The sequence below is a fragment of the Nipponia nippon genome, unplaced genomic scaffold (genome assembly GCF_047370975.1).
Source record: "Nipponia nippon isolate SJK-2023a ecotype South Korea unplaced genomic scaffold, ASM4737097v1 scaffold_6, whole genome shotgun sequence".
Classification (NCBI taxonomy): domain Eukaryota; kingdom Metazoa; phylum Chordata; class Aves; order Pelecaniformes; family Threskiornithidae; genus Nipponia; species Nipponia nippon.
The window spans coordinates 48,560,990-48,624,980 of NW_028262380.1; the positions used below are offsets into that span (position 1 = coordinate 48,560,990).

The 63,991-nt window shown below is 45.2% G+C and overlaps 1 protein-coding gene and 1 long non-coding RNA gene across 2 annotated transcripts; one reads left to right on the top strand and one right to left on the bottom strand.

Annotated features, from left to right (window-relative positions):
- Positions 1 to 5,058: 5,058 nt before the first annotated feature.
- Positions 5,059 to 39,074, bottom strand: LOC148051453 (uncharacterized). The gene is made up of 5 exons (XR_015700082.1): positions 38,855 to 39,074; positions 8,944 to 9,118; positions 7,443 to 7,516; positions 5,426 to 5,541; positions 5,059 to 5,194 (listed from the first exon to the last, which is right to left on the bottom strand). It is a non-coding gene; the product is annotated as an uncharacterized LOC148051453 (long non-coding RNA).
- Positions 39,075 to 42,089: 3,015 nt separating this feature from the next.
- SFRP2 (secreted frizzled related protein 2) lies at positions 42,090 to 46,448 on the top strand. The gene is made up of 3 exons (XM_009474743.2): positions 42,090 to 42,736; positions 43,361 to 43,441; positions 44,837 to 46,448. Exons 1-3 carry the CDS (start codon positions 42,244 to 42,246, stop codon positions 45,139 to 45,141), a joined length of 879 nt encoding a protein of 292 aa, XP_009473018.2. The 5' UTR covers positions 42,090 to 42,243; the 3' UTR covers positions 45,142 to 46,448.
- The last annotated feature ends 17,543 nt before the right edge of the window (positions 46,449 to 63,991 follow it).

A 63,991-nucleotide genomic window follows, 5' to 3' on the forward strand; every position in this document is an offset into this window, starting at 1 on the left:
CACGTGCATCTCTGGGGACTGTAACTACTTAGTCCTAGTGTTGATACACAAAAAGCAAGAAACCTGAAGATTTAATAGAGTCAATATTATTTTGACTCAGATATTATGGAAGGAGAGAGTTTAAGACAGACTCCTTGGCAACAGAGTTAACACAAATCTGTCTCATTTGTTTTAAGTTTCTCCTCTTCATTCTTAGTACTGCAAGAAGGCACAATGTGCTGCATTTTTGAAGTATGCTCTTAACCCCACTGAGCTGAAGGGTCGTGGATAAACAACTACTCCAGCACTTTGAGTGGATGGAAATGGACATGTTAGCAGGCTCTCACATTGAAGGCACAAACGCTCCCAAAGGCTCTTTGAAGGAGATGATCCCATCGCTGTTGAAGGCATGATGGTCTTCAGCCCCACAGCCCATGGGGGAGTCGTGCAGGATGCAGGACCTCCAGCCATGGTCATGCTCACCCTTGCCGTATGGACAGCTGGCCTTACAGACCTTTGCAAAGGCACTGAGCCACTGTGGGGACTCTGCACCTCTAAGGCACCCCTTTTCTTAGCCCCTTAGAAGAAAGAGACAAAGTCAGAAAATGTTATAAAGAAAAGGATTGGAGCAGAGACCCTTCAGATCTTGGCAAGACAGTTCAAATTGATTGAAGTGTTAAAAATGGAGGACCCACATTTTGGCTGTAATATATAAAAATTGTGCTAGGCATCAGGAGCTTTTCAAAGAGTGCTAATTTATAGGTGCTTTTCTAAGGAGGACAAGTGAGTATATTACTTTTCCTTTAAAGTGCAGCTGCAACAGCAAACCACACACACTCTGTACATTTTATAACCTTGCTAATTTTCCCTAAGTCTTGGGAGCTATTGGTGGCAAGTATAAAGGTATTTTGTTTCAACCTAAAAAGAAAAAGCAAACTGAAAACAAAAGAATTTGTTTTCAGAGTACAGCTAACAGCTAAACTAAAGAGATATCCACTCTGATCTCCACAGAACAGCCAGAGATGCCAGGGAGACTGGTTTATACCAGTTACTCTTGATTCAACTAATGGAACTGGGTTTTGATTTTTATTCCTATTGATATCAATGGGAAAACTGGGCACATAGAGCAGGCAGGGACAAAATGACAACCTAATGGAAATGCCAGATGAATCAGTAACCATTTTGACTGTATGCAGAAAATCTGCAGCCATGAGAAAAGAGATCCTGGGAGCATTGCACTGGATGAGGTACTTGCATGAAGAGGAATCAACTCCCAGCTCTGCAACACGTTTTCTTGCTTTCACGTTCCCATTTGTAAAACAGGCAGCTATAAAATCAGTTCATTGGGATGTGCAAGAGGCTCAGATGCTGCAGTGAGGAGGAGCATGTAAGTGCTGAGACTGAAATCCTCATCTTCTGATCCCATCACCGTCCAAAGCACCAACCAGCCATTTTATTTTATGCCCACTCTTAAGGCTTTGAATTTTGCTTTTCTCCCATAGGAGAAGAAAACCAAGTTTTTCATGGCATCATGTCAGAATAGCTCAGCATAGGGGCACCAGCCTACAGTGGAGAAGACTTGAGTTCATCTTCCCATTTTATCACCTTTAGGGGAAAACTTTTGATCCGAGTCAGGAAGAGCAGAGGTTTGACTGCTGGTTTGTCTAACCACCTATGCAGAAGGAGTGGAAGCAACTTTCTCCAAAATGAAATTTTCTGGGGACATAAAATGCCCCCAAACTCTGCCCAAACTCTAACCACAGTCCAAATTTTTAAACAAAATATTTTAGCCATGCCTTAATATGAGGGGGGAAAGGGGTGGGCTGCGCAGAAAGGTTATTTGCCTATAACAGCCCAAAAATGGAACTGAAGATTTTTCTCTCTCCCAATTCTCTGGACTTTCATCTTTGCTTGATGATCTACGGGAAAAAATTCACTGTCAAACCCCTACAGAGGTCCAAAATGCTGCTTGCGTTCCAAGATCGCTGGGAGAGCTCACATAATAAAATATTTCTTGGAAAGGCACCAGGGCATATTAAGTATAGAGAGGCAGCCTTAACTCTCACTTTCCATACTTTCATAAGCCTGAGTCAGAACCGTAATGTTATTTGAACTATACCTATATTTTGGATTTAACTTAAAGCATTTCTTCACCCGTCCAACACCTTTTTATTTACTCCCATATGTTATCCCATATTATCTCATTAGTTACGTTATTTTAGCTGCCCTTAGCATGCAGGTGATATTGCCAATTTGCTACCTAGTCATAAAACTATGTATCCTTTTATTGTCATTAGAGTTTTCCAAAATACGTGCTAATTCTACCATTGCAAGATATATTTCACCAGCTGAAGAGTACATTATTAAGCATTTCATTACCGTAATAAAAATGAAAACGTATGAACAGAAAATCATAGATTTTTTTATTCCTATTCTCATTTTTGCAAAGTTATTCTAATTTTCATTTTATTCTGATTCTATATATATATCCTGATTAACAAATGTCACATGAGAGACTTTAAACTAAATGGTCTGGAAACGGGAAAAGGAGTTAAGTAAGTTCATAATGGCACCCAGAGATCTGCCAAACTAGTTTTTAAACTGTTCCTGACCAAGCTATAAAAATACGTGGCTAGCTATACTCACCAGCACAAAGGCAATGATATCATCAGCTTGCTAATATATCTTCTATTTTAAGGCCACCAGCGGTCAAGCAGAAGATTCAGCTTGTTGGGTTTGTTCCATAAATAGTTATTAGCCACAGCACCGAGGAGAGTGAGGAAAGAATGTTAATATCCAGGAATGAGATTGTGTTGCAATGAAGGAGCAGCAACAGCAATGGAGCCTATACACTCTTTTGTCCTTACACTGAGAGATCATCCTCTGGCTCACAGGGAAAACACCACGCGTGAAATCTGAGTCCTGGTAAAGTTCTTGAGACTTTCCTGCTTTCTACCTGGCCTTATTGCTCTAAGCCCAAGACTTTTCAGGTGATTTTCAGGTAAGAATTCAGCATACAAAAAAAAAAAAAAAAAAAAAAAAAGGGAGTTAAAAACATGCATGATTAAAGTTGAGGTAACTGTCTGGAAGTTATATAGTCATCTACTGAATCCACAGAAACTTTTACAAATGAAAACTATATTTTGGAGTTAGTCAGCACAGCCTATGATTCATGGTGGCTACTTCCTTTCTTAGACACCGAACATGAAAGGCTTTCTGAACTTCTATACATTTCCTCCTTCTGAAACTGAGTGCTGCTGTAGCACACGTGAAATAGGTTTGCCTAATCCACAGCATTCATGTTATATTCAAAAAAGACTAGTTGATAAAAGAGGACCATACAACATTGGGTGAGATGGCAAGTAATGAATTTGCTGAATTATTTCACAGAGAGCAACATTTTCTATGTGTCTCATTGCTGAATTTTCAATCACAATTAACTTATTTAATAGAACTGGTGAAATAATAGGCAAAAGTAAACCACATCAGCTCCTTTGATTCATTATAGGCTGTGCAGAAAAATCACACTTTGCCCAGCCCTATGAAAAGTGACAGTGAGACTAAGCTGCAGCAACTGAATTCACAAAAGATCAAAGTAAAAATAAGAAGCAAGAATCTTGCAGAGTTTAAAGTGTGGGTTTTTTCAAAATAATTTGCAAAGATAAGCCAAATGTTACTGGCCTTAAAAAAATGTGAGTCCAGCCTGCCAACTCAGTTCTGCTGAACAGTAACAGATAGGACAGGACCTTCTAGCTAGTAGCAGCTAAATTCAGGAGCTTATTTCAGCTCTAATGCACCTTTCCGAGTACGTACTATGCACTGGAGTATGTATCAGCGAAACCATCCACAGCTGTATCCAGCACCCCTACTTCCAAACAAGGAAACAAAAAGGACAACCAGCAGGGCTTATCTGCTCCTTCAGCCAGCGATACATGCCTCACAATTAGCATGCCTGTGGTTCACAGGGGGGAAAAAACCCAAACAATACACAACAAACATAAATCTGCTCCCAAAAGAGTGCTGCTGGAGCAGCACCGTCACCTCCAGGCTCCAGCAGGTCCATTGCCAAAAGCAGACCAAAATCTTGCCCCCCAGTCTGTCACCTAGGCACAGTTTTGGGAAACCACGCATGCCAAAGCCTAAGAAAGATTGTGCAGAAAGTCAAACTGCTGCTTTTCTGAGGAAGAGTTACTGGCACACTACGTAGGAATACATAGCAGTAACACAAAAATCTATGCATGCCTCCTTTATATGCAAACAAAACCAGTACAGATCTTTGTTACCAGTCCAAACCTGCACCCTTTTAGGTACATCATCTTCAGCCATGCAGAGGAAGTTCAGTAATTATCCTTGAGTGAGGAAAAACATACAGTTCACACGCATTCCTTAAACCCAATGAGAAACAGTGCTCTGCAGTGGTTATTGCACTAGGACTCAGCTGAATCAAAATCTGTATTTAACTTTCCTATGGATAGATCATGGGATCTTGATTACCCAATTTCTCCCTTATTTCTGAAAACAGAGGATACGAATGCCAGCTATACATTGAAATGTATAGGAGCTGAGTGTTACAGCTATTTGTGTGTGGAATGCAAATCTTAAATGCTATTAATTCCGTGACTCTAACCACATATCCGCATGAATGCTGACTTCCATTAACATGGCATATTCAGTGTCAGGGTGTGAAAGTCTCGCAACAACCCTAAATTACTGTAACCTATAGGTCATGCCAAAAGAGAAGAATTTGTTGCTGATGCCTCCTAAATGATAATTATTCAATTCTTACAGCAACTAATATCCAGCATCACTTGCCAGTTGTTTCACAGCACTACATTTCTCAAAATGAAAGCTATACCATAAAAGTCTGGTCAGGTGCAGCTTGTTGGTGTAAAATATCCTTTATTGTCTGTCTGAGAATTACCTATTATCTTGCAATACGCTTTGATTATGTATCTAACTCTATACTAATCTATTTAATGAATAAGCAAAAAATTAAGATATTGCACAGTATGTTAGTGTCAGCAGTCACATAAATTTATGACAGCTCTGCTCCACAAACACTACAATCCAGATCTGAATGTTCCTTCAAGACAAGGTCAGCTGAAGAAATACCTCCTTTAGGAACAAAGTGGATAACGCTGTCTTTCATCTGCTTCTGAAACTCCAGGCACCTTCTGGCTTGCATGGCACAAGAAAACACTTCTGTAAAAGGTTGCTGTAATATAAGAAATGAACACTGGGAGTCTTGGAATTATTTAAAAGTGAAAAAAATGTAGATATCAAATTCCTCAAAGCCACAGGCTTCAGCTTAGGGCTGGTCAAAAGCCCACTAAAATTAATATGAATTTACTGATTTGCTTTAAGATCTGCCTTTCATAACCATTGTGCATGTAACATGAGCACAGCCACATTTTGGATTCAGTGGGATATACCCCATTTCTCTTACCAGTTCCAGGAAAGGATCAGAGATATTACATGATGAATATGCTGCACTTAGGTGTGATTTTATTGTCCCTCCGTTTCTGCTGCCTTGTGGAATGTGCAGAGAAGCTGGTTTCTGTGCTGAGGAGAGCAATCCAAAATGAGTAGGGAATAGAAGTTAAACAGCTATTATTAAATTGAATGTATATTCATAGGCTATTGTTTCTATCTAGTCCCTTGAATATTCTGGTTCAGCAGACACCCCTAACATGTCATCAGCCTGCTTTTTCAGCAATCCAAACAGAGGACATCACCGCTGATGTAACGGGGTATATGTCACATAACTGTTCTGGGACAGCATACTCTGTAGATTTAGTATATGGCTCTGTATGTGTTACTGGGTTATTACCGAAAAAGACATTAATCACCATGACAGACACAAGGCAGCACTATTCACACTCTCTGAACTGAGACATCAAATAGACCCATTGCTAATTAGGATGATGACAGCCAGGAATTAAATTTAAAAGCCTTTGTTTATTCCCCACTTCTTAAAATTATTCCCCTCCATCCCATCCTTTTTCTTCTCACAAATCTGGTAGTAAAACATTAGGCAGCCCCTTGTGCAATTCTGCTAAACAGTTCCCAGTTAACAGACATAATAACGATAATAAATGAGAGAGAAGAAAGTGGTCATTAAGCTATTAGAAGCTGAATGCACACCATTCGAGCACACCCAGCATTTATCCAGCTTTAGCTTGCTTTCCTAAGCCAGGAATACAAAATGATACAGAGCAGAAAATGTAAATCATCAATGATGTAATAGTGACCTATGCGATACCTTGGAAGGGCTTAAGCATACATTAACATTTTCTTTAAAAAAAAAAAAAGGGCATTGTCCTATCCTGATATATGAACGGCTGCTTACTTTCTTCATGGTTTTCCGGAATACATTAACCCTCTGTATTACTTAACACTACATAGGCCCTCACGTACCTGTCTGAAAAGATGCAGAGATATTTTCCTGAATGTGGCTGTGCAGCCAGCAGGTTTTGACTCATGGGTGATGGGACTGAATACTAAGAAACTGGGGGGGGGGGGTAAGTTCTAGTTTTTAAACAACTTGTAAGAAACAACCCGGCTATACTACCAGTGAATTCTTGCTGGTGTTGGGAGAAGGAAAATGTAAAAAAGGAAAAAGACCAAAGAAACGTGCTTCCAGAGCGATTTGTCATGGGAATCTAGTAAAATCTTGTGTACGAAACATGCCTATCAGCATATAAAATTACTCCGGATTATTTATATTTGGCTTGCTGAAAGAAGCCTGAAGATGACAAGGAACTTGACACATCTGTACCTGGAAGCTGCAGACACGGAGACGGAGCAGCATGGGAGAGCTTGCTGGGAGATCTGAACACCCAGGAAGAGCAGATGTGGGCAGAGCTGCCCTCAAAACCAGATGGTATCAAAGGGCAATGAGTGAATCCAGAGAAATAGCTGAAGAGAGCCTCTTTCCAGAGATAACCCTTTGCCTGTCTCACTGAATAGATTAATGAGCTGATAGGCAGTGCTGATTAATTTTTTTTTAAAAGGCTTTATTGGGGAAAATTTGGAATGTTAATTTCTTTCCTGTTTTCTGAAGTTTGAGGTTTGTGTATTTGTCAAGTCATGCTTTGAAATGATCTTTTATCAAAAGTGATTACGGTTGGGTTTCTTTAGACAAAATATTTTGATAACATGCTTTGAATACATTTCAATAACCATTTCAGAACAAACTACCACTGCCATTTTCAGGAGGTGAAGTGTTAGAAAAGCCCAGCTTTTCCCACAAGTATTGTTTTGCTCTGAAAGAAGCCCATGCTGAAATGACAACATATTTCTTATCAAGCTTCAAAACGGTCATCTGATAATTCTGGGGCTTCACTATTACTTGAGATGGTGATTCATTAGTAGAAGAAAGATCTACTCAAACAGAAAGGGTATCCCCACAGAAAATAAAGTTCCTGCGTGTCAGAGGTAATTTGCAGCAGTGACTTTCTTACCTTCGTTAAATGTTCACAGGCGAAAGTCAGAGCAGAAAAGTGACCTCTTCAGTCTTTTTGACCAAATACAGCACCTGTGTAGAAATAAATGGCTTGTTAGCATACATAGCGTGTCTTCTTCTTAGAATAGGTAGCTTTTCCTCATTTCTCCTCATATTGAAATTGGCCTTTTCTTGACTTGCCTACATTTTGCACCTTTGTTTTACTTTCTTTCACTGGCTGGGTAAAAAAGAGTTACAACCTAGCTGCATCCATAATTTCATTGATGTTATTTTTACAAGTCGCTATTGAATTAACTGCAGGCTGACAAAAAGACATAACAGAAAAAAAAATAATTTGTCTGCCTTAAGTTAACTTAATATACAATAACAACAATATAGGGAGAAAGAAACGGTGCTTTACAATGAAAACATTCAAATAGTTAAAATAACAATGCATAAATTTCTGCATGAAGAAATGAAAACCCTTCACAGGTAATCTTGGACCCAAGCTATGAGTACAGGGCAAATAAGTGAGAATATCCACCGCCAGGACATTAATAACAAGGGAAGTTCAGTTTTAAGAGAGCCACAAGAAGAAAAACATGAATAGCTCTTAATGCTTCTCATAGCAATGAAACAGCCACTTAAATGGAAAATGAAAATTTAAAAAACAAATGGAGTGTAACTTTGATTAAGGATTTGTTTTTCAAAGGCATTCATCTACATTATACGACTGGTAGACTTCAGTCCCTGTAGTGCAACATGCTCATATTCGAGCTCTGATTTTAGGGAGTACATGTTGTTTTGATTGGAAACTGGATATAAGGAGACTCCTTCAAACAATAACCAAAATAAAGACATTGACATGAGGAATTTGGATGTGGTTTCACATGCAGCCCAGGCAGTCTGGCAGCTCGCTGACCAGGGCAGGGCTGCTGCTCTCCTCCCTGCAAATTTCTCTGCTGCTGCCCCAGCCCCAGCCTTGCCCCTGTCCCAGGCTGCCCTGCTGCTTCTTCCCTCCACTGCCACGACTCTCCAGAAGGCAGAAACCTATGCAAGATTTCTACTTCGTTTTTTTTTTTCCTTTTGCCTATTTTTTGACCATTTTAGTGAGTTAGATGAGTTAGTGAGTTAAATCAGCCGACAGAGGGGCCCAGCAAGTACCAGAGGCAGCACAAGGGGAGCACTGGGAGTGCGTGGCACAGAGGAGGTGCTGGGGAAGGGTCCCTAGGTCCACACTGAGCTCTGTCCACCGAGTTCAACAGGGAGGGTCCCACTGACTCCAGCGGGCACTTGATTAGTCCTACATTTGCAGGGAGGAGGACAGATTCATATGTGAAGCCCATCTTTGCTCTACATGTGTGCTAGTGCATGCCTACATAGGCAACTGTACCTGACAGCCAGTCACCACTTTGGTGGTACGCTGTATACCTCCGTTAGGGAGCAATGGAGCTTGTACCAGATTTGTCGTAAAGAATAATCTATGGAAAGTCACAACAAGCCTCACACCCTCCTCTTACCCACAGTGTTATTTAACTAGAAGAGTGATCCTCTGTGTCTCTTGGCTGGTTCCCTGGTTGTCCACACAGCCAGGTAAGGACTTTGAGATGCAGTAGGAGTTTGGCCACTTTAATTCAGGCCAGAGCAGCCCCGCTGAAACGAGAGCCCATCCTTCATTTCATGGAGAATTTCAAGCTGTGGAAGGTTAATTACAGACAGCAGCAAGGTGAGAATGAACAGCAGTGGCACCCGTCAAACCATGAGCTGTGCTGGATTTATAAACAGGTTCTGTACACAATTAATGCCTTTGGCACGCAGAACAAGTTTGCTCAAGAGCAGAAAAAGACTGAGTAATACAAAGCTGCACACTGCAGCACTTTATTCATTTTTTCACATTGAACTGAGGAGCTAATTAGTTATGTTATTGTAGAACTAATAGCACATTTGTTATAACGGCTGTTTCTTTCCTAAATGTTTTACATAAAGCTCACAAGTTTGATATCACAGTATGCCAAAAAAAGTGAGAAATGCTTTCCCTGCTCTTGAGAAATCTTGGTCTAATTAGGTTGTTCGCTTTTCTGCTTAGATGCTGAACTGGGAAGACTTTCTCTTGGTTAGAATGAAAGATACCAGAAGTATCCATTCTTCTGGGTTTGAAAGTGCTCAGGAACAAATCTGTCCTAACCACCGATTTGTAACATTAAAGTAGCAGTGACTGTACTTTGGTTTGATGTGTCATAGGTAAAGATGTCTCATTTGTAAAGGTGAGGATACTAAACAAGATACAAATGTCACCATTGGCTTAAAAAAATTATGGGGCTGGCAGAGGGGAAACTCTACCAAAATAGTGATGTATATTAACTACATCAGTAATTACATAGTATAGACCCCAATGTCCAAGGCCTCTTTTCCTTATTTTGCTTTGTACAGTATTTATGCCACCAAGACAGTAACTAACAAAACCAACTTCCGTCCCTGCTTGCTCTTTCAAAGATTTATACAAGTATTTTCTGCTCGTAAGAAAATGCTTGTCTATGGCAGCCCTTTCGCCCCAGCCTCCACAGCAACCTGCAGTCAGGGAGGGCAAAGATGTGACGATGAATACATAGCACGTGCCTAGCCCAAGGCTTCTGCGCAGCCATGTTTACTAATCGCAGTGGTCAACTCTAATAACGGATTTGTCCAAAGACTTCCAGTAAGGTGCTGGTGTTATTACAGCAAGAGGACACAATGCTGTAGATCATACAACACTCGACGAATATAAACGTAAACTTCACACACACCCCCATGAGCCCCTCTTCACATATGGCTGTGAAAGGCCTAGAGGGCATGAAGTGCTTCAGGCACAGAAAGAGCCTGGCTGAGCCAAGAAGAGAGTCCACACGCTAGCTGCTGTTTGATTACTCGACATCCCAAGCCCTTTTTTTAAAATCACATTGCTGATGTTATCTGAGTATACCTGGGGTGCAAGCAGCAAGCACGGTTCCTGCGTCCGACACAGATTTAGAGCTGAATAGGTCAAAAACCAACCAAATGAAAATTAATGGTTGGCAACTTTTAAAAAGTGAGTTAAAGCCTCTTTGAGAAAGGAGGCACAAACACCCACCATAATGATTGAGGCCAGGGAAGAGAAAGAAGCCTGGAGCTGAGTCTCTATGCTCTGCTTAGGTGTCCTAACAAACGGCTGTCTTAATGTAAAGCGCATAAGCCCTCCTTAATGATGGACTGCAACCCAGAACTGTCCCCCCACGTGCACCCATGTTTTCCCATCTGAACGCCCTAGACACTAGACCTACACACTTGTGACTTCCCCCTTCGATGCAATTTGATTTATTTTATGTGACATGGCACAGCTTTGGGAGAAGGGGGCTGTGAGTCACCCTCCCCCGCTGCGTCCTGGCACCCCCTTTCCCCTGTGGCCACAGCTTCATTTGTCTTTGAGGTACATATTGGTTTCCTTCCTGAAAGGAAAATGCTCCTGTGAACATGCAACATGATAGACATGCTTAAAAACACCTACCAGACTGAGTGCTGCAAGGAAAAACGCTTTGTCTGGATATCGCATGGGACAAGGCATGGAGAGGTGCTGAACAGCTCACTCAGCGTTGCAGGGCAGAAGAGCTCCGTGGCTCAGCACCATACCACGGAGGTGCAGGCATCTCGAGTCCCTGACCTCAGCCTCAAGCACTGACATTAGGTTTTGGGCCTTTAAAAAACAGTATTTTGGAACATAAATATACAGATAGATTTTTTTATCAAGATATAAATTTTCCTTAGGAGGCTTACTTTGTTCTTTTATTATCTGTACATGAACTATGCGGGGCATTTGTTTAGTATTTGTAAAAATCTGTTTCCCATAAGGAGCTTGACATTCTGTCTTTATTAGCTACAATGTTCATAGAGAAAACATTGTACTATCAAAAAGAATCATTATTACTTTAACTTTATCACACTGGGTGATTACAACTGAGATAATTAGAAGCTAATTTGAGAGGAACCAAAGGGGAAGTGGAAGCGGAGCTAGAAGTTAATCACAGTGTGCCCGTATTTAAATCAGGAGCTCACAGAGATTGATTTCTAGCAGATTTTTGTGACTCAAACAGCTCTCCTTGAAGGACATAAGAAGGAAAAAAAGCATGGAAAGAGATGGAGGAGAGAGGACTGGCGAGCACAGCATGGGGAAGAGCACAACTGACCTGCTGGACTGGAGTGGCCTTCCATGTGTGCAAGACTCCCGGCTCGGACCATGTGCTGCTGCTCTCCCGCTCCCAAAAGCCAAGTATGAGCCCAGCTCTGGGACAAGCAACCCCCTGAACAGCTCCACACAGCGCATGTCGAATGGGCTTCGCCCACCATCGCTTCCAGGTGGGAGCAGGTAGCAGAGCTCTCCAAGGAGGAGTGGGAGGAGAGGCCCTGCCCTTGGCTGCGAGGATGAGTTGGAGCCGAAGCAGCAGGGCAGGCAGATGATAATCCTGCCCGTGGGAAAGCTTAAAAAACAACAACAAAAAAAAGAAAATACAGCTCTAGCACTGATATTAGGGGAAGGTGGTAACTCTGGGGCACTGAAGGGGCCATCTGGATCAGAGCAATGGCTGCTGGAGGGCAGATTATGTCCTGCAAGCTCTTTCCAGAGTTGGCAGCTCTGAAGACAGCATGGGAGGGAGCAGGGGCAACCTTTTCCAAGCTCCTTCACCGAGTATGTCCAGAGAGCGGGCTGCCTTACCAAGATCCTGAAGCAAACTCTCACCACCACCACTCTAGGAAGAACTAGGGAGACATTAGCCCGTGCCATACTAGCCAGCTGCACAGCTTCCAGCACCCTTGCCAGCTCAAACATCTCCTCATAGCTCTGTGGTATGGCTCACACGTGTACCCCTTTGCTTAGCCTGGCGTAACCCATCACATCCAGCCATGGCAGCTCCTGTGCCACCGCTGAAGCTTGTCTGCCCCACTGTGAGACACAGCGGGGACTAACCCCGGCTTTCTTGCTTGCTGTTGAACAGACCCCTTAGAAAAGCTTGTTGCTGATTTTTGCAGAGGAGTCCCTCTGCCTCTGCGGGGACTTTCTGAGCATGTGGAGGAGAGGAGGGGTCTGCAGGCACGGGCGGCACAGCAGAAAGCAGCACAAGCCAAGCTGGGCTTCACAGGGAATGGGGGATGTGGGACCATTTTTTTCTGCCTGACTGTGTGCTAGGAAGTGCTTGGTAGTATATTTTTTCCAACATGGCCCTCTCAGAAAATCCTCCTAATGGGTTATTTGCTTTGCCAGAACACCATATAATGGGGTCAGCGCGTGAAATAAGCTATTACCAATAAAAGCACTCTTATGATAGGATAAGGGAAATTTATGGAAGGGCTTTGGCTTGTATGGCAGTGCAGCTAAGAGAAGAATTACAATGGAAAAAACAGTGTTTGTTACACCTGACAAGTGAATAAGGCAGCTCTTGGCTCCTGTCCGCTTCCTCTGGTAGCATTTCAAAGGGTTTGGGTCTGTAGGAGCATTGGTGCCGCAGTTAAGGGAGGGTGATCCCTCCCCTGCTGTCCGTCATCCCAGACTCTGCCATGGGAGCAGCACTGCCATCACGAACATTTCGGGTATTTTTGCAATTACTGACCGAACCTCACTGAAATATGGGATGTCCTTGTTTCCATTGTAAGGAGATTCAGTAGATAGACTTCAACAAGGCAGGAACAACCAGGGACTCTTTCCTTCCAGATCCAAGCCCCAGGAATCTCCTTTCTCCAGAAGAAAGCCTTCCCGTGCATGCCTGCTGTGTATGGGTGACATGGGATTTTGCTGACTGCTTGACTTGCCTGAAGACAAAAAGAGCGAGGGCACGAACTGACACACGAGCGCTAGACACACTAACATCTGGCAACTGCCCCATCTCTGTTTTCTTGTTTCCTGTTTAATAGGCCCTTTAGGGAAGTTTATTGCTGATCTATGCTAGAAAATTACTCATATAATTGAAACATCAGTGTAATACTGTTTGCCCAGTATAACTTTTTCTTCGGGAATTTCTGGATGCAATTATCCCTTGTGACTAATAAAAACAACAGCTTAATTGCAAATATATGGTTAGAGAAGTCATTTTATGTTTAAACATAAAATGCCTGTTGTCTCAGCGTTTCAGATCAAATGGACTGTCCTTCCTGGGAGCAGCCAAGAGAATTCGAGGAGCAGAAACAGGGTAGCAATGACGGGAGCTAACAAACTTTTCCTTGGGAATTTTGCTGAGTAAGCATTCCAGACTTGACCTACCATTACAGTCCTGAGATGCTCCTAAGAGAGTCTCGGATTCATCCGAACCCCAAGGCACCTTTAAACCCACCAGCAATGCAAGCAGTGAGCCTCTGCCAGATATGGCTCTAGTGGCACCTCTGCCCTGCCACCATCCCCAGCCCCAGCCCCCACTCTGCCTGAGCAGAAGCAGGGTCACAGCATGACCACAGGAGCTGCTCAGCATTTGTCCCCAAGTTTCCAGCAGGAAATGACAGTTCACAGAAAAACTACCCCGTAAGGGTCTGGTCGGGCCATTTTTATTTCGCAAATTTTTGGATGAAATCCATTTGATTTTATATATCTCTATGTACATATACAAAAATTCTACATACACAGAGATGTAAAGACAAGGAGGCAGAGGAGAGTGAATACTGCGTTTTGAACCCCTATAAAATCCCCCAATTATTCCTTTCTAAATACTTGTATTATATTAAAAAGAAGAAAACTGTTCTACAGTCTCAAGGTCTGAGAAATAAGAGCTACTGGCAAAACATAACTAAGGCTCAATAGTTTTCAAACCTGCAATCTGCACAACTTCACTAGAAACCAACCATAAGGTATTAATAATTTCTTTTCAAAATAACATTAAACAACTAGTGCTCAAACAATCCCAGGAAGTGGCCTAAAAATGGAAAGGTCGGGTACTCAGCCTTTAGCACTAAACATGAGAGTCCCGAGCTCATAAAGTGAACAAATCATGTCCTTCTGTCCAATCTACATGAAAGAGGATTCAATATGAATAATATAACATTGCCCACATCCACTGAAATGGAAGAGAATTCCCACATTATGTCATCAAAATGTTTATTTTTTAATAATTTAGAGAGTTTAAATATCATTCACTAATATTAAGATAGAAAAAATTAAATGAAAAGACCCCACACCTCTAAATAAAATAGCTGTTTTTAACTCCCTCCAGTCTCTGAGATCACTGGAGTCTACACCCGAAGTGCAAGGATGTTCTTTCCTTACAACAAGCCCGGGTAAAACTAGACCACATGGGACCCAGAAGAAAACTTGGATCCTGTTTCTCGTGCCCACCCATAAATTGTTCCTGTCTTCACAACAGCGGAAAGCAGTCTCCCAGCTCTGAACACCACAAATCCAGAGGAAGCCCAGATACACCCTGAAACTTTGCAGCTGATGCTTTCCTTTAATTTATCATGCAGTGCATTCACTTTGGGTTTTGAATGATTTACTACCAATACAGCTTAACTGTACTGAAGTTGAAATCAACGTATTACCATGTATTGAAACAATTTTGGCCTTTTGTTAGTCTTCAGACAACATCACTGTAAGCATTGGCACCAGCTTCAGCATCAGCAGAATGCACATTTCGATATGCACTCTAAATTAAATATGTATGAGAGCCTGAGAACCACAATGACAATTACTGCACCTTGGAACGAGACTTGGAATATTTCGTCTGGCAGAGTTCAAAAGACTTTTCAGCTGGGAGCAGCTGCAGCTTGGTTAGCGCAAGAATGGATTGATTGCAATTCATAACTTGGAGTATGGATTAATGCAATATTCATTGAAAACTGTGTGTGCAGAGCTCCATATGGCCAGTGGAGCTCTGAAAGCATTTTGCTTCAGGGAAGAATCATGTCACCAGAATGCATTTGCCTTTACTGTGTCCAAGTTAGGAAGGAAGGAAGCTATTTTCCTTGCTTAGCTGGTATGCAGGTTGTGGAGTCTAAAACTCCCTTCACCCCTACCCAAGATGGCTGGCACAGCCCTGCTGGTTCCCAAAGCAGGGTCTGGGATTTGACTGCCTCCTTATTTGTGCCCTGCAGACTGCACGATGCAGTAGCTCTATCTAGAACACCCTCACAAATCCTCCGAGATGGCTCTCAAGATCAGACTCGCTGTCCATACAGATAACAGTTGGGACCTATCCACAGTCCAGGTGGACTCTCAATAATAAAAGGGTCACCTCACATCAAACACTACCGGCAGCTTTGTACACTATGTATAAACACTGTGGTGACAGAATAAGCCGTCAGACACACTCAGACATGCTTGGGCAGGTGAGATGTATGCAAAGTGAGCAGGCAGACTGCAGCACTTGCAGTTTTCTATCAAAGGCTGAATAGAGCATTGCAACCTCCCTTACGCTGAGTACCAGGGGGAGGCCAGCCAAACTCCCACACTTAGTTATTTGGCACCTGCTTTCTTGTTGCTCTGGTGCTATTGAAGATCTTGAAGTCAAGACTGAAAAGTATATCTGGCAGATCTCAGTTGGGGAGACAAAACAGGGGGGCACAAAAAAGATTTGATGTCAAATTGCGCTCCTAGCTGAGTCCCCATTCTTCATGTGGCTTTGTTTCAAAGCACTTCAGGAAAATATTAAAAAAGAGGATTTATTCTAGATCACAGAATGATTAGGTTGGAAGACACCTCTGGAGGTCATCTGGTGCAACTCGCCTGCTCAAGCAGAGCCATCTAGAGTCACTTGCCCAGGGACATGTCTACTCAAGTTTTGAATACCTCCAAGGATGCAAACTCCACAGCCTCTCTGGGCAACCCCAGCCAGTGCTCAGTCACCCTTGCAGTAGAAGAGTTTCTTTGTGTGTTCAGACAGCACCTCCTGTGTCCATTGCCTCTGGTCCTGTCACTGGGCACCACTGAAAAGAGCCTGGCTCCATCCTCTATGCACCCTCCCTTCAGGCATTTGTACACATTGATGAGATCTACCCCAAGCCTTCTCTTCTCCAGGCTGAATAGTCTCAGCTCTCTCAGCCCTTCCTCATAGGAGAGATGTTCCAGTCCCTTCATCATCTTCATGGCCCTTCGCTGGACTCTCTTCAGTGTGTACATGTCTCTCTTGGGATAGAGAGGGAGCCCAAAACTGGACACAGCACTTCAGGTGTGGCCTCATCAGTGCTAGTAGAGGGGAAGGATCACCTCCCTCGACCTGCTGGCAATACCTCTCCTAATGCAGCCCAGGGTACCATTCGCCTTCTATTGCTACAAGCAGACATTGTTGGCTACTCAGGTCCTTCTCTGCCATGCTGCTTTCCATTTGGGTGGCCCCCAGCATGTACTGGTGCCTGGGGTTGTTCCTCCCCAGGTGCAGGAATTTGCACTTCCCCTGGCTGAACTTCATGAGGTTCCTGGATAAAAGATGCTGTGCAAAGATACTGCTGTTGGAATGAGTAACGCTCATTTGCTTTGCAAATTTGGATCACTGTGGTAGGCTTCATGAACAGAAATCATTCTCCTTCCAATGGGGTGAAATACTGCAGCTGCTCTAATACATAAGGCATCAATTTAACCTTTGAAGTAAATAATATTCTTCTGAAAGGGAATATACTTCTGCAGGATGAGCTTGCAAGAAAGACAGAGTCCAATTACCTGAGTTTGAATTGAGCCAGGATAGTGGGGCATGACACAGGTTACCACCCTCACCTGAGCGAGATCACAATTAATGAGAACAATTAGAAATGCCTCTGGGAGATAAGCCTTGACCAGACAACACCATCTCCCACTGCTCAGCAGGGGGATGCTGCTCTGCAGCACCTGCAGTTCCCTCCATGCTTGCACACACCCAAACCAGGAATCTCAGCCCTTTCCAGAGACATCAGCCCATGAAAAGTAGCGTGGTAAGAGGAGAAGCAAGTTAATAACAGAAGCAGGGAGACACCTAATGCACTTCCCAGGCACGTGTTCATGGGGAGACAGTTAGCAAACCACAGCCTATTTGAAAATGTGCCTGTAGTTCCCATAGTTTCATTTCTGTCAGGAGGATTGTGCTAAACACACTTTCAAAGACTTATTATAGGCATTATACCACCCAACTTGCAATCCCTTTTAATGACTTGACTTCCCTTTACACTACCGAGGCCGTTGTCTTTTCCCTGGATCGGTTTTACTGGGTGCATGGTGCACCTTCACACTTTTCCCTGGTGTCACTTAATCTCTTCCTACTTTTCTATCATTTCTGTATTTTCTGATGAAGTGCTAGCACACTGGGAGCACCCACTTGGTTCAAAGGGGCTGTGATCTCACGTACGAATTTCCAGTAAAACCACAACGTAGCTCAGGGAAACAGGGGTGTGCTTAAAGCAACTTGTGCAACTCGCTAGAAATCACACCAGCTATTACATGGAGGAAGGTTCAATTATTGCATGTTGTTATCTGACTTCTGAGAATTTGGAGGTGCATTGCTTGAAGTGAAACAAAATCAGTGAAAGATCCCCTGCCGATTTCAGAGGGTCAGCAATCCAGCCCTAGGTGTTCAGTGCTCAAGGTTGATGCTTCCTTCAGGTTCTTTTCCAGAGGTTAAAAGCGGTTTGGGGGAAAATAAATCTCAAATTCTAGGATTCCTGTTTCTCCTCAGTGTTTAGGAGCTGTACGTTTGCAGCCTTCACAGAACAGCAAACCTTCAGCCAATTTTCACGTGATGCTCCTGAAATTACACTTCTAACTGATTTGTTTTCCACAACATCCCTGGCCGGTAGAGGTTGTGATAACCTGCTAGAGCACTTTATTGTGCTCTTTAAGTTGATTAAGGGTTTTCCTTGCATCATGTCCCCTAAGGCATACTGAAATGATCTAGGATCTGGCAGATCTGATTTGGGGAGACAAAATGATCAGACGTGATGCTAAAGTGCATTCCAGTTTGCATGTCTTCTCACTCCTCACATGGCATTGTTTCAAAGCATTTTCAAAAACTAGGATCTCTCCTAGATCCATGGATTAAAAAAAAAAATGTTGTGCCTCATCTTCTTAGGACTACTCTACAATTACAAGCATTGCTTCATGTGGGAACATTTCACAAATAAGCAAACAAGGTTTCTAGAAGGCAAAGTCAAAGCCGATCTCCCCACCACCACTTTTTTAACATTATGTTAGAGACTAGGTGTGTTGTCTTCTTAAAGTCATTTTCCCTGCACTCAGGTAATTCTTCCTCCAGCAGCTCTTGAGGTTTTCTGCACACTGCGCCTCCCAACTCCTTCCCTTTCCTAACAGCTGGAGAGCTCTTCAGGTGGGTCAGGGCTCTGTAAGGTTGTGGCAGAAGATCCAGAGGTGGTAGAAAAAGAGCTAGAGGCTGCTGGGAGCTACAGAGTGAGAGCATCCATCTATCTCCACCTGCAGCCAAGGACTGGGGAAAACTTGCACTTTCCTCAAGTGCCTAAACCTTTATTTCATTGTCTCTAACACAGGCTTATGAAAAGCCTGCCTCTGTAGTACTGACATCTGATGCAGAAAGCAAAAGGTCACCAAAAAGCACCCGTATCACCCTCACACAAGGCAAAGATCGATACAGCCTGAAGCACGCTCTCCCTCTCCCTCTTTCTCTACCACCCAGAAATTCAGCCAAATGAAAAGCAAAGCCTTCCCTCCAGGAAAGCCAAACAAAAGCCATGTGTCTTGAACCCTCATTGTGTCCAGACAGGCACAGGGAGTTTGCCAGAGCAAACAAGTTCCAGAGTCAAAGGATTTCCGCTGAGAGCTCTCTGCAACCAGTCCTCCTCGGCCCGGCCCCGCGCTTCCCAGCCAGCTCTCACTGCTCAAACCGCGGCAAAGAGGCCTCCCATTACAATGACACATTTGACAGCTTTGCCAAGAGCGCTTGGTGAGGTGCCAAAGAAAGAAGCAGTGTACTTTCCTGAATAAAGCAGACATGCTGAAGAGGAATACTTGAAATGCTCCTTCTAGTAAACCTGAATGGCTGAGCACCCATGCAGAGAAGCGCTTGGGATGTTATCCCAAGGGAGAGCAGACAACAGGCTCCACTGGGCTTCTCCCTCTCCAGAGCTTGCCCACCCATTCTCAGTGGCGTTCAAGGTATCTTCATTGAAGAGCAACCACGTCTTTCTGTGCTCAGGCCCACTTTGAAGACATTCTCGCCCTCTGAATTTCAAGCTAAGTAATGCCCTGCGTTTGCCTTGCCTCAATTAGCAGCACTTCAGAGCCCCAGTGCTCAACACAGGGCTTTCACGACATCTCCTTACTACCCAAGCGAAAGCCCTGCGCCTGGTTCCAGCTGCTCCCACGGTGAGGAGTGCCACAGCCACCAAGATCTCACAGCCCACGTGGAAAAGCACCGTGAGAAAACCGGTGATGCTCCTGAGAGGACACACGGTGTTTTGGGCATTGTCATCAGGGAGATTTCCACTATGCTGGATGACACGGAGATAGCCATTTGACTCCAAAGCAGGGGTCACGCCGAAGCACCAACCCTGAATAAGGGGACAAGGGCTCAGAATAATTATACTTTTATGTGTCTAGACAGAGAGAGAAGCCACAGCCCTGTCCAGGTTTTCTTGCTGTGGGGAAAATCGAGAGGAGGAGCGAATGCCGTTACAGTCACTAGAGCACTTCCCACGCCCCACAGTGAAAGGACGCTTTCCAGAGGCAGAGTTTTAAGGGACTTATGAAGCAAAGCGGAACAAACACCCCTACACATGCGTATGGGAGTGTGCAATGAGCGTATGAAATGTGTGCATCATGAGGTCTCTGGTATATTTATCTGAGGCATCGCTCTACTCCTAAACTTGTATCTTGCAGGAAGGTTTTAATAGCATGACATAATCTAAGGCATGTATTGACTCCATTTTTTAAGACAGTTGACTTCTGTCTGGTTTACACAACTCCCTCTGATTTTACACAAAGTAAAGCATAATGGAAGGCTCTTCTTCCATTGTTTTTATGTGCCATATCCTTTCTTTCTGTTTCTTCTTTAAAACACACTGTTTTTTTTATTTAATGCACGACTGTGCATCCAGAGCCTTGCAGATGGAATGTATAATTGAACATTATATTCCACTCTTGAGAGACACACCATAAAATTAATATTTGAACCATATTCTTGCTGATCCAGGGGAAGAGAGCAAAATAACACAAAGAAAATATTCGACAGCAATTTGTGGCCTATCTACAGAATACTTTCCAGACATTAGCATAGTAAGAGAAAGACTTAACATTAATAAAAGGTGGGTTTTAATTCACAAGCAGCGTTATACTGTGCTGGATTGCTTTGGGTAATTTTGCAGTTAAGGAGTCAGAGTGAACAGGGTTTGGGGTAATGGGGAGAAAAGAGAGAGTGAGAAAAGACCATATTTCAAGCAATGGTCCCTATCCTCCCTCTCACCCCCCAACACACACACACACAAAATTGTGCAGTGGGGAGACACAGAGCAAGAGACTGCTAGAGATCAAACCACATTGCAGATGGGACCACAGTGGGGTCAGAGTTTCACAGCATGGAGGTCCTGGCTTCATGAAAGGCATCTGAAATGCTTAGGACAAAAGACTACAGTTAGCATTTGATTCAGTACTACTCTAAAGCCAAACAGAAAGGGAAAAAAAAAAAAAAAAAAAAGGGATAAACTGTATTCAAGAGAGAATCAAGGTCAGGGGAAACAGAAAGGGGATGGCCATTACTAATCAGCTACATCAGTCATTACCATAGCCATGAAACTCAGATATGAATTTGGAGTAAGAAGTGCCTCATATGGGACTGTTTTGCCCTGGGATATTGGTGTGAACAAAGGGATGTCAAGTCATTAAAGTTTGAGCTGATGCCAGACAGTCTCAGATTTCAGAGTTAGGATCCAGAGTTCCTATTTGTGTCCAAAACTGTTTCTACAGTAGGAATAATGAATCTGAACTTTATGATAGGAGCGCTGATGCCTGATCTTGATACCTACTGGCATCCAAAAACACCTGAGTTCTCTATAAGCTGTGTTTTTGTGCATTGCCGGGGCTCCATTTTTTCATTTTCACCAGAAGTTAAGGTTTCCCTTAGTTAAAATGTTGAATTCTGGTATTTGTGGCTGCAGAAACACATCTTTAAAAGCATACAATAGGCAAATGACATTGTTCTGCAGTTATAAATGCACAGCTTAAAATGGTGGCTTGAACAGGAATTTGCTTTTTTAACTGAGCTGACATCTCTGCACTCCATTAATGGAAAAGGAACAAAAGAAGGTGCATTATTTTATCCTCAGAAATAGTTAAGGTGCATAACCATGACCAGCAATTACCAGAGTAATTAATGCTAGAAAAGGTCCAGGCAACAGGTAAACCTACACTACCACATCTGCAGTTCAGATGTTTATTAGTCACAACTTGACATTAAAGGGCCTTCTAATTGGCAAGGATTTATTCCCTCTGATCTCAGGAAGTTTATAATTGTGAGGGCCATAGACACAACACGAATGATGTCTAAGTCTCCCGCCCTTCCTTATGCATTACAGAAAGCATGCGCTGTAGCGCAGAAAGCAGGGTGGCAGTGAATAAAACGCAGGTGAGCTCACCTCTCTGGTCTACAGGAAAAAAAGAAGGACCCTCCCAAAGCCCAGATTAGGTGTAAAACCTAATTTCTCACACGTAGCCTTGATTACATCCTTAAATTTGTGATTCTCTCCAGTAACCAGCAGCCAGGTCCAGAGAGCATTTCTGCAACACTGCCCGACACGCTCCTGCTCCTTCACCCCACGCGGGAGCCAGCCAGCACCCCAGCGGTCCTCCTCCCGGGGCACAGGGGCTGCCCCCCAGCTGGCGGGATGGGGTTGCAGCGGCAGGTTAGGGCACAGGTGCCCCAGTAACGTGGCGCTGGGCCATGCTTCGTGCACGCGCGGCCATCGAGCACACACATGGTGCTGCCCACACACAGAGCTGTGACGCCGTGACAAGGACAGTGTGGTGGCACTGCTTGGTCACCACCACCCTGTCATCTCCTCCGCTCGCCCTGGCATGCCAGGCCTGGCCACTGCTGCCCGGGGAGGAAGCACCGTCTGTTGCAATGCCAGGGATGTTCTGGCAAGAAACATTTCCAGAGAGCTGCATATTTGAGGAGGCACTTAAAAAGCCCAGATCTCTTTGTTTAAACTCCGATTGAAGACAGACCCATACGCTCTGTATATTATTTATTAGTTATTGTCTTATTTAATCCCCTTTGGAAAGGCAACAATAGCGGAGTTACAGTTCTCCATTTTTTTCCAAGCTAGTGATGTTATTCCTTTACTTAGAAACAGAAAGCAGAGTGTACCATACATTTAACTAACAGCACAGACGCGTTACTGTGACCCACCACATCTGCCCCGTTCCTGACGCACTACCGGTCAACATTAGTGATGCATCGGTCACTGATACATCACTTGGAAACATGGGTCTTCGCCCAACTACCGGAGCTCAGCGGGTGCATCTCTGCCCTCAAGCAACAGTGCACCTTTCCTGATCGCTCTTGAAGAACAAGAGCGGTTTGGCGCTGGGAAACAAGCCTCTGAGAGCCTGCAGGTATCTCACCCCATGCGCACCACCACACTAGTTCGAAATTCTCACCTCCAGGCTGGCCTACAAAGGAAAATCAGGAGTAGAAAGGGGCTCTTGCAAAAGGAAAGGAGAAGATTATCACCAACCTAAGTGTGATCCAGTCGTGCTGTCACTGAGGAGCACCACAGCTCCCACCGACTTCAGAGAGACATGACAGGCTTACCAGTGATGAACAGGAGGAGGCCTCTGTTTCTCACTATCAGCTTTCTTAAAAAAAAAAAAAAAAAAAACAAAAAACAAAAAACCAAACCAAAAAAACCCCCAAAAAACCCAAAAAACCCCCACAACCTCCCTCCCCATACCACCACTACCCTCTCATGCTCAGTAAAAGCCTATTAAACAAGTAGGAAGATCAGCAGACTTCCACTCTCTCGTCCACACGCTGAAGCAAACTGCCCTCAGACAGAGGGTTAGTTTAGGCACATCTGCTGAAATTTCTGTTTTGAAGAGACATTTGTTTTCAGGGAAGATGTGCATAAGAGTCAGACTACACCCTGAAATCAGATTTTACTCCTTTAATGGTGGGCTTGGGCATCTGGAGTGTATATGTGCAACAGCTAGCCTCCCGTTCAGCTTGTAAAAATCTTTTTGTGGGGGGTAGTGACTTTCCCAGTATTTTTCATGTTAGAATAAATTAACTTAAGTGTGCATGGAAGGTAGGAATACATATGACTGAAATGAAAAGTCGGGCTAAAAATAGCACTAAACCGATTGCATTGTTCATAGTGAGGGAAAGGAAACCTGGGGGGAAAAAAGAAATATATTTAACAGCTGTCTCAACATAATGTCAGATTTATTCAAGATTTCTAAAATGGTCTTTGACAAGCCTTGACTCATTGTGTAGGGCTGGAAAGGGTATTGAGGGTGGACTATTTCTTGTGATTTATAAGAGACCACTGTGACTAGTTTGAAAAACCTGCATACAAGTGCAGTAAATTAAAACAGAAGCCTACATAAGACGTGTACCTTACAGACAAAAGGCTTAAAGCATTCTTCAGTCTGAATCACCAGAGTGTGGTTTGCAAAGGGAAATCGGTTTCAAGAATTTCTGCTAGCCAAAGATGTATTCTCCAATATTTAGAAGAACTAATTTCTTCCATTAGCACATTTTAGAAATTAAAACCTAAACTCATGCAGCTATATCATGCTTCCAAAGGACTTAGACGTTGTATCAAAAACTGCAGAAGTTTTCAGTGGCTCATTAACACTGGGTCATGTACTAGTCTCATTTATCGAAAAGCTTGTATGGCACATACAGCAACTTCCACATTAAGTACAACTTAAAAAGCACTAAAGTTTGCGTGTGCAGAGGAGTGGAAAATGAAACCATGTGTATTTGATCAAAGATGGACGTGTTGGCCTTCCCCTTAGCTCTGAGAGATAATTGCACAAATTTTCATATAAAATTCGAACATTACCTAATTCATCAACAGAACCTTGCACAGGCTGTACCATAAAGAAAACACTTCAGACATCTTCACAGGAAGCAAGGGGGAAGTGAAAACCCCACAGCTAGAGGTGCTCTGCATAAGAAGTGTATTAGTTTCACAGATCGAAGCGAAGTCAGATTGTGATCGTCCTTAAAACCCTGATTTTCCCTCTCCCTCCAGGCAGATACTCGCTTACATTCCCCTGCAGAGTCCGAGAAATTACTGAGCGGAGGTTCACTCCGACTCCCACAGCCCTCTCCAAGCCCTGTGAGTAAATCAATACAGGCAGCCCCTTTGGCTTCTACCAAACATCTTCAGAAGTACGTGATCTACACCGAATAGTTTGGGAAAGGGATAATACCTTTCCTACGAAGCTTTGGCACTAATTTGGATGGCCAGCGCGGCTGGACATGCAGAAGAGCCGCTCCTCCTTGGAAGTGCAACACACAACTTGAGATTAGGCCTGAAATCCTTAAGTTTACATCATAGCTGGTGACATCCTACTGGAGAAGAGATTGGGGGAAAATGGTGTCATATGAATATGTTTTGCTTCCCATTACCTTTTTCACAATGACAGATGGTGATTTGTGTAACACCCACCTCAAATCACACATGGGAATTCAGGAGTCAACCCCTGCCCCATGACACACACTGCAGCCTCTGCATCACCGTGCAAATACGGGGGATCGAAACCAAGCATACCTCCCAGAAACTTCTGCACAGGATAGTAACACCCCTTGTCAGCGATGGGGCGTTATTAGCTGGTGCTTATGGAGGAATGACAAGGAATAGAACAGCTGATACTCCTAATGAAGGCTTGCGAGCAGAGCAGACTGACAGCTCTTCTTTGCATGATACAGTAGTGAATATTGTATAATACAGCCAGGAAGGCGAAGGCAAAGGCAAAGGGCTGGCGGAAAGGGAAGTCACTCCCAAAGAAAAAGAAGAAATTCACACACAAGAGAGGGAGCCGAGACTTCCAGCCCCTTCATCATCTCCTGTTACACAGCTCATAACCAGAACACCATGTTTGGGCTACTTATTGCCTGATGTGACTATTGCTATAGGAATTAAATATTTTCTTGAGTGCGCCTGCTATGATTTGCCTTGCACAACTACAGTCAAAAAGATTTCTGTCTTAGACCTTGGGGAAAAAAGTCCCCATCCAGTATTAAGTCATCCACGGCTCCTCCCTTATTCCACAGAAACCATCCAAGATATCACTTCCAAACTTGAGAAGTTATGACTGTCTATGGCAACTTCTCCCCTCTTGTGTGAGCTAAAATAAAAGAGCCTGATTTTGAATTCACATACATACCCGTACAAACCCAGCTTCAAGTCAGCACAGCTCCACCAGAGAAGAATTGCTGCAAGAGATTATAATCAGGTGCAAAGTGTCTTTTATCTGCTGGACTTCCTACATGTTGCACTGAAATGATGGGTCAATTACCCCAGTGCTATGTTCTTCCTGGGCTGAATGAGGATAGTAAGTTGAGATCTTATCAATCACTCCAGCTCCTATTGCTCCTGCAGAGAGAATTGTTATGGCAACAGGAGGGTGAAACCCAGGTTTACAGAAACTGAACAGATGGATTCCAAAAGTCTGGGACAGTCTTGCAATGGAAAAGCTGATGAATTACAGAAGAAAAACATATGCCACTTATTTCACCTTCTGAATTTCTTTGATTCATTGCTAGGACAAGCAAACAAATCTTAAGAGAAAAAAAAAGGAAAGAATGGGGGAAAAAAAGTAAACAGTAATGTGACTATCATTTTTATATTTCATGCAGTAGTGATTCCTTCTGTGCTGGCACGCTGACTGCCCCTTGACCTTCCCACCTCAAAACCCTAGATTTCTGAAAGGGACAGGGCTTACATAATAGCAGAGAAGGTGTCTCCAATTCCTCCCCCTAATTTTTTTTCCCCCGCTGGCCAATTGCATTAACATTCGACAGAAGGGTAGCAGCCCAAGAGATCACATTTCTATATGAAGATCGGCAGCAAAGCAGGGGACAGAAACCCAAAGCAGTGCTCCCACGGCTAACAGAGGCTGCGGGAGCCTCCACACGCGGTCTCTTCCTCCCTGGGCAGAGGGAGGGCAGGGGAGACTGGAGGCAATATGCAATCAAAGGACCTGGGACTACCGCAGGGGACATAGGACACTTGGTAGGAAAGCCGGTTACACTGCTCAGGAACAGATCTCTGTGCATGTCTGCACTAAAAATTAAAATGCATTTCCCCCCACCCCCCACTGAAATAGAAAAGAAACAATTGTGGCGATGCACTGTGATGAAGATGAGTATGCATGCCCTGCGGCTGTATAAAAACGGGAAGAAAACAACTTCTGCATTCAACCTTTCCACTGTGCGTGTGTGCACAAACATGCGTGCACACAACCAGAATACATACACACCCACACCACCAGAATACGTGTATACGCACACAGCACACACATACACACATATGTTCACACACACAGGGGAACAGTTAAACGCAGGAATTATTGCAAGTATATCCATGCACATGCACACAGACAAAACCTGGGATTTCCAGCAAAGCTTGAGCAATTCGGTGTAATAAAAAAGGGCTCCTTGCAGCAAAGCGCTTAACGACTGGCAGACTGTGTCCAAAGGGTGCCATTACCCAAGGGAGCCGGGGGATTTGGCTGGAGCGTGCAGTATGAACAAACAGCCTGAAGATTTGTTAGGGTAAGGACTGGATTCAGCACAATCAGAAGCCTTCATCTCCTCCAAAGCTCTATATATTTCCTCCCCAGAGCAGATGAAGCTGCAGTATTTTTCCATACTTTAAAAGTAATTTTTTTTGAGAGGAATCTAATTTCTGAAAACTATTGTACCCTCCTGGTATTTTCAGAGTCAAGCTCTCCTCTCAGGCCTACTAGCAAAAAAACCCCAAACTAACACCTTTCATTTTAATTTAATTTCATTATTAATTACCTTCTTGCATACTGACCAGGGAAAACTGAAAAACCTAACAAGAGACCACAACAACTTGCTGTTCTAAATGGCCACGAGAGATAAATGATGGCTTTGACATTGGCTACCTTCTAGAAATCATCTTTTCACTTTCCCCTATAACTCATAATTTGAAGGATTTGCAACTCCTCTCGCCTTGAAGAAAATATATTATTTACAGCATGTTTTCTATTCTGGGAGCTCAGAATTCCTCCTTGACTCCAGCTCATACATCACTTCTGTGTCGAACTCTGACCTCATCTCTATTTGCATTCCCTACTTTGATGGAGCAGCTATTTCTGATTACAGACTGGCAAAATAAATCATAGAAAATTGGAATTCCAAGGAAAAGAACATTTCATGTTTCGTCATGTTGTTGTTATGAGACAGGCGGGCTTTTAGCTTGATTGTTTTATTTTCACCAGGGGATGCTCAGCGCTATGTTTTATGTGCTCTCAGAATACGAGCCCATGTACTCATGGTGTTCCAAAACCTCAAAACCCACAGTCAATTATACTGCTCAAGAATGGTGACTCTAGATTTCTGACAACCAGTTTCTCCTGAGGTACTGCTGGCTCCTTCTGTCCCATGCAGCCATACTCCTCGTGGCTTTAAAAATGCACTGACTCACAGAATGGTTGAGGTTGGAAGAGACCTCTGGAGGTCACCTTGTCCAACCCCCCTGCTCAAGCAGGGCCACCTAGAGCAAGATGCCCAGGACCACGTCCAGTCATGTTTTGAATATCTCTCTCTAAGGATGGAGACTCTACAACCTCTCTGAGCAACCCCTGCCAGCATTTAGTCACCCTCACAGTAAAAAAGTTTCTTCTTATGTTCAGACGGCACCTTCATTTCAGTTTGTGCCCATTGCCTCTGGTCCTGTCACTAGGCACCACTGAAAAGAGCCTGGCTCCATCCTCTATGCACCCTCCCTTCAGGCATTTGTACACATTGATGAGATCTACCCCGAACCTTCTCTTCTCCAGGCTGAATTGTCTCAGCTCTCTCAGCCCTTCCTCATAGGAGAGATGCTCCAGTCCCTTCATCATCTTCGTGGCCCTTTGCTGGACTCTCTCTGGTACATCCATGTCTCTTGTACTGCGGAGCCCATAACTGGACACAGCACTTCAGGTGTGGCCTCATCAGCGCTGAGTAGAGGGGAAGGATCACCTCCCTCGACCTACTGGCAACACTCCTAATGCAGCCCATGATACTCATTAGCCTTCCTTGCCACAAGGGTGCATTGCTGGCTCATAGTCAGCTTGGTGTCTGCCAGGACCCCCAGGTCCTTCTCTGCCAAGCTGCTTTCCAGATGGTCAGTCCCCAGTATGCACTGATGCCTGGGGTTATTCCTCCTCAGGTGCAGGACTTTGCATGTTGCTTTCCTGAACTTCATGTGATTCTTATGGCCCATTTCTCCAGCTTATCAAGGTCCCTTTGAATGGCAGCACAACCATCTGGTCTATCAACCACTCCTCCCAGTTTTATATCACCTGAGGTGATGATGCCCTTTATTTCAAACTTGCTGAGGGTGCACTCTGTCTCAGTGTCCAGGTCATTAATGAAGAGGTTAAACAGAATTGGTCCCAGTGAAGACCAAGCTGAAGAAGTCATTGAGTACCTCAGGCATTTCTGCATCCTTTGTCACCAAGTCCTCTCCCCCATTCAGCTGCAGAGCCACATTTTCCTTTGTCTTCCTTTTATTGCTGATGTATCTGTAGAAGCCCTTCTTGTTACCCTTCATGTCCCTTGTCAGACTCAAGTGCAGGTGGGCTTTGGATTTCCTAACCCCATCCCTGCATGCTTGGACAGCATCTCTATGTGCCTCCTGGGTCACCTGCCCCTGTTTCCACCTCTTGTATGCTGCCTTTTATGTTTGAGTTTAGTTAGAAGCAACTTGTGCTTCAATGCAGGCCTCCTGCTTGCCTTTGCTTAACTTCCTGCTCATCACCGTTCTTGAGCTTGGAGGAGGTGATCCTGGAAAAAAAAAATTACCAGCTCTCCTGGACCCCTCTTCTCTCCAGGGTCATATCCCATGGGATTCTTCCAAGCAAGTCCCTGAACAGGCCCAAGTTTTCTCTCCTGAAGTCCAGGGCTGTGGTCCTGCTCTTTGCCTTGTTCCCTCCTCTCGGGATCCTGAAGTCCACCATCTCATGGTCACCGCAGCCAAAGCTGCCCCCGACCTACACCTCCCCAGCCAGCCCATCCTTCTTTACAAGTATGAGGTCCAGCACAGCATGTCCCCTCACTGGCTCCTCGATCACCTGCATCAGGCTATTACCATCAATGAGCTCCAGAAACCTCCTACATTGCTTGTGCCCTGCTGTGCTGTCCCTTCAGCAGATATTGGGGTGGTTGAAGTTTCCCATGAGGACTGGGGGCTGTGAACATGAGGCTCCTTCCAGCTCTCTGAGAGCCTCATCTACTTCTTCCTGATCAGGGGGTCACAATTAAAAATATTATTTACTACATACTAGTTTGTAACATTTCCACAAGTGTTTCTGTGCAATGGTTCTTCACTGGAATATGAGAGAAACAAAACCTAATGCAAGAAATACCTTATCTGTGTGTAGTGAAGCCCATCCTCTTTTTTCTGGCCGCTTCAACTATGGGACTAGCAACTTGCAAAGGACACCCAATAATTAAGAACATATTGTGCTAAAATCAATAGATAGTAAGTCACAAGCTGGGATATCCAAACTTATACCTTCAAAAGCAGTGCTTGATTTATGGATGCCCGGCTTGAAGACGAGCTTAAGCTCCCAGCCACTGCATGAGGACCACAGCGTGTAAAGTCCCCTCCTCCAAAGGAATATGTTTGTAAATGCTAAACGGCATCACCCATAATGAACTGGCAATTTAGGGAAGGAAATACTTAAAGACCAGCCCTGATCTGGTACCCATGGATGGGAAAAAGCTATACCTTGTTAATGCCACAGCCACTGCATCACAAGAAGTCAGGCCCTTTTTTGATTTACGTAAATCTAACCCAAAAAGGAACACATAGCTACACATTTCTATCACCTCCAATTTAAGCACGAACAAAAGGGTAAAGTAACTGATGAGGATCAAGAAAGTAACTGATACACTGCCTCTTCTCACCATGTGCAATACCAACAGCATGGTGTTACCAGTGAGTGACCCAGGTTCAAATACATTATGGTGTAAACTTTCCTAAAATAGTTCCTAAAAATAGAGCTGTGTAAAGTAGTCAGAATTTTTCCCCTCCTTATGAAACATGTACTTCATATGCAAAAATCTGAGTGTGTTTAAAATTAATGAACTGTAAGCAGCAAGGTGCGAACTTCCCTCATAGGCAGAAGACATATTGTCCTAGAAGGGCACAACTGATCGTTTGTGCTTTATCTGTGAAGTTTGTCCAGCCAAACCCAAGCCTTGCTTAGACTGGTAACACGACTGAGTGTCCCCACATGCTGGGCTAAATAATAATACTAATAATAATAATTCCAGCGGTCAGTGCTGCAAGAGACTCAAAGGGCCTTGGGGTGCCATATGGGTATTAGTGAATTGACTCTAACAATGTAATAACCCCCTTTACTAGAAAACAAAACATATCGAGAGAGATGCAATGATTTGTTCACAATCACACTGAATTAAGCAAAGTTGAAAACAGAAGGCAGGTTTTTCCCAGCCCTGTGTCTCTTTCATAGAGCCACCCCTTTACTTTCCCAGAACAAGCCAAGTTAAAGAGGGAGCATATGCACCCATTGCTGTAAAGCAGGGAAAAGTAGCTGGGACTTGACACCATTAGATCAGTGCGATCTCATCTGCTTAATGTATGAGGCAACATAGGAAGGGAAACCTCAAGAAACTGCTCAATAGTCATCATTCTCCACAATCAAATAGTGAAAGGAAAATCTTCTGCTCAAGCATAAGATAAGCATTCACGGACATCTTGCAGATACAATTAAAAATGTTAATAGGTCTTCTACAACTATAAATAGGTCAGAGATGCCAGATGTTTTTCTCTCTTCTTCACAAAATCAAGAGGTCTACGAAAAAAAAACCAAAATTCACAGACATATCCCAAAAATAATAGCAGCCGTGTCAAATATGTGGCTAGCTCCTATGGCTATAGGCACAGCTGCGCATTGCACAACATTACAGAATTTAAGCTGTTACCTGCACACATTCTAAATGCACAGCCAGCATTAATGACACAGCCCATCTAGGAAGGATTAAGGATTAGTTATCATTTCAACCCAATGAAAGAAGATCTATATTTCTCTTTTAGACACGTAACTCACAGGAGAATCGTGCTTGCCAACACTCTGAAAAAATAATCTTTCAGAATTCTTGCAAACCCACTGTGTTATGATTTCATCTCATGAAATACAACACCTTTACATTAAACCTCATAAAACTAAATCCTGCTGGATCTCTTCCAGGCTCAGAGAATAAACAGCTATATCAGTAATGCCTAGGAACAGTAAAATCTGGCCCACTGTCATATGGCATGTTCCCATTTACAGAGGGGAGCAGGTCTGCAAACAGCTAATTCACTTTGCTATTACAAAATCCTCACATATAATGAATTTCTCACATAATTGGTCTAAGAAATACTTCCAGGGAAAAAAGAATGCTTTGAACACCATAATACATATTTACTTCTACTAGGGTTTTTTTTTACCTATTCCCTGCCTTCCCCTTAATGAAATATGTGCTGCAGAGCTGCTCTGGTTTTTAGCGAGCAGGAGTGAGTCTAGTTGCATCTGGAACTCTGGTAGATAGCAAAGGGGGGAAATTTGTTGTCAAAACAGTTCAAAAGCACAGATGATTATATGCGATGAGATTACTTTTTAAAGCCCGATTTTTTTCCCTTTGCAGTCAGAAGAGCTACACAGATTCCTTTCAGTCTTGCCAGTCCCGCCCAAAGCATGAGTAAGAAGGATATTAAAATAACAAGTACAATTACACCAGGCAACACAGATCTAACGCAAAAGCCCTCCTCAGGAACTCAGGGCAAATGTCCTCCATAATTATGGAGACCAGCGTACGGCCAAAGAACAAAAGCAATTTTCTGTGTGAATTAGACTCTTCCCTGTCCCCCGTGTAGAGCTACGCCTTAAAACCCAAATCCGGGCAGAGGCTGGCATGTCTTCATGCGGGAACTGCAGTTACAGACCCGGATACACAGATGTCACACATTCCCACCGTCTTTCTGATCACCTAGCGGGCTAATTACATCTCAGGCGAACTGCAACCAGATCACCTTCAGTGTCGAAGCACACTCTGTGCGAGCACAGGAGCCAAGGCTAACATTATTCGATACCACCCCTCACTGGGGCCCGAATTCCCCTAAGGTTCTCCTCCTCATTTTTTCCATTTTGACCACAGCACTCTGGATTTTAGTAGCCACAGCTAGAAGATGATATTTCTGTAGTAAAAAGGGGAGGTTAACAGCGCCATAAACCGCCCGTGGCCGGTGACACAAAGCAGAGGGATGCATCCTGAATTGTGTGGGTTAGATGGGCCGCTTGAGGCCTTCGGCAGGCGGGAGCCGCTGGGGAAGGGACAAAGGTTCCCTGGGAACTGTCCAGAGGTCCTTTCTGAACGTGGCAGAAGAGAAACGTCCCCGTTAAGACGGACAATTAGATGATGTAACAGCAGGGTGAGGTCGCTGACCCCGTCACTGGAAATAATTAGGAGGGGATCTGCACTTGCAGCACAGCAGATTGCGCTTGCAAGCTCCCCATCAAGCCAAGGACTGTGCAGGACACCTTCACCACCCAGGGGACATCATGTGCCAGGTCTTTCCCTGGGGCGGGGAAGGCTGACACCCCAGAAGGCTCTCTGTGGATGTGGGGCTATCCTGACCAGCAAGTGTATTTTGTCAGAAAACTGCTGTATACATAGGGTCTCAGCGTATGCAAAAGCTCGAAGCTGGGAGGAGGGAACAGCAGCTGTTTGCACACTTGACCATGTAAGATGCTCTAACTCTTGAGCTGGCTAATGACCTGGCCCCAGAATTAGCCCCTCTCTTTAAGGGCACACCCCAGCTGACTGTGCAACACAGCACCAGGCGAAATCCAAATGTCCACCGAGGCCTACTGCCCTTCGGGAAAGAAAGGAAAAAAGAACAAAACACAGGTGACAAAATACTGGGTTAAAGGGAAACTCTGATCTCACCTAATATTACTGTTCTTATGGGTTTTTTCTGATATTTGAAGTATTATTTTCAATACAACTTGTGCCGAACCAGGTTTGTTCATCTTTTTTAGTGTGAATACTTTCAAGCTCCAAATGTGTAACTCTATACGTTATTAAGTAGCAAAGGATACATGCCTATAAACCACGGTACCTTTATTTTCAATGTTTACAGAACTACTCAAAACAACATCATTTCTCCATTTACTCACAGATGTAAATATTAATTCTAAGCTGACCCTAACACACTCTCTGCTACAACTTTACTTACAGGGACTAAAGAAACCTTGTTTGCCCTGAAACCTTATGGGAAAAAATATTACACAAGTAAACTGGAGAATTATATTCTCATCTTTTTTTCCAAACATGAGTCTGAACTTCCCCTGGAGGGGGTCAGTCAAGCCAGCTATGGGTTGCCAGACACTCAATTCCCTCAAAACTAGCGGTTTTTCATCCAGACCAGAAGACCAAGCATCGATGGCTTGGATCCCAAGGTCAGATCTCTTGGCTAGGTTTAATTCACTGTCAAGTTTCAGCCTGCAGCACTTTCATATCACATAAAAAGCATACAAGAGTATCTGAATAAAGGTCCACAATAAAACTGGCAAGCAAGCTTTCTGTCTAGCAAAGCTGCTGCTCTAGCACATCACAATCTCTCAAGAAGGAAATTAAGATAGTGAGGTAGGAGAAAAGCACAATAATCCTTTTTCCCGATATCTACATCGTGCCTCCCTTGCTGAAGTATAAATGCCATGCATGAACAGCCCCGCTAACTCACACAGACGTGCCCCTTGGGTCTGGAGCGGGATTTCTACCTCCACAAAGCCACGATGAGCTTTGAGGTGGGACAGCAGTCTCTTCTGCAGACAAAGAAGTCAAGCTGGTGCATGGCAAGGAATCGCACCCTTCCTCAGCATGCTGTTACCCTGCCTTACCCGCACCCCTTCCCCGCTACTGCCTCAGCCACGATGCTTGGTGGTTCAGCTCACAAACTATTTGGGCAGAGTCATCACGGCTAGGAGACTGCTTAGCCTTAGGGCTCTGACCCCAGCAGCCTGCAGGATATAAATGTTAACTACTAGATGGAGCACTACTAGGTAGGGTTGAAACTTGATCGAACCAAGCCTCGAATTGGAAAAATGTTGTGAGGAAATCTGCATTTGGGCAGAGGGGGGCTGAGATGGATTAGTCACACAGACAACAGAGAGCTGAGAATATTGAAAATAATAGAAACAAAATAATAAGTAAAGGTATGTAAAAAGCCAGAGCAATAAATAAATATACCAGGTGGTTCTAAAGCTTACCTCTGTAACAACATGTAAGCATTTGCATGCACCGAGAAAGAAAAAGTACACGTAGGGAAGAAGACGGTGTTTAAAATGTATTTCAGACAGGGGTTTCTTTACGAGGCTCTCCAGGTTTACTTTTGTGTGTCAAGTTCAGGAAGGTAAAACTGTAAATTTCTAGTTTGAAAGCAGGAGAATACTAGAGGAAGGAAAAAATGGGAGATGATGACCAAAAGCTCCAATATATTCCTTGCTGATGAATACATGTGACGTGACTGTTGTTGCTGCTTTTTTCAGTCATTTCTGAAGTTCCTGAAAACTGATATAATACCATCATAAGCCGTATGACCCAAACTGCTTCTGGGTCAGCTTCTTCAGAACGGGTCTCAAACATCTGGATGCTTTTAATATTTGGAAATACCAACTTTATAGTCCGCAAATATATTTTAATTACTGATTATGTGCCTACTACTTTGATGATTTAAATCACTTTGTAATTGAACTCCAATCCAATACAGAGACTAATTTGTTGATTTGATCATGATGTCGGACTGATCTGTTTCATTGCTTTATTTTATATCAGGTTTAATAAAGTTTTAAATAGCATAGCTTTGGGCAACAGGTTCTCTTGATTTTACTTTTTAAAAATGTTTTACTACAAATTACAAATTTACTACAAAATAATTTCGCTTGACAAGTAACGTACCCACACCTTGAGGCCATTAGACTAGCTATCTACCTGCAAACCTGACCGTTCCCCTAGAAGTAGCAATTGGCTCTGAAAATGAGTTTCTATACCTGCCTCTCACAGACATTATAGCCGTTTTCTCTGTTAAGCACCGCAGCAGCAGAGAGGTGGCTATTTTTTGCCCATGCGTTGGCAGAACTACGTGACCCCACAGCATGTACACCCACGCCAAAGCTCACCCCACGTCCACAGCTTTGGCCACTCATCAGGGGAAGTACTACAGCAACCTTGGATGCCGATGGCCGAAGCCTGCCTAAGCCCTGATTTGGGGAGTAAAATTTGGAGCTAGACCTCTCATGACCGGCAACAACCGCAAAACTCTCGCTGTGGCCAAGGATGGCAGCACTCCTGCCCTGCGCTGCTCTGCCCGGCCGGAGGCAGCAATTCTCCTTTCTTCCCTTCTGCAGCACCTGTGCCCTACCCAGAGCCCAAACCCCTCGGCATAAGCACCCTGTCTTTCCGTATGGCTCACATAGCGGGGCCCTGCTCTCTGCTCATGGTGCTGGCTACTACCGGGCTGCAAATAACGGCTGGGGGGAAGAAAGGAAAGATATATTACATTATAACTTTTTAAATAAAATACACTAGGAATACCAGGTACCATGCAATTGCAGTCCTCTAGGGCATGGTCTCTGCTGTCTTTAATTGTCATCCAGCACTTAGATGAGACAGATAATAAAGGGAGCAGTAATCACAAACAGACATTCTACATGAGCAAAAATGCTCACCGTAACAAAAACCATAGCCAGATATAGATGTATGTCAGATAAATTTGAAGGACCACAACTTGCTAAAGCACTAACATGCAAATAAATCTAGATTTATATACATATGTGTGTGTGTGTGTGTGTGTATAATACAGCATCCAAGCACCTATGTTTACCATTTAATATAAACTGAGGAAAGTACAACGCAACATTAAAAAACAGAGGCTTGGAATAATATTTAATAAAGTTCCTATGGAAAACATTCCCAATTGGAAAAACTTGCCTGAAAATTTTAAGATACCAAGTACAAGGAGACTATTGAGGGAATGACCACTAAAATAAAAATAAAAAACCCTAGAAAACTCCTTGTGCCTTGGTTTTCTTTCCATTTGAAAGTAATCAGCCCCGGTTTCATCTTTCCCCTTCGTGACATCAAACCCCGATTAAAGGTGGTCTAGCGTTTCGGCCCCCGAACGCAGCGCTTCTGGAGCAGAGCGGCAGCGCGCAGAAACGGAGCGCGTTGGAAGACCGGTACCCGGTGTCACCGGGCGAAGGCAAAAACGACGTGGCGTGCACAAGCGCCACCAAGAGGTTCTTCTTCCATGGCCCAAAGATGATTTCCCGCCCCCCCCCCCCCCCGCCCCGAGCAGCACCCTGTGCCGCTCGGGCACACGCTCAGCACCCTGCGAGCATGAGCCGCTCGCTCGCACCAGGCGTTTGCTGCTGGGTTTCAGCGAGCATGGCAAATGGAAAGCAAAAAAGGATAAATGATTTTTTAGGGTTCCTTTCAGAACAGGGAGGGGGAGGAAGATCTATCTACAGCACACGCAGTTTTTGACAACGGAGCTTTTAAATGTTGTGGTAACAGAAAACAAGACTGCTGCCCAGTCCCGGATCTGGAAAATGTTAAATTCCACCTTATCAGCCACTGAAACAGAGTCAGGAGGGATCTGTTGCCGAGCTGCCTCCCGTCAAAACCTGTGCAATCCTATTTTTTTCCTATCAAATGCAATTGCGAGATTCAAATAGTAATAATATTTTGGCTGTGTGATGCTGGAGCCCATTTTTAAAGGTAAGCAGATATTTTCACTAGACTTTTTTTTCATCATGGGCAGAAAAACTGTTTTGTCCTCACCACTGCCATTTTATGGGCTGGAGAGCGAGCTAAAAAGCCACAGCTTTCTCATTCCTCTACAACAGTACTAACCAAAGGGTAATTCCTCAAGCCCGAAGTTTATGCTTACAGAGCCCCTGAGGCCAGCGTCTCCCTAACCTGCTTGGCCTGGCTACTCCCACCAGTAAGCGGCCAGTGGGGCCAGACCCCCTTCGGGGGCGAAAGCAGCATGGAGCCATGTGGGAAAGGTGGGTGCTTGGGGCTGGGTAAGGCTTGGCTGCCCTCCACGGGTACGTGCCTCCCTCCGCAAATCACTTCTCTCAGTGTGGCCGAAAACCCATCCTGGTCTTCCCATCTCCCACGGTGGGAAACCAGCCTGCGGGCTGCCCAGGGGCTGAAAGTTGAGAGTTTTCTCCAGGAAGGGGAGGAAGGTTGCGACACAGCCCTGAATTGAGCCTCCCAGGTCCTGGGTAAGCATGCAGGCAACCCAGTGAGGGCTCAGCTGGGTAAGGCTGCAAGCCACCTAGCTGAACTGTGAACTTGGAGCACGGGTTGGTCCAGATGGTCTCCTGAGGTCTGTTCCAGCCACAGTTATCCCACAATTCGGCAACCGAAAAGCGTGATGCTGCCTGCAGGTTGGTGACAAAGGAATATGGGCGTCAGGCTGGGGAAGCCATCAGCGATGGCAGCTTTCTCCTCACGCTCATCACATCAGCAAAGCACCTCCATGGGTCATAGGGTCTGGTGGGGTGGGGTGCAAAGAGGCCCCCGCATACAGCACATAGCCAGGTAAGGAACTAAGCGATCTCAAGGCAGAGGATTTGGAAAAAACGTGCAACAGACAGATTAACAAATTGATAGTATTTATTGCTGCCTGCATTGAAGCAAGTCTTGCCCACTCTAGCAGACAGGCAAGTGCCCATGTATTTTCCCTTTTCCACTTCTCAGCTTCCAGGACTGGCCAGGAAAAGGTACAGAAGATCTGAGTTCACACCAAGGTTTGAGAGCGAGAGGAAGGAGCGCCGCGGTTTTAACGTGGACGAGGCGCAGACCAGGCATGCTCTTTAGAATGCGATGCTGCTCTTAGCGCCCTGCGAGCACCAAGGACTCCAGCCATTTTCCCCACAGTTCATTCCTTTTCACCACCACCCATCAGGTAACATTTACTGAGGGTTTGGGGGGGAGGACGGGAGGACTAGGGTTGGGGTCTTTTTTTCCAGGCAGCTCAATCTCTCACCTAACTCCCAAGATTTAAGGTGATTTAAGCACTTAAGGATTAAAGGCGTTTTAACAGCTTATATTGCTTTAAGCATCTAAGGTGGCTTAAACGCTTATGCTACTTTCAGGGGTTTAAAGCAGCTTAACTGTCCACGCCAGCTGATGAATTTACGGGAGCTGAAAAGCCTATCCTCACTTTAAAACAATAAAAACGTACCTTAAAACGTCATTGTACGTTAAGAGTGCCGTCCTGCTTGGCTCCCCCGCTCGGAGCACGTCGCTCAGGGCTCTACCCGGGAGGGTGCCCGAACCCTCCAGCCCCCGCCTTTCCCGGGGGGGTGTGGGGTTAGCGCCCTCCCCCGCCGGCTGCAGGCCCCGGGCAGAGCGGCCCGTCCCCGGCCGGCAGCCGCGCCTAGGTTTAAACCGCCGGGAGCGGCCCGCGGGGCTTAAACGGCCAACGGCCGTAAAGAGCTCATTAGTTTCATTCCCAATTAAGCGTGAAACCGTGGCTGTTTATTGGCCTGAGGGCGTGAAGCGGGGCAACCCCACCCCCTGGACCGGCCCCGACAGGGAGACACCCTCCCCCCCCAGGGATGCTCCCGGGCCGCGCTCTGCCCCCCCAGCCCCAACCTGTGCCCCGACAGCCGGGGAAGGCCGACACACAGCCCCGCTCCCCAGGGCTGCCCACACCCGCCCTTCAGAGCCAGCCCCATCCCTCCCCACAGGCGATGCACGCCGAGCGGGGCAGCCCAGGAAGGTCAAGGCTGCAAGGGCTCCCCGCCCTCAGCAGCCACCCGAGACCGCAGGGACCCCCGACATCCCCCATGGAGATGGCCCCACGAGTGTCTCCTCCTCCACCCCCATTACCGCTTGAACACACCGGCCCGGACACCCGAAGCTGCTCCGCCTGTTTAGGCTCTGCTTGACTTCGAGCATTTAGCACGAAAATCGTGTGGACCCTGCGAATGCAGCAGGCTCCCTGGCCGCAGTGGGCACTCCATGCAGCTCACACCCAGCCCACGACGGTGTACGGGCCCTGCTAAACCCCAACGACTGCAAACGGCATTCAGGTCTGCAGGCCAGGAAAGCCCTACCCGGGTTTACAGCGAGGAACACCTACGGCAGCCTCACGCTCCGCGGCTTTCCCCTGCGGGGGATCAGGGCGAGGGCAGTCATGATTGCTTGGGGCTGCAGGCTTGGGCTGGTTTTGTTTACATGATCTCACATTGTTTCAAATTTATAGTAAATGAGTTCACCAAGGGTGATTAAAAATGGAAATAGTAAGGTCTCGTAAAGCCTCGTTTCACATCAAAGCTTAATCCAGGAAAAACAGTGTGTTTTTCCTCCTTATTTCCTGTGGGCTAGAAACAAACAAGCAAACGTATCTGGTGAAAAAACTGAGCAGATTTCTGTCGGAAATGTCTCATCCTCCACCACAATGGTTATTATCCCTAGTCTAAACAGAGCCTGTTCAGATTTGGGTCCTTGCTTCCACACAGCCCAGCCAGCCAGGTCTGTGGAAAGTGGTGTACGGGGCTACCGGGAGTTTATGGAGTAGGCAAATTGTCTTCTGATCACGCTGAGATCCACCTGAAGGGATGACAAGGACTCCAAAAAATGAGAAGCAGTGAAAAAAGGAGAGAGAGAAAAACAAACCACAAACTTGTCCATTTTACAAAGACCTGGTGAATAGCCCAGCTATTCAGGGTAAGAGCAAACCTGCTGGTAGGTCCCCTTCCACTGAAGAGGATTTTGGGGACAGTGGCCTGCGGGACCAGCACTGGGAGCTGGAAGTGACATCTCCTGCAAGTGGCAACAGCTACAGCCTCTGGCAATCCTCAGGACTTGGCAAAATGGCCTTAAAATGGGCACCGTAAGTCATCAGTGGGGCTCAGTGCCATGGAAGCCGACTGAAGCCAAGAGCTTACAGATTTATTGTTTAAAGGAATGAGTTGGACACAGATAATAAATGGCAAGAATATGTGGAGCTGTAAGAAATAAACTACTTTTAAGCCTTTCCACAAGTGATATTAGACACTCGGGACATTTATTTTCCAGGTATGAAACAACTTCAAGTAAGAGAGAAGCTGGCCTACAGGGAGATTACACCCATGAGCATGGCCCGCTGGAAAGGATCTTGAAACCTCCCCTGAAGGAGCGGGCCCTGGCTTGGGTGCGTGACGGCGTCCCGCCTGGGGCAGCACTGCCGCCGCTCCAGCGCGGCAGCCCTGCGCCTTCCCCGGGGAGACGCTGCAGGTCCCATCGCTTTCCTATGCCACAAGCAGCAACCCAGACCTCTGGGAAGCCCAGTCTGGACACTGGACGTACAGGGATCCTGCAGTTTACAGAAGTCATCGTGGCTAAGGGTAGCTTCCCATAAAACATCTCTGTAAGGAGATATATTCAGTAGCTGATTAATGAATGTGGTTTACCACAAAGTGATACTACACAGGCCTGCTCTTTTCAATAATAATCCCGTAAATATTATTACTAAAAATCCAAGAAATATCCAAATTGCACTGAAGCTGTGTCGTGATCCCAGTGCCTTGCCTGTTGTCTTCCCCTTTGTGGTAAATCAACACAAACATAATTCTTTAAGGGAGTTTCTAGGTGAAGACAAGAGCGAAGGGAAAGGGACGTGCCTCCGCTGCGCAGAGCCAGGCCCACGCTTTCAGCCTCACGAAAACGTGCCAGGTGACCGTATTTCGGCAACACTCGGATGCTCCCACCCGGGGGAAACCCCCTTTGGCGGTCGGGGGCCATCCAGGGGCTGTAGGGCCGGGGTCCGCTGCAGCCCCCCGGCTCCCGCAGGGGAGAGCCAGGGCCAGGAGGGGCGGGGGGCAGGCGGAGGCCCGGCGGCGCAGCCCCGGCGGCGAGGCGCTGCCGAGCCGGAGCGGGGCCGGGAGAGCCCGCAGCCCCCAGCCGCTGCCCGCGGCTCCGGCGCCGGGCCCAGCCCTGCCAGCATCGCGGGGAGGGGGCGGAGGTGCCAGACGCCCCCCGGGGGCCGAGGGAGCAGCCAGCCTCGCCCCCCGCTCGGGGGAGCGGCCCGGCCACAGCGGCACCCGCTGGCAGGGGCAGCGCCAAAGCGGGGCAAGGGGGGCCGGGGGCGGAGGGGGTCCCGCCGCTTGGCAGCGGCCGCTTTAGCTGCAAAGCTCACCTCCGGCTACCCGCGGCCCGAGGGCGGCCCCTCTCCCCCTGCCCGGCCCAGGAGCTCCACGGGCTTTCGCGGCTCTTTGTTCGCGGGGAGCTTTTCCCCCCTTCCCCGTGCTCGCACGGTAACGTTTCTTGCAAGGATTTCCTGCCAAAAGACAATCCCCCTGAGCAAAAGCAGACCGAGAAAGTAGTGACCAATCCTTTCTGGATGGCTGTCACCAGGCTCCTCCCAGCCCCCGCTCCCCCTGCCATTTGCATACAAAAAAATCCAGAAAACTCCCGTTTGCCCCCGCACCTCGCACAGACCCTCCGTCCCCGTCTGGCAGGCAGGAGCCCGGGCTGGGGGACGCTGCCTGCGGCTGAGGGCAGCGGCGCGCCGCCCGCTCCGCGCCCCGCCACCCCGGCCCCCCAAGCCTTTCGCCGGCCCCCCCCCCTCCTCCTCGGCGCCCCAAAATGCAGCGCCGCCTCTGCGCCCTGCTGCTGCTGGCGTCCCAGTGCATGGGCTCGGCCGCCGGGCTCTTCCCCTTCGGGGAGCCCGACTTCTCCTACAAGCGCTCCAACTGCAAGCCCATCCCCGCCCCGATGCTGCTGTGCCGGGGCATCGAGTACCAGAGCATGCGGCTGCCCAACCTGCTGGGGCATGAGACGGTGCAGGAGGTGCTGGAGCAGGCCTCCACCTGGATCCCGCTGGTGCAGAAGCAGTGCCACCCCGACACCAGGAAGTTCCTCTGCTCCCTCTTCGCCCCCGTCTGCATCGACGACCTGGACGAGATCATCCAGCCCTGCCACTCGCTCTGCGAGGAGGTGAAGGAGAGCTGCGCCCCGGTGATGTCCGCCTTCGGCTTCCCCTGGCCCGACATGCTAGACTGCAGCCGCTTCCCCAAGGACAACGACCTCTGCATCCCGCTGGCCAGCAGCGACCACATCCTCCCGGTCACCAGGGAAGGTAAGAGGGGGCCCCCGGGCCGGCAGCATCTGCCCCCCATGAGCCGCCCCGACAGCGGGGTCCCCCGCGGCCGCCCCGACAGCGGGAGGCGGCTCCCTGCCGCCGCAGCACGCCCCGCTGCGCCGGGACGGGGGGTCCGGGGAGGGGGCCGCAGATCGGGTCACGGAGGCTTTCCCGAGGGCAGCGGGGAAACCGCAGGCACCGTCGGGGAACTGGCACCGGCTCGCAGCCCCCGGCCTTTGCCCGTCCCCAAAGGAAAGGTGCGGGAGGCCGGACTGGAGCCGGGCGGCGGCCAGAGGGACGTCCTCCCTCTGCAAAGGTCGTCGCGGAAGCGCGGGTCGGGGGCTTTTGTGTCGTGTCCCCCCCTCTTTACTCTTTCCCCCGTGAAAAAAAAAAAAAACAAAACAAACAACCTTTGGTTTAGGTGTGACCTTAAAAGCACACCGTGCCCCCCTCCAGCGGGTCTGCAGCAAGGTAAGGCGCGTCCAAGTGTTGGGGGGCAGCAGGCGCAGGGTCAGTCCCTCCATCGAGGGATGGAAAACCGGCGTTTCCCGAAGGGTTCCCAACGCCACCTGCTGTTCCTTTATCCCCGAGCCTGACGGGGACTGTCCCTTGCATTTCCAGCACCCAAGGTCTGCGATGCCTGCAAAAACAAAAACGAAGATGATAATGACATCGTGGAAAACCTCTGCAAAAATGACTTTGGTAAGTGGAAGCAGAGCCCTCTCGGGTGAAACGGGAGAGCTGAGGCTCAGGTAGATCTGCCAGTGGAACGAGAGAGAGATGTGCCTGAATAAAGGCAGGGCTTTGTCTTATCTGCAGATGGACCCATCTGACCGTTTGGTCATGAAACACTAAATTCCACCTCGGAATAAAAAGTGGCCCTTTTTATAGTCCTTTTCTGCTTGCTGTTTCGAAGTAGTGCTCTTTGACGTGGATGTTGCTGGCAAGCCAAACAGAAAGTAAAATGCAAAAAAAACCCCAAACTTTCATCCAGACTATTGCCTGGGGAGAAGTAGAGCAAAGCTTCATTTAGACGTATGAGAAAGAGCCGCATGACCAATCCCACGTATCATAAGAAAGACTCTCTCCGCAGATTAAGAATGAAGCTCTATATATCATTTGACAGAGAAGGTGATGCACAGACAATTGGGGATATAAACTTAATGGGAAGATCTGGGGTTAGAAGAGGACAAGAAAGCCCCTTCGACACAGACAACTGAACGGCACATTATCCACACATTAGCATTTCAAGAGAAAAAGGGAATAAGGAGGGGAATCCTTTTATAATAGGTCAATGTTTATACCTGGAAACAGATTTGTAGTATAAATATCTACAACAATTCAAAAGTCTTTCTTTAAAAAAAGAAAACACCACCCAAACCATGAAACTAGGACTGTGGGACATAATTGCTAAAACAACCAATAGCTTTGGCCTGGCAAATTGCACTCAGATAAATCCTCCTCAAGCTAAACATGCCCCACAGAATCTCACAGAGCACTGTATGCCCCTCCTAGTTGTTTTACCAAATTGAATGCAGCTGTTGGACCAATTTGCCCTCCACAGGATCTATTCTTTCAAAAAAACAATGTATGTGAAATATCATTTCCTTACAGGTTTGCCTAAAATCCTCTCCAGCCTAATAAATTAAGTTTAGAAGTTTTCAGCCACAGCAGAGATCAGGTTTCAGATTAGGACTAGGTACTCACCTCCCCTTCAAACTCTAGTTTCAGGAAGACCGTCCTCTCTCAGCAAAAACCAGAGTGCTGCTTAACGTGGCAAACCTGCCCTCTCTCTGTTTGCAAACAGGAGAAAAGCCGGAGAAAATATTAATTTAGAAAGGAAGGAAAAAGAGGGGGAGGGGGGGAGAGGAGAAAAGAAATCTAAAACCTCAACCCTAAGGTTGATTCAAACTGAAATGACTTGCATGCCCTTTGTGGCTTTAGAAATGGAACCACCTGCTGCCTCTTCTGTCAGCCCTGACAGTTTAATTAGCAATAGAGCACCTCCCTCCCCAGGTCCTCTTTATGTGCACTAATGGGAAAAAACCTCTCAATCTCTCTCCCTCTCCCCACCTCCCCCTCCCCTCACTCTATTAGCCTTGAAGATAAAAGTGAAGGAGATTGCCTACATCAATGGGGATACCAAGATCACCCCTGAAACAAAGAGCAAAACCATCTACAAGCTGAATGGGCTGACGGAAAGGGATCTGAGGAAGATCGTGCTCTGGCTCAAAGGTGGCCTCCAGTGTACCTGCGATGAGATGAATGACATCAACGTCCCCTACTTGGTGATGGGGCAGAAGCAAGCTGGGGAACTGGTGATCACCTCGCTGAAGCGGTGGCAGAAAGGGCAGCGGGCTTTCAAGCGGTTCTCCCGCAGCATCCGCAAACTGCAGTGTTAATGGCTTCGGCTCTGGCCGCCTCCAGCAGCTGCCTCTGTCCCGAGCTCTCCGGGCCTCCTGCACCTTCTTGCTTCGGCCCCTCTGAGCCTCGAGATGCCACGGGCATGAGACACGGTGACCGCTCTCCGAGAGGGGAGAGAGCCCTCCATTTCTGTACATAGGTGAAAATGTAATAAAAAAAAAAAAATCATGACTATTTTTGGGAAGTATTAAAGTAACTCGCTTAAAGCTTTTTTTTTTTTTTTTTTTTTTTAATGGTTGCAAATGTGACTTTGGTCTGAGGTGTCTTCCTCTTCATTTTGGTAATGCTGGTTCATTTATATTGCTGCTTCTCTGTATACATGCATGTTTGTTGTGCAAAAGTAGGAGATGCAGAGAAAGACAGCCACGCGTGCGACTGGCCTGTCACAGTGGGTACGACTCTTTCACCGAGGTGAAATGGCTTGCCACCTATATTAACGCTATAAAGGTCATGTTACGACTCTTGCATGTGATACATAGGCACCAGTAAGAGTATATTAACCATTCTCACATTTTATTTTCCACAAGTCTGAGCCCTTCTCTCAGAAAAAATGAACAAGTTTTGGAGCTGGTTGATCTGAATGCAACTTTTTTTTATCATTTTGCAAATTAAACCACCTGTAGCCTAACTGTAATATACCTAGTGGTTAACCTGAAAGAGTTGTAAAATATTGCTTTAATTAACCTTGTAAATACTCCAGATAAATGTTATATTCTTGTATATAAACTTTACATCATAGTTTACCCATTGTCTTGGTCATCATTCACTTTAATCTGTTTTGGGAGAACTAGGGGAAAGCTGTCCAACTGGGCTTTGTCATGGCAAAGCAAAATTTGGCTTTCCACCCCAACTGGCCAGCAGAGAAGCACGAGGAAGCATCTAGTGCTGCAATCAGAAAAAACATAGTGGACCTCATTTCCCCAAAGATGAACCCATGAGACACGGGACTGAGGTTCAGTCAACTCATTTTAATATGTGTCTGTTGAGCTCTTCAAGATGAAGAGTTTTCTGTGGCTCCTTTGTTCGACTGCCTGCATTTTCATTTCATCTTCTCTGAAGACTGCTGATGTGGAATTGCAATGAGACCACTTGCTTAAAAATCAAATCCATTTATCCATTTCTTACACTTGAAAAAGACTTATTAAGGAGTGTAAGAGTAGACAGAAAAATCTCATTTGCAACTAGCAATTCAGAATAATGGTAGAGCAAGGCATGTTTTGTGTGTATGTACACTCACTATTCTTACTGAGAAAGAAAATAAAGCCTACCTGATAGTGTAACTAGAGGAATGTTTTTCAGCATTTTTCTTACAAATGTTTTCTGATGAAGAGCATTACCTGCTAGAATTTTATTGTACTTATCCTGAAAAATAGTCTTGCTTCCCAGTGCTGTCACACATTAAAAAATTCCTCTTAGCTTCACTGAGAGGATGAGCAGTCCAATATTCTGAAGGACAACATTTTATGTTAACCGTTCACAGACAGAATACAAATCCAACACTAGATTTTTCTTTAAAGTAAAAAATCATATTAATTTCATATATTTAGTTCTATTTTTTTTCATCATCAGGATCAAAAGATAAAATCCAAAGATCCAACATGTTAAATTTGTTTTAGAAAAATTAATTGTTTGCCCTCTCCCACAGTCTTAATGGGCTCACTACACCTGGTACAAACAATAGTAGGACTCTGACCAAGCAAGACAAGAGCAGTCCTCACAAATGCCCTCAAAAGTATAACAATTTAAAAAATAGGCAACAGAGCACCAAACAAAAAGCCCCATTCCAAATTGGCTCTTCATTATTTTGCGAAACAGTATCTGTATTTAAAGGCCAATACATTCCTGAAATGTCATTAAAACTTTTCTTCCAAATGCACCTGGCTTCCCAGGAAACAGATCTGAGTCTTTTCATGCTATGGCGTAATTATTTTAATACCCACACTATGTCCGTCATCTTACAGATCAGCATCCAGATCAGCATCAGCATCCAGATGTCACATCACTCTACCCATCTCGCTCAGCATATAATGTAATACCCGTCCCTGAACAGCCTTGGTTTTAGAGGGAACAAACTCACAGAGAAAGAGGAGCTGGCTGAAGATGAGCCTGCAGGAAAGGGGCTTGTGCTGCCCGGTGGAGGAAAGCGCTTCGAAGAGGCAGTCATTGCAATGCAGTCTCTGGGGACCGAAAACGAACAGCCAGGACTGCTCCATTCCGCCTGCCTACAGATACTAAGTCCTCCTACAGCACCCATAAAATTATCTTAATTGGGCTGTCCTAGAAGGCAAGCAGTACTGATGCTGATGAGGACAGACAGGTCACAAATTACTCACTCCAGGGTCACGTTAAGGCCAAGACTACATAACAGATTTTTGCCAAACCACTCAGATGTATGAAGACACATTACCTATGACCAACATCGCTCTGTCTTAAAAAAACCCCAAACATTCCCCTTCCTCCATCACAAACACCATTACACCAGCAAAATCCTGTTCCTGTCAGGACAAATTCAGGAGAAAAAGAATAAGCTAGACTGGCAAACATTCAATTTTACTAGTACAATCAGCGTCCTGGACTAAGCGCATCCTGCCATACGGCACACCCCTACTGATAACGCCTTCTGCATGTGGCCCTGGGCTGAATCACTGGGACTATCCACCCTCAGGGTGAACTGGCAGGGGCAGGATTACCTTTCAGATAAGCAGGATTTAGGCAAACGTGAAGAGTAATGGTACTCACGTTTTCCCAGTTCAGTTCCATAACCTTGTTCTAACAGTATCCTATTAAAAAACGGATCATGTTCACCTCACCAAGGAGAGGGAGTGTCAGCGTTTGTTACACTATCTGTTTCCAAAGATGTATAATCTAGGCATTGCAAACTATTCAACTGAAAATTAGGATTTTAAAGTCACAATCTGAGGAAACTTCGTCTTTGAGATGCTGGCAAAGAAGTAAACACACAAATTTTTCGCAGTTTTACCCTTACTCTTACTTGCTCAGCAACAACTGAAAAATCTTCGACTGTGCAGGCAAATAGTGAACCAAACATGTAACAAAAAATTATCAGAGCCTGTTACTTCTGATCATTGTGTCACATATACTTCAGAGTAACACTATCACCTGGTATGGTATGATTCAGTTCTAGCAGAAATTTTTTTTTGCAATTGATGAAAAAAGGCAACCCACTGTTGCATTTTTCAGACACTTTTTGTCTTCTTCTAATTAAAACAACATTGTTAGGCAGCCAATTATGTAGCTCCCATTGTATTTGCTTTCATAAAAACTATAAAAGCAGTTGACTACAATGGATTAGTTTAAGAACAATAATAATGATACTTGACATTTATACAGAAGTTTCCATTTAAGTTTCTCAGACTGCCTTCACAAAAATAGGCATTAATATCCCTATTTTGCAGATCAGGAAAATGAGGCACAGTGAAGTGAAATAACTCATTCAAAACCACCCAGCAAGTCCTTTACAGTCATGAAAAGCAGCGCATTTTTTGTCTCCAAGTTTTATGCTCTAATCACTAGACCACAGCAATCAGAATGGTGTATAATCAAGGCAGCACTTAGATTATAATTTGAAAGCATAACAGCAACCAAGGCTCCCTCCAACTTCTTCCCCTGAGTGTGTAAAAAAAATGACTGCCCAAATTCAAATTTAAAACCCATCAGCAATATTCCTCACAGTCTTTTCCTTTCTTCCTTATTTATCGTTCTCTCTATCCTTTAATTACTTCTTAATCCTTTCTTTTCTCCCTCACTTCTCATTCACTTCAGACACCCACAGAGAAGCCACTCAGCCCCTCTCTCGCCCCTCTCATACAGCCACTTTCGCCCTTGGTATGGTTTATTAAAGAACTCATGCAGTATAACTACACACAAGCCACAAAAATTCTAATGACCAGCTTAAGACATAAAAGGACCCATGCGGGAAATGCAGCAAGAGGCATTTAAATTTAATTAATGATTTTCTGTGAGGACAGGAGGGTGGTTAGATGCCACAAGGAGCACCACAGACACATGCTGGTCGCTTCAGGCACAGCCACTATTCCTGTTCTGCAGCAGGAGAATATAAGGGTATTTAAAGAATATAGCGAGCATGAAGAACACACAGATAAAGCACACCTTCCCTTGCATGGCCAGGTCTCCCGCACGTCTCAGCCCCGTTGTTATAACCCTGTGTTCCCCCACTGGGGCCACAGCACACCTCTCTCAACCTTCTTCCAGATGTCGAACTACCCCTCTTCAGCCGTCGAGGGCATCAGCCAAGAGCAGAACCACCGTGACTCACGAACGGACCACCAAATTGGCCCCCAGGTGCCTGCTGGGGCATGAGCGACCCCAAGCAGCCGGCAGGGCAACCCCCTTTTTTGCTGTTTCTGCGACCTGCTGCCATCCTCGCCAAACCTACCAGCCTTGTGAGCCCTCCTGATGTGCCCACAGTTGGCGATGCCAGAGGACGGGCGGTGGATTGATTGCTACCAGAGCAGTAGGCAGCCTTCCTTAGGTAAGGCAGCCCAGGCTTTTGTTATTGGAGCCAGAAGTTCTTATTTCTAGGCTTCAGAGACATGCCTGTATGATTTATCTAGAAGTTGCTTTCTTATCAGCAGATGTAGATTCAGTACAGCCTGACTGTCTGATGAAACAACCACAGGAATGGATCTTGTTTGCCTCTGTACGAAGAGGAGAGTACAAGATACTCACATCACAGGAATCCAAGACCCCAAGCTGTCTTACAAACATAAATTAGCCTACGCTCTGTCCCTTTGGGGTGAATTTAACAGGGTAACATTTTCCAAATGCATCAGCCCCCTTCAGGGTGAGCCGTGGGCTCCTAAATCACCTAGATGCCTTGGAAAATATTAGCCGCTGTCCCCCACCAGAGTTAAAGCCAGTTGGCGGAGGTCAGCCAGCAAGCCTGTCACCCAGCCAGGAGGAACACCTCAGCCATCAGCCAGCCAGCCCATCGCTCTCACGACTCATCAAAACAACCAACCCACGCAGAAAGCTGCACCGCGAAGCAGCTGATGGAGCAAACTTCAAAACCAATTACTGCACACACAGAGAAGCTCTCCGGCCAGAAAGACCAGCACAAGTTAAGAGGTATGCTCAATGTCTTACAGAACAGACACAAGAAAGAGCATATATATCTTCTAAGACCCACGATAAGGCAATACTGTTAATGCAGCTCTTTCAAAACCCAAACAATGCAGATCATCCTTTTGGAGTAATTTTCAATCCACAAAGATGATGCTAAAGTCATGGAGTATTTTCTGTTTGGACACAACAGGTTGCCATTAGAGTCACAGCCCCAACTAGCAGCAAGTCGCAGACTTAGGAGTGATCTGAAAGGGCAGCAGAAATGCTAATTTAAGCACACTTTCAACTTTCCAGGTCTTTGTTTTCAGAGCTTAACCCTGGCAGTCTTCATTAGACATTAAACTTCCCATATGGAGCCACTATGGAAGAACAATTTAAGAGTTTTCCATTGATACCTGCTTTTATCAGGCAAGAGATAACTAATCCTTCCCTGGCAATTTCCCTGCATTGTTAGTTTGCTTCAAATCCCTAACATTGTCTAATTGCCTTTTTTGTTATGTGAATCTCCAGCCATGCACCATAGTGAACCCTGGCTGCTTACACACTGAGACAGGTGCTTTAGTGGCTGCAGGGCTCACATCATTAAGCACACACAGAGCTATTAATCATTTCAGTTTACTCTGAGGCACAAACCTGAATTAAGTCAGGCCACTTTCCTAAGCAAAACAATAGCTTAATTGTAATTGGTAAGGCAAAAGAGTTTTGAGGTAGTTTCAGAAACTAGAGCAACTCCCCCCCTCAAAATAATCAGACAAGATAAGAAAACACACTGTAATTTAAGAACTAGGGGGTTTAATAATTTGTTTTCAACAAGGGAAGAAAATTATCTTGAAGATAATCTCATAGCTTCACACAGCCTCTTTGTTTCCTTCAGATGCTGGATTCTTCAATATGGGAAAAAATTTTCAGTACTCTTACTTACATTCTGTGAACTGTAACACTGTAATCATCCCAGTGATATGAATGGAGGTTTTTTTCACACAATGTGGATTTTTTAATAGAGCATGGATTTTCAAAAAGGTCTATGAAACTAAAGCATAAGCTCAATTTCCAAAGTATTCTTAGGTTTTGATTTTTAAGTAGCTTACAGAATAAAAGGACAAAAAATTAATTTTGTTGGAAGCAACGTAAGAAGGCATATTTAAAATCCTGTTAGATGCTTACAGATGCTTAGCTGCTGCCTGAGGTACCCACACATATTCAAACATTTGGCTGCAACACATATACCCTTAGAGAGTTTAATGTACTTGGCACCCAGGGATTTTGGAAATGGGATCTAGACTGTTGAAAATATTAGCAAGTAGTAGTATCGTATTCTGTCCCACACATGTGAAATGTTAAAATTGTCTTAACCCAATTTGTTCCACCATTTGACTAGAATATATGACTTACTGGGAGACCTCTGGAATTCTAAAGCTAGTTCTACCTTCACAAGAAAACACTGCATGGAAATCAGTCCCTCAATCCAGAACTGAGCTTTAGAAATCTTGCTGGAAGGATTAGCATCCTTCTCAACTTTGTACTACTACATTAAGCAGAGGAACAAGAAAAGATTTGTATTAAACACTGCTTTCTACAACACAATAGAGCAGAAACTACATTAACTGCTAAGACTTGCCTGGCAACTGCTGCAACTAACTAGCACATAACAAGGAGTAGTAATATAAAAGTCAGCAACATAGTTATATATATATATAGTTATAGTTAATAAAGGGTCTATTATTTAATGAGATTTCTCAAAATGGAAGATGGAAGAGACACTGTATTTTCTCCCACATGAAACTCAAAAGGCTCATTAGAGACATCTAGAACATGGATTACAATACAGCACATCTCCTACGCTAGCAGAGTGCCGCAACCTAGCTTAGGGTGAAGTTCACCTAGCAATAACTATATTTAATGTGTGCATATTTTATCTAAATGTGAGCTGCTCCATAGAGGCTCCATTTTGTTGACCACCCAGCTGTATGCTCCCACCACCTTCCTCAAGGCATAGGTATCAATCACACAAGGCAGACAGCGTGTCAGCTCAGCTCTTCTACTCAACCCCAAATCAGCCCCGAGTAAGAGCAGCTAAATACGATGAGTGGTTTGTGGTGAGTTCAGCAGCTGAGCAGAAGACCCACCTTGTCCCATGGCTGCACCATCTGATGCGCGGGGAGGGCGTGATGCAGGCGGCAGGTAGGTCACACAAAGTGCACCCTGAAAACAGGCCCTCAGCCCAGACATTTGCAAAGAAGCAAGTATGTTACAGCAGGCTCAGTCTCAATTTGCTGCTACGGTTCGCCCAGCACCAAGTGAAGATGCTGGGATGGTGAGGGCTATTAAAGAGCTTGCAGTATCAACTTTGTCTCTGTCTAGCCTGTCCCTGCAGCACATGAAGGGGTCCCCCAGGGATCTGCCCCTCATAGCGGGCGAGGAGCAAGGGCTGGTGTGCTGCTCTGGCTCTGTGAGCTCCCACAGGGCAGGAGAGCAGCAGGCTGGATCCCTTCAGATGGCAGCCTAACGACCATCTGCAGGGCAGGGCTCAGCACGCTTGTATCTCGGACATGAAAAATACACCTTTTCAGCCTTACGGTAATCTTGATAAGGCTGAGCACCTGAGGCCCAGGCTTGCTGTATTTGCCAACTGGGCTCTCCTCCCACTTGCCTGTCTCCCACACTCATTCTATCTTTGATCCTCTCAAGGAGAAAAAGGATCTAGAAGAGCTTGTGGAAAACTTTACACACAGCAGCAGCGCTCGAAAAAAAGATAAGAGGAAGGTGCTGGTGAATACTGTAATGGCATAATCTACTTCAGTGGGAGATTCTCATCTGTCTGATGTATTCCATTTCTGACACACTACTGAAAGGACGGTGCAGAAACAAAGCTTTAAAAAAAAAAAAAAAGGAAAAAAAAAAAGAGGACCAGATTTGCCAGGGAATTTGGTACCAACACACATTCTAGGTAGACTTTATGAAGTGTGAAATGACAGCCTAGAGCTGGTCCTATGGAAATCAGCAGTAAAATTCCATATACATTCATAGAAGCAGAGTAAATCCAGTATTGACTACTTTTGAAGAGTCTGAATCTTTAACAGAAAGAGTATTTATTTTCTAAATGTCATGCTATATATAAATTAAGGACATCGACAATTCAGAAGAGCCACTCCTGCTCAAACTCTAATTAGAAGAGAAGCACTCTGAATAAATTTAAGGGAGCCCTAATGAAGCCACTGCTCTAAAATAGTATTAATGCACTAGCTGACTCAGTCTGAATAAAACACGCACTGGTATATAAATGCAATAGCAGAAGCTGTCTGGAAGAAAAAAACAGCAACCCTGATTGTCACTGCTTCAGCACATAAAGAGGTGGACAAGTGACTGTGGTCAGGATGAAGTCATTCTCACCATATAGCATCAGGCAACTGGCTGAGTGCAAATCTGCCTGAGGTTCAGCAAAGTCAGCCTGGTGACATGTGGAGCAGATGCTGAAAGTCTGACAGCTGGAAACGTTGGAAGCACTTGTCATCAGGAGGTGGCAGGAAGCTTATGTCAGCTGGAAAAGAGCCTGGATGCTTGTTGCTAGGGCAGCGGAGAGGGTTTTGACAGATAAAAGTGTTGGTGAGCGACTACTAGAGATAAGAGAGCAGATCCCTGGGAAGGTAGAGGAGGGCTGGTTCTTCAAGTTTATCTTTAGAGATAGGGGTACAACAGGTCACAGCAAACCCCCAGTGTGGGGCAGGGGCTTGCATCGTCCTCAAGTCATGTGCCACTAGCTTAACCCCAGAAGGGAATCTTCAGTCTGACATTTCATGCACATTCTCTGTGTTACGGAAAAAATGCTACAGCTAGCGGGGAGGTTGCAGATGGGGAGGAAAGCAAGGGGTGGGGAGAAGAAAATACTCATCTTTGGGAAGAGTTAGATTCACTAGACTTGACCTTGAGAACCTGAATGACCAAAGCTTGCATATGCTTAGGTCTGTGCCTGGGAAAGCGCCTTCTTTTGGTATTTTAGTTTCCTCTGGAGGCATCCAGAGTAAAGCAACAATGTGTCTTTGAGTCCATCTTGTTTGGTCCTGAAAAAAATAGGGGGAAGAAAAAACAAAGTTTCTTAACTGAGATTGCTAAAATGTAAGTATGTTAAAGAACAGGAAGAAAACCTGAGGATGATGAAAAATGCATAGTATGCAGAAAGACTGAAAAATAAGACCTTGTTAGTAGCTGGGTTTGCTCCAGAGACAGTAAAAATAGTAGAAAACAACAAATATATAAAGTCTTTTGCAAGTGTTTTTTTAAACAAGTTTCCCCAAATGTGCAGTATTGCTCAGAGATTTTCCAGAGCAAGAGCCTCTTCAAAAAAAATGTTATAAAATTACAGTATGGATAGCAATTTCAGATAAATGGAAAACCCAAAGGCTTTGTCAATTTTCACACTATGAGAAGTTCTTTTAACCAAGTACAGCTGGCTGAACATTTTTTCATTAAATGGTTTATTGGTTTGGATGACTCAAATAAATTAGGGAAATTCACCTAGTGCTGTTTCTTTTTCATTTCCAAGGTTGGGAGCAGACATTTCTGCAATTAAATATTCCAGTTTTGGTAGCAGACTTGCACAGTCACTGGCATTATCTATACTCACTCATGCACTCTCAAACAGATACGTGAGACAAGATGGCAAACACTTGTCTAAGCTGTGGGAGATCCAGATTTAAATCCGTCCTCTCCTCCCCTCTGTTCTCCGTGTCCCAGTTCAGATCAAGAGCTCAACCAGTAACCAGAGATTCTGGTAGCTACACATTTGAATGGGGAGTATGCTGGGTGTTTCACGCTCAGCTTTTGCTACTGAAGCTTTTCCAAATTGTATAAAATTATCGAATAAATCAGATATAGAGAAAGAATAAGCTTATGGCCTGATGACTAGGTTACTCAATTTGCACAGCAGCATCAGAGCATGAAGAAGAGGGGTCAGAGCCCATCTCTGATCCTTAGCCTCTCTCTTGCCCCTGTAGATGTGTGCCATGGCCCCACACCAGACTCATAAACAGAGAAGATCCAGCACAAGAAACCTGACCTGAGTTCTGATTTTGCTTGCTTGATCCATTGGGGCTATTTTTTAATCTAGGCATCCTAGGAAAGAAACAGAGCTCCATCCCAGAATACTTCATTTCCAGTGTTAAGACTTTCATCTGAGTGTTAGGCAAACCTTTCTAAAAGCTTGAAGCAGTTTCGAGTCTTGAATTTAAGTTGTTAACATCCCAGGTAAATTGCCCTACTCACTCAACCAGTGGATAAAACGGGAGAGCTGGGACCACTTCCCTCTCATGTTTATGATCCAATCCTTTGCTTTTATTAAATGTACCTGAAAACCAAATGAAACAGTTTGCCAGGTGTTAAAAAATGTTTCTATAACCTCAAATCAATTCTTGTTGCTGTGCTGACAATTCTAAAGAAATGAAGTTTCCATTCAGTCCATAACATTTTTTTTCAGTTCAGCTGCCAAAATACTTTAAACCCAGCAACTATTTGCACAGCCCTATAAATTAGGTTTACTAAAGGAAACAATTAGCAAGCCTGTAGCCTACAGGAATTTCAACTGGTGCTGCTACAGTGCATTGTTCAAGTAATTAGAAAATGATTCCAACTATTGTAAGTATTTGCAACACAAATGCAGAGCCCATAGATGCTGTCCTATTAATAATGGGAGCTATAAAAAGATTGAAAAGCTGGTCTGCAGAGGAGGTCACATGCTTATTAGTCTCACCAGTATATGCTTTTCATTGTCACCAAATAGCGATATTAGAATAAAATAGGACCGTACAGGGAAATGTGCTCCTGCACTGCTAAATTTGTGAGAAATCAAAAGATAGAGATGCATCGCTTACTCCATTCAAGCTTAAACAGATGAGCATCTGAATAAAGACAGGACTGTAATAATTAGTGAAGTTAAGGTGTACCACTGGACTAGAATTCTGTACGCAATATTGAGCAGAGCTATAAAATCAGCAGCAAGATGTCATGAAACCAAAATGAGTTTCCAAATGAGTGTCTATTTCCAAATGGAAATAGTGTCAATCATAAATGTTGATCTTGTGGAAACTAATTTAACAGGAAAACTCAGCAGAGATGCTGAAACCACAATTTAATACACTCTACAATCCTGAAATGCAATTAATCTGCCTAAGACGGTAATGCTTCCAAGTAATAATTTCAATTGCAGCCTTAAAAAATTCTGCACCTCAGATTTAGCTATTAAGCTTTAGAGATGGGCTAGCAGCCAGATGTTTATAAACTCTTTTCAGGTTACAATTTAGTTACGGTTACAGGGTTAGACAATGTCCTCTCATTTAGCCCTTCAACTGACTAGCTTAACCATTATTTGCCACTACACTAGGCATATGCACCCTGCTGGCTGCTACTCTCCAATGCCAAGTCATCTATTTCCCCGCTACTGCTAGGCTGAGCCTGCTCCATTCATCCCCTAGACAGCCTCCTTTCAGGGGAGCATTACAGGCTCAACAGACCTCTTTGTTGGAGTTCTATTTACACCACCATTTTTTGTTACTCAGATTGTGAAAGGAAACAACAGGAGATGGAGAGGAGACGGACTGCTAACACAGTGGACCAGAAGTCATCAACCTTGGTTCTTTGAAGTGATATGCACAGTAAACACGGAAACTATACCAATATGTGAAATAACCTGGTGGTCTAAGTGCAATTCCCAACAGACGCGTGGATCCAGATCTACAAAAGTCAGCATCATAATCAGCAATAACTGGCAACCTTCCTCGTTATTCACAAAGAGCCGCAGTGTAATTATTCACCCAGCTCCCATTGATTATAATGGGATTTGGCTGGATAAATCCCCATGTAACTCTTTGAAAATTTGGGAGCTTTGGGGCAGTCGCTGCTCAGGGGTGCAAAGCCGAACGCACATTCAGATGGAATGCGCTCCCTTCCGAGCACAGCTAAAATGCAGCAGCAAGTATTGTGAGCCTTTGACTCTATTGCTGCTGTCTCAAAGCTGTTGCGAGACAGAAACGCGCCTCCCTGCAGCAGGACAGCACAATGACCGCGCGCCTCCCGGACACAGGAGTGCTGGAGCACATGCTGAACTTTGAAGACGTGTTTAATTCCCTTTGACTTCAGCAAGACTAAAGCACGCACACGACTGCTTCGTGGCACGGATTTCAGCATGTGACCCAGAACATAAGGCATATATGGCAGGGGTCCGGAGGCCTCACCGTGGCTTCAGTCGTCAGGTTTTAGCTGGGGAAGCTGCTTTGCATACACACCACGCTGCTCAGCAGCTGCCTCCCCAGTACGCCGTGGGCTGGCGCGCTCCTTGCCCACGCCACAAAGGCTTTTGCAGCCACATCGCTTCCCTCCTGTGATTCACCCTGTCGCCTTCAGTGGGAGCAACGCTCTGCATTTCGGTGAGCGATAGCAAGACCAAGACTTTACATGCCGAGGTGGAAGAAGCAGCAAGTGGAACCACAAGCAGAGCAGGCATAAAGGGCCTGGGTTCAGTGAACTCTGCGCCGCTCAGACAGACTTCCTACACAGGAGAGCAGCTCCAGCAAGGGTACATGTGTATCGCTCACTTCTTTGCTGCACTCTGACTGGAATAAAGCTGTTATCCGCCCGTCGTGTTATCTTCTTTACTTAGTGCAGCACCCCATCACCCAGCTCCAGCTTCCTCAGCTGTCCTGCTACTCCTTTCTGAGCTTTCCTGAAGAGTAGCTCCACGCTACTTCAGTTGCCAGATTTTAAGTTTGCAAGCGCACGGCGCCCCGTTCCCACTGGCCATGCTGTCCATCAGCCTTCCCAGCATTCTCCCACTCTCTGCTACTATTTTCCAAAGAGGTGATGCCTTAGATAATATAAACACCACCGGAGGCAAAAATAATGTTGCTTCTCTATGATAATTATTTCCCATTTCTACCGTGGGACAGATGCCAGACAGTGCTGTTGTGTAAGACAGGTCTACGTGTGTTGCCTTTAGCCTGAGCCCACAGCTGGTCTTTCAAAACATTTTATCGGTGCCCAGATTCTGGGGTCCTGGAATGATAAAGGTCTCACTGTTTTCAGTTTATGAAATGCACATTTTTAGACTTCCTTTTTCAGAAAAAAAAAAAAAGAAAAAGAGAACTGTAACAGCTAAAAAATTAGAAGTGACTAAGAAGAATTGTATTGTTATTGCAGAAAACCTTCTATTCCTAAACCAGTCACATTGTTGGGGGAACAAGGGGATTGGCTCTTGAATTTTCATTATTTGAAGTAAAGAGGTTTGCTTCACTAACTTTTGCAGATACGAGAAGACAGACATTTTCATGTTCTGCTTTACGGCAGGTTAACTTACTATTTCTCCCTTGTCTGGTGTGCTTTGTTGCTTTTTAAGAGCACCTCCTTCACAAAATAAAAATGTTCTTCTTTTATCTGACAATATCCAGAGGCTGGACATAAAACAGACAATGCACAGAGCACAGCGTGCGCATGCATGTTCCAGTGCATAGAAATTTGCACTTTTAATTTTAACCAGTGCAAATGACAATTAAAAGCAATAGCTTTTCAACTTTTGCAAGAAGAGGTCTCATTTTTGCATTTTATGGGGTAGTTAGAAAAACAAAATTTTATTGCCTGTATAGGAGAACAATTTTCAGTGATTTAAGCTCATAGTGAAACCAGCTGATGTCCATCTTGCTTTATCCATATTGCTTTATTCTTTGGTCATAAATGTATCCAAAGAATATTTTTTATGTTATTTTACTTTCTTGGTAAATTGCGTGCATCATGAGATATTAAAAAGTATGCTAGTTACTACTATTTTCCTAATGCATTTTCCTTGCCAGTACAGTATTGTATTGTAGTTATCACATTGAGAATTTGCCAAAATTATCTGACAGACCTGCTCTGGAGCTTCAGCAGTTCTGACATTCCCACAAAAGTTCCAAGAAGAAAAAAAGAAAAATCCATTATTTTTTGCTTCCCAGGAGTCCCAGAATCCAGCCTAGTCAGCCAGAAAGAGTTCTTTCCTTCTAAGGCCAAAGCAAGCCTTTCAAGTATACCAAGTTTATGAAAACATAGACGAATCCAGTAAAGCAGTCTTTAGGGGGGAGCTCAAAGAATAAAATTTAAAGTGTTTGTTGCATTCTGTTGAATGGTGGGGTAAAGCTAACAACTGACAGGGCTGCCTGGTCATCAAGAGATTGAGATGGAAAAACAGGGCCCCAAATGTTAATTGCTCATGTCATTTAAATTGCTATGATTCAGTTTACACTATCTTACACAGCTCCTCGGCTTTGATTAGATTTCTGCCAAGTGCTCTGAGACTCTTGTTTGATAAGTGTTATAAAGGTACAGTATGTGCATACTGAACATGGACACCATTTTTATGCAGAAACATTCCTCTATTGCCTTGTCTCGTTTTGGCTGCTTAGCTCTATTTATTAAAACACAGAAAAAAGAAAGGGAAAAAGTAGGATAAAAATATATGCACATTTTCCTTGAATATTTCTGCTTTGTCAGAGGTAACTTTCCAACTTTCTCAAAAAGAGATCCTGCTGTTGCACTTTAAAGAGCACTTGGAAATATAGAGCTACTACTTTTATAACAGAACAATTTTTAGGGATTTAAGCTTATTGTGAAGGTTTTGTAGCATATTCTGGGTTAAATGGCCAGCATGGAAACTATACAACAAAACTTCATAAAATTATGACATGAAACCCACTGTATTATTTCTGTAAATAAAAAATGTATGTACTCATAGGGAAATACACCACTGTCCCACGATCTTTCCCAGATAAGGCCTTTCCTTCCCACCGGCGGCTGACATTAATGAATTATATTACTGTAGCATTTATTCATGCAGGTACCTGGGGCTGCACACAGCCTTGCCACACAGGGAGAACTTTGCGGCAAAGACTGCACAGGGCTTGCTGGCAGGAGGCTCCAGCTGGAGAGTCGGCCAGCTGGCAGGGAGCGATTCGTGAAGCCGCCATACCTGCACAGCACCCAGCTGCAAACCCCATCCCCGAGCTGCTCTGCACTGGTGGCGGAGCCGGGCCGCCCGTGGGTTACTGCAGGGGAAGCCACACAAGGAGGGTCAGCCCCTGCTTCCCTTCGCGGCAGGACTGATTTCTCCTACGTGTGAGCGTGTATAGACTAACTACTCGTATTTCTCGCCCCCGTGCAACTAAAAACCTCCTCCTGCGCTATACAAAAAGTGAAGGACTGCGTACAAGCCCTTGGCAACCTTGCCAGTTAGGAATGAAGCACTTCGTGGCCGTTCGGGGCTTGCATGGATGGCCATCTCTTCAGAATCCCCAGTGCCAGACTGAGAAAGGGCCCGGAGACCACATACCACCTCCATTTTGGTGTCTCATGCATCAGATAACAAAATTAAGTCATTTTCTGGCACCAACAAACAATAATAAAGTTTGATCAGCTGCTGCCTTGGGAGCCTTTGAGCGGCCTGCTCGAGGGAACTTGAACGAGCCACTTCCCCACAGCCGCCTGTCAGGTGCACAAAGCAAACCCAACAGGGAGGAACATTTAATAAAGACACATATGTCCTCTCTCATGTTTAAAACGGGTATCGGAGGTGGGAGAGGCTGATGGCCCACGGCAGCAGCCTGGACCACGCAGGCCCACCGAGGCATCAGGGTGGACGGAGCGGGCTGCTGCCTTGCCCGCTCCCGAGGCCAGCCCGGAGCAGCGCTACTGCTCGGCCCCGGGCCGCTGACAGCGATGCCAGTAAACCTCGGAGCGAGAACCACCCCAGGCGATTTGTATAACGCTTCCGTGACTCGGCGTGAGGGAGCGGGGACGGGCGGGCGGGGACGGGCGGGCAGGGCCGAGCCCGCCCCGGCAGCCGCCTGCTCCAGCGCCGGCATCTTGGGGCTCTGCGCGCCCCCCGCCGCGCCGCCGCCAAATGGCCGCCTGCCAGCGCCGGCGCTGAGGGGCCCCGGCCCCGGGCGGGCGCCCGGTGGCGGCACCTTCCTTCTCTCCCGCGGCTGGGGGCACGGCGGCCGCCACGGCCGCGGTGCGGGTCCCGGAGTCGCAGCGGCCGGGCCGGAGGGAGGAGGAGGGCGGCCGGAGAGGGGCTGGCGGCGTGGGGAGGGCTGCGGTGAGGGGTGCCTGGCTGCAGCACTCTGCGTGCGTGTGTGTGTGCAGGTGCGTGTGTGCATTTTGCCCCAAAACACGAGCATTTGTGCTTCCCAGCCCGCTGGCTTGGCATCGCTGGCCTCTCCTGGCCCAGCTGGGCCAGGCACCCCCCGCCCGCCTGCTCCCGGGGCCGGGGCTGGGGCTGTCAGGGCCCCGTTCGCCTCTACGCCTTTTCCCTTCCCTCGTGGGAAATGCAGCCATCAAGAAACTTTCAACCTTTCCCTGCCCTCATACGGCTTTCGCAGGGTTTCACGACAGCTGGTGCAGGGTGAGACAGCAGCTCTCTGTACAACTCTGTGCATTAATCATAATTACTCTTCATTAGGACTGTAGTAGCGTCAAAAAGCCCAGGCACAATTTTTGGGTGCTTAGTGGCTAAAGCATACATAAGAATACATGGGCCTTCCCCCCACAACCTGGCAATCTAGTTTAAAACAAGACACAACAAACGCTGGAAAATGAGTACAACGCTGCAATCAAGATGAGATCAATGATAATGAGCAATGCAGGTGTATTTGGAGAAATTACTTTTTTCAAGATTAAAAACCCCTCGAAACTCCAGTCATCCAACTGAGGAAGTTAAAACGCATATCAGGGCATCTGCGTGTCTGCTCTGAAGTTTTTATTTCAGCCCAGTATAAATAAAGAGGAATTTACCTGCACTGTGACAAGAAAATAGTTTTTCTACTCATATAAAAGCCATTCTGCCCATACTTTTAAGCCAGTATTCTTTTCTTGTCGTGTTTTATTGCACAGTAACAACAGAAATCAGGTTTGATTAGCAAGATATGAATGCATTGTCAGAATCTGCATGTTCTCTGTTGCTTGCTAGCTGGTAAAAAATAATGCAGTGTGAATTGAAACGCATCTCTACTGTGAGCTCTATAACGTAATTGTTGCAATTCAGTTTGTCTCTAATGAGATTAGCGTTTGCAGATGCGTAGTCCAGTACTTTTGTAAAGGTGCATTAACACACATATGAACTACAAAAGCAAGTCTGCGTTTTACGGTATTTGCTGACTAAGACTAGACTGTCAACACCTTTACCTGACTCTGCAAAAGTATAATGAAGACTTTTTTTTTTTTTTTGCTTGCCTTATTCCCTCAATTTGATCCTCATGACCTCCAAAGATGAGAAATCAGGAGCCACTTGCCTCATACTTTTTCTGACAGAAACAGTAAGAGGAGCTGAGGAAGCAGGGAGCGGCAGATGGGCACCTAGATAGGTTTGAAGTTTCTGCTAGGTGCAGCTGTATCTTTTGCTTCTTAAATTCTTTTATAAGTGTACATCTTTCCCCAAGTGAATGGTGACTTGCACTCCCTGTTTCTCCCTTAGGCAAGAACAAAGTGCCACACAATTACTTAAGGCAGATGGTAAAACCGTAGCATATCCCTCAGTACTCGGAGCAAAATGCAAGGACACATTACCCATAGGGCTAAGATGTACACGGCAAAAATCAACATGAAGTGGCACCTTGACACTTCAGATTATATTAACAACCACCACCACCACACATAGCCATTTCAACTGAGTAACAGCAAATGTTCATAAAAATCAGAAAAATTTATCCCCTTGAGTTTCAGAATTTTTATAGAAAATTTAAAAACTTATTTACAGAATTGGAAGATTTTTGAAGGAAAAATAAGAACTAAACACCATCTTTGATAATTCCTTTTTCTGATAGAACCCAGTTTGGAACCAGAAGTACTACCTTTAAACTTCATTAAATACTCTCAAATTCCCCTTTTCAGCCTTCTATTGTGTGAGCTATACCACAATCTTTATGGTGTACCTGTACAGCTGCCTGATTAGAGTAGCTGAAGGATCAGACCTAGACCTTTTTGATTAAGTCTAGGAGACATTTTGTTTAAACCTCAGCTTGCTAATGTTGTTGCAGTGATTTTGTCCTCATGTATTGAAGAAGAAAAAAGAGAATTCACTACCACAGGAGGCCCAGAGGAGCAGTGAAATATCCATCCATGGGGATATTAATAACTCAGCTGGACTCAGCCCTGAGCAGTCTGATGTCCTTCACTCTTGTTTTGCACTGGAGGTTGGTCCAGCTGTCTGCCAAGGTCCCTTTTGGCTGAAGTTATGCTCTAACTGTAGGTCTCTAGAGTACGCCATCATCCCCGTTGGTCAGGAATTCATTAGCTGCGGCCATCGTACATGGCAGCCATTGAGATTGCGTGACTGCCACCCTCGGCATAGCTGCAGGTTTCTAAGCAGCTTCCAGGCAAGAGGGGCAGAGGGAACTTGCCAACACGTCCAGCAACTCACGGGACAGAAAGGGTGGTGAGGGTTAAGAGAAGAAAACCCATCTGGCTATTGTTCACCATGAAGTTATAATACTTGTTTTGAATGTGTTTCAGGAAAATGATTTATTATCAACAGAGGAACAATGGAAATAAGTTAATTTACATATTGCTTGCAAATGTTTTGTTAAATGAATTGTACATTTACAGCGATACCAGAAACCTTTAACGTTTTGTTCACAGAAGTGTAGTTAGTAAAGAATTTCCTCTTCTTGAAAAGTTTTACTGGAACTTTTTATTCTGTCAGCTTAATCAGTTCCT

Excerpts from the sequence above, each read along its gene's own strand:
- SFRP2 (XM_009474743.2), top strand. The coding sequence starts at position 42,244 with ATGCAGCGCCGCCTCTGCGCCCTGCTGCTGCTGGCGTCCCAGTGCATG. Across the intron at positions 42,737-43,360 it reads CCTCCCGGTCACCAGGGAAG|CACCCAAGGTCTGCGATGCC; the intron begins GTAAGAGGGGGC and ends TTGCATTTCCAG. Across the intron at positions 43,442-44,836 it reads CCTCTGCAAAAATGACTTTG|CCTTGAAGATAAAAGTGAAG; the intron begins GTAAGTGGAAGC and ends TCACTCTATTAG.